Raw genomic sequence first — 55,689 nt, forward strand, 5'->3', positions numbered from 1 at the left:
AATGCAGACATAAAGAGCATCTGCTTTTGTTCACGTTTGGCTCTTTAAATAAGGATAAACTTTGTTTATTTACTTCTCCCATAATAATGGATCAGCCCCAGCAGAAACAATCCCTTGGAAATAAGAGCTACAATGGCCAAACCAAAGCAAATGAGTATGTGCATGAACAAAAGCGCATATAAATGTTTATTTCATTGAATCCACATCTGTTTTATGGCCACATTGAAACGTTTTCTCTATTTTGCAGCGTGCCAGAAATGGAAATAAAGAGGTCTGTAGTTTGAGCCCGCTAATATTCGAGGGCCTGGAATTGTCATCTGCTGGTACACTTAAGCGTTTGTGCAAAATACACTCAAGGCTCTCTTTGTAGCTTACATCACTGCATTTTCAAAACCACACCCCCTCTCTCCCCATCAGCAAGCCTTGTGCAATTTGCTCTGTAAGAAAAAAAAAACAGAAGAACAGTCCTGTCTGACTCATGGAAATCTAAAATTGCCACAGTGTGAAAGACCTATGAATAGCCAGTGTCAACTGGCAGCTTTGTCCCTGGCTGACAGTAACTGAATATACCAAGGACCCTGCCTTCTACATAAGCTCTCTCACATTCACCCTTTATGCTGTTAATGGCAAGATTCAGTTCCTTTTTTTCCAAGCAGTGAATCAGAGCTTCTCTTCAGATAAACAGACAGATTGATGGTCTATTGATAGAGCAGTGACAACATTATACTGTACCATGGTGTGTGCCAGTGGTGACTGTACCCACAGCAAAGGGGGAAAATGGGAGATATTTGCTTCTGTTCGCAATACGTAACTGTCAGTTGACATTTTCAAGGATTGTGTAAAGGCAGGTTAAACTTTACTGCATTCATTATAATGGTTGGTGTCAAGCTCTATGAAACTCATGACACTCATGAAACTCACATGTTGACATGTACATATGCATGTTTAAATTTTCTTATGTTGCATATGTTGTCCATATTATTTTGAACAGACTGGATATTTAGGCATATGATCAAAAACAGTCTTGCATAAAATTTGAGAAAGTGGAGTTCATCACCAATGTACATTTACATCTTGTCATTTAGCAAATATACGTATTCAAAGCGATTTACACAGAATAAGTACATAATTGTGTCTAACATAGTTGCATGAATGATGGTACACACAGGACACCATACTGTACCTAATACATGCAGGTTTCAATAAGTACGCAAGTGTCATACGTACACGTACTACGACATACCCTACAGTGAGTCTACATAAATAAGGAGAGGATGTTTTACGCTGGTAGGAGACACAAGCTGCGCTGTCTTGAGGGCCTAAAAGAACACAGTGGAGCCAAATACAGAGCCATGTGATATGGCATCTCCTTGGGCCACCAGGTAAGAGTGCCCAGACCCAGCTAAGAAAAGAACCTGAGATCTTTTCGTCCTTTTGTCATTGCCGACTTAGTAGACAAAAGGACATGATGGGTCACTTTGTTGAAGGCCATGGAAATGCCTACAAGACTCAGGACAGAGGAGTGGGAGGCCAGCCTCGCAGAGAGAAGTGCTGGAGAGAAGAGCCTGTTTTGTTAGAACAGCCAGTCTTGAAGCTAGGCTGACTTGGGGTTCCATAGGCCATTCTGAGAGAGAAAAAGGGACAACATTTTGTGATTAAACTCACATAAAGTAAAGTTGTAAAAGCTGTTGAGCAGATCAAACCATGCAAGCACTTCAGGTCATGTTTAAAATAAGTGACGCCATCAGCTGCGAGACATATGAGAAGTTTTGGTATCATGAAGTCTGATTTGCAGATTTTTCCTGCGCCTGCCACAGTATGCCTGGAAATAGAAAACAAAATCAGTACCGCATCAATCAACACAAACTGACAGCTGATTCATAATGTGTGTCTATCTTGTGACATTCAATGCCTCATTTTGCTTGCTGAAAAGTTTTCAGGAAATGTACACAATGCCTTTTGTTCTACTGTGCTGATGTTTTTGTGACTAAAATAATATGCTTTTAAAGCTGAGTGTTGTTTTCTATCTGTCACTGGGTATGTAGGAAGGAAGTTTCAACATTTGTTCTTTGGTTTTCAAGCTTGCGCTTGTACTTTGAAGGCCTAAATGGTACAATCGTTGAACCTCTTTCATGAATTAGAGGACACATTAATAGGTCTCTACACCCCTGATGAGAGATTGCCTGCTGCAGCTTGATTTTTTTTCTTCTGACCTCGATCCATGACATGTAAGCCCCACCCACAACAACAATCACTGGCATTTAATACAAATGATTTCACAATCCTATAGCAGAGTAGCTGCACAATAGACTAAAATACAAATGCGTCATCATACACCACATTTATTTTCCCCAGTCTTCTGTAAAAAGTTTGTCTGTAATCAGTGTTGTAACTGTACAACCTCATGTCCCCATTATCAAAGGATTTCCTTTTTAAAGCAGAGGTTTAGTCATTTTAAACCAGCATTGAAATCATTCAGTAGGATAGAACAAAAGCCATTGGCACTGTTTTGATGGATAAAGGAATATTAAATGCAAATATTTGTCTCTTAGTGTTGAATGGACAGGATTGTATGTGACCATAACAAGAAAAACTGCTGTGTAGATGGTCTCGATTATGCCTTGAGTTACTTAAGTGATCAGATGCTTTCCTCCTGTATAGGCCTGAAGCAGAAGTGAAAAAGAAAAAGACTACCATCAATACTGATTGACCCCTCTTGTTATTCTGGCAAGACGAGACTTGGCAGGCATTTAGGGAGTTGCTACCAGGTTTCCTCAGGGTTTTCATGAATATTTAATTCCTTCTTTTAGTAGTAAGAATGAGGAAAACGGCGATGAGGAGTGAGTATCTGAAAGGTTGCGAATGCACAGCAATTTAGCTTTCATGCTAGCAACTGGATAGTTAAATATAATGTAAGCCTTTGGTGGGAGCAGTAATGCAGGTGAGATGCATACCAGCACAGGCTCTATTAACACTGCTGCCACCAGAGGGAAAGCAACATGCAAATGCTTTCCTCTTCAGCCTACTTATAAAGCAGAGCATGCGGCACAGTGCTGCGGAGCACCTGCGGGGGACAGGCCTAGAGAAAAGCAAGTCGGAGTGAGAGTTTAAGGAGACTGGTGAAAGATTCTCTGATTGATGGCCCCTTCTGGCTGTACAGCTGAATGGGTAAAGAACCGCTGAGCTCTTGACTTGGAATGTGTTTTGGAATCGTTTGCTGGCACGTGGTTCGCTGGCACATGCCTAACTGTCCCATAATAGAGATCGACAACGGGCGAGTTTACAATCAACGTGAGGCAGGCTTTCAGTTCATTTTCTTTTTTTGTCCTTTAAGAGAGCGGTACTCCTCAACACTGCTTCTACATTAATCCCCCCAAGCTTCCCAATAAAACACCATTTTCACACTACTATGTGTTTGGTTCTGTCTGTACCTCACACTGCTGCACATACAGCAAACCTTGAACCTTGAGCCACCCGGTAACAGCAGCATTATAAGTCCATGCAGCAAATGTTCCTCGTCATTGTGTTTGCAAAAGTGACATCGCTGCTGGGTTCTAATTCTCATTCTTAAGACAGTGGAGAGGGAGGAAGTAGTTTACAGACTGCATAGACTGATGTAATAGCATTCATGGCAAATAAACACAGATGATCTTACTATTAGTCCTGACTCCAGAATTCAAAGCGGGATATTAGATAGATATCTAAAATAATAGATACCTGTAATGTTATACCATAATTATGAATAATTGCAGGCAGCTTTGTCAGCTGCAACATGCCTGGAGACCTGAAGAGCTTTATGCCAGAGAGGCTACTGCTTTTCTAGTTAAATGCAGCCGAACAGATGTTTACCAAAATTAAAGAGAAATTCTCATTGCCATTGGTCACTGGCTGTTCAGTCTACCATTGTGACAATTCCCTGAAACGGAAAACACAATGTTATTTGCCAGTAAAGTTTTAAGCAAAATTTTTGTTCTGAAATATTGGAAATTAATTTCATTTAATTTAGATGTCTTGGTTCTATTCCAAGGACAATTTTGTTTGTTTACATTCCTATTTTGTGTTTGTTTTCATTCTATTCATTAATCTAGGTATTGCATTTGAGTGGAATGAAAAAAGAATGTGATTCTGGATTGGAGGGGAGGACCTTTGATGTCACCCTTGCCGTGTCCATAGGCCTGCAGTGTTTTTTATTTATTTTTTTTTTTGTATTATTTTCTTCATAAACCAGTGGTCAATTTGGGTCTTTTAGGACTTCCAAGATCCAAGGACAAAGTCCATGCACTTGGTGATTGGGTAGAGCTATGTTATTAGAAAATTGTATATTTTTCCTGATTATACTGATGGCTCTAAGGATCCTGTGTCTGCCAATGGTGACCTTTGTCAGTGTGCCGAATGGATATGAATTGTGATGGCTCTATAATGGGTAGAGGACGTCTGGCTTACCAAGTGGTTGTGTAGTCTGATTCAACATCTGTCCTATCAACAGTAGTTTCTTTTTTCATTTCATGCTATACATATTGTGAAATGGGAACATGTTCATTTGTGTTAAGCAATTGTAAAGATCAAAGAAAGAGCTGGAAGTTGTGACTTCTAGAATTTGTTGTGAATGTAAATAAGACATCACATGACTGAAGCTTACTTGTCTCAGTACTGTATTTATAGTGAAAGAAGGTGGAAGGCTAATCAGATTATGGTCTTTGAGGAGGGTAGTGCCAGAATGACTTAATAAACATACTTCCCGCCTGTGCCACAGATTACAGAAATAGGTGTCCCAATGGCCCAGACGAAAAACCCTACAGACCTTAGGTTACCTGTTAGTGTGGAGCTCAGGATGATCTCACGATAATATGCTATTTGCAGTTTGTTGCATTGGGGCCAGCAGAACAATTAAGGTGGGTAGTGGTGATGATAACAGTGTTAGCTGTATAAGCTGAATAAGTACAGCTAAGCATCAGTCAGAGAAGGAATATGTTTCTTCATATAGGTAAGGATCATAATGAACTAAGATTTATAAAACACAGAAAAAAAAAATCTTCTCTGGAATGAATGAAGTTTCCAGAGCATAAAAAGGGCAACAACTTGCATAATACCAGGGGACCTATAGTACACCAAGCTGCCCAAACAGAATGATAGCTGGTATGAATAAAACATGTGGACCCTCTTCCTAGAAAATGGATCAGGAAAAACATGAATTATGGACAGCTATCCTGTTTTGTCCGGTAACTCTGCAAACACCAAATGGTCACAGACCTTATTATAATGATGGCGAACACATTTAATGACCAGTTTTGCAGCTTGCAATTTCTTGCAGTTGTTTCTATTCTGTGTCTTCTGTCTGAGGTCCAGGATATTTTACATTGCGAAATTTTGCTGTAGTGTGTTTTTGGAACGTTTTTAGTTGGCAGAGCGACCTACCTTTCCTTACCCCACAAGCGTGAAATCAATTACAGGGATTTAGCCGCACCTCGCGACGAGCCCGCCAAAGGAAAAGTCTTGGCTCACATCAAAGGGCTTAAGCGTCAAACTGTCAGACAAACTGATCCTCAAGCGGTGCCGTGTGAGGTTGAGGCAACAGCACCGAGCAGGGGCTGCAAGTCTTTGACGAAATCCCTTTCATGGGATCATTTTTAAGCAGAATTTTTACATTGTGGAAAGTAAGACACCTCAGGACGAAATAAGGTGAGTGTCATTAGATTATGCAGATCGGTCTGGTCAGGCTGTTTTGGTGAAGTGAAGTAAATACCACCACCACCAACAACAACAACAATAACAATACCAACAATATTATTATTATTATTAATAATAATAATAATAATAATAATAATAATAATAATAACTATTATTATTGTTGTTGTCGTTGTTGTTGGTGGTGTTAGTTTTTCTTCCTCTGTCCTCTACTAATACTATTAATAATACTATTAACTACTACGAATAAATATGATATATGTTAAAATAATAATGCATTGAATGTGCATGATGAGCGCTCTATTCGGTCTTATGTTCGTGTGGGTCATGCTTCTCGAATTTATAAAACGTCAAAAGTCTAATAAGTAAAATGGGCCATTGTTTGTAGTTTATCGAGATTTCACTAGATGGCAGTGAGGAGGACACAAACAGGTTAAAATCAAACTGGAATGTGCCACGCTAACTTATAATTTCAATATCGAAGGATACTTAATTATCATACTGTCATTCAGTAAGTTTAATGTTCAGTGGGGAGAAATTCTCGGAAAATATGAACTTTTGGTGCAAGATGTTAAATAAAGCATTGCTGTTAACATATAAAGTTTTGGTCTTGCATGGGAAAGCAGTTGTCGGCGCCTCTGCCTCCAAAGCTTCACATGCTGTGTTGCCCATGCTCGCTGAGAAGATTGCGTTTAACGGTGTGCTACACCTGCAGCCCTCAACGTCTGAAAAGAAATTGACAGTTGAAAATAATCAGCTCACAAATCAAACCAGAATGTTTTGTTTTGTTCCAATCAAAGCACAACTGCACAACAGTTATTCACAATTTGTGTTTTACCCTGCATCGTCGTCGCAGCTGCTGCTGCTTGTTGTTTACACCTCTGCGCTAACTGAAAGATGTAATGTGGCGTTAATGTACAGTGAAAGAAGTGAATTAAATCAGTAACACAGGAAAAAAGCCAATTCCCCTCAAATTATTTACTGCAGCACAATGACCAGTTCTAAGTGTGATGGTTTTGTCTTATAATTCCATCTCGGATTTCCTACCGGTTTGAATGATCAATGCATATGGTTCCATATTGTTCGTGGGCTTGAGCAGTGACTATAGCAAAACATATTCCTATATAGGGCTACTGGAGGCAGAGATTTCCCTGTTAGTAAAATGATCTGACTGAGCTGTCTGATTTTATGTGTTAATGAACTTGACTTGGCTGATTGTTCTCCATCAATTCTGGATGGCTTTTTTTGTGGGAGATTTGAAAACACTGAGAAATTTAGTGTGGTGTGTTACCTGATCATATAGCCTGCAGGGCTTGTAAGATAAATGTGCATTTTAAAATTTTTTTTAAATTTTTTTCAATAACATGCTGCAACGTACTTGTTCAATATGATTAATAATCAAGTATTCCCTCTATTAAGATATTATACATTATTTATGCAAAATAAACACATACTAATGCATGCCTTTGCATTGCAGCTAAAATGAAAACAGGCTTTTGTCTGATGAACTCGCAAGACTACCTACAGTATTACAAATATTAGAGCTAGGTTGAAAGAAATTACATAGCATGCAGTATCTTCTGTGCTTGAAAGACGAGCAAGGGTTTGTTTGGTTAGATACATAGGAATGTTTGAGTAAATGTTATCCATTTAGTAAATATTTTACTTGGGAAGGGGTCCTTTGATCATCATAACTAAGGTGACAACAATAGTGATGTCTCAGTGCTTTAGACAATGAGCTGATTGTTTCTATTGCATCATATTCAGCTGCTGTCTGCTTGAAAATTCAGCTCTCTAAATAGCTCACTATAGCACCTTCGATAAAAAAAAAATCTATTGATGCTAATTTTAAGGTGCCTCTCTGCAATATTTTTAAACAGTGAGAACACAATCAGCTAGAATAGATTGTGCTTCTCTGCAGTCATCCAGCTAATATATCATTCATGTGCTGCCATCTAAATTTTGGAGGAATAATTACAATTAATCATCCTAATTAACCTAATCGTCATCTTAATCATCCAATCCATCGTAATCTCAAAATTTATTTTACAACATGAAAAAAAAATATATACCTCTGGTCCGAAATGCTGAGACTTATGTAATACCACTGCAAAGCTATGGCAGCCTTCTGTTGCATCACTTAACTCACTAACCTCAAGCCTCCTGTAAACATGCCACACTAACAGGATTGTTGTCCGACAACACGTGATGCATACCCGAGGACTTAATGTAAAACAGGCTATGAAGAAAGCTGTGCATTCCAAAGTGTCCACACAGATGGAACAGTCGGAAGGGATAAATGAACTGTGGGATCAGCGTTTGTGAACGTGCTCACGCTCGCATCGGCCTTACGTAACACGGGTTTGCCCGGGCAGCGTTCTGCAGAGGCAGATTAAACATGGCTCGGTTTTGCCATCTGTTTACTTCTTGGAGTCTGATGCATCGCAGTTCAGTGTCAGCGTTTGTGGACTGTCACATGAAAAGAGTTTGGTCGGTGTAAGAGGATCATGTTCGCCCATGAGCCAATCTGCTGGGGGGGGGGGGGGGGGGGGGGGGGGTCACCTGCTTAGAAGCAATCCGTCCGTTCAGCTGGGGCAATGATAATGGAATGATAATACAAATGCTGTGTTTGTTTTTCTGTTATATAATGTTATTCGAGTGATAAAAAATTATTTAAACAAACGAGGGGAGTCTGCCTTGTGGTAAAGCGTCCTCTTAATTTACACGGATTGAGGTAGTTAGCTACCTTTTACATTACATTACATTCGTTTATTAGACGCTGTAATGGAGACTGACTTACTGCACGAGATAACAGAACTGTATCTATCCAAGTTGTATTGAGCAACAGTGCCAGACCCGGTTAACACTACTCCCAGACCATCAAGTGCATGCACAACACCATTCAAGCATCAACAACAAGTTAACTTGTGCTAATCTGGAACTGAATCACCCTAGAACTATGGGAAGTTGTCAGACACATACAATAGCGTAATCACATAAAATTCCACTGAAACGCATGATGTCCAAAACTCATGGCAAGACTAGCAGCAGATAGGCAGCAAGTAATAGAAGCAATACAAGTGTTATAGGAGAAAGAAAGATGGTGTGTTTGTTCCCCTAGCTGCCCTTATTGAGTGCCGACCCCTGGGCAGTAATCATAGGAATCCACTCTCAGTATATGAGAATAAGAGGAGATGAATTCTCACACCTCTTAGAGCAGAAGATGCCATGAAGATAATAATCAAAATAAAAAGTAATACTTTGGCAGTGTTTTAGTTATGTACTGATAAAAGGGAACTCTTCTGTTATTTTAAGGTTACAAGAAGAGGTGCTCAAATGAGAAGAAAGCATTTTTTGCTGTGCTGTTTGGGCTATATTCTTGCTACAGAACGTAAGGGGATCTCAGGGAACATTCCCAGTAAATCACACATAGAACATGTCATCCTGTAAAGTGCGTTAGCCAAAAATCAATGATGACAAACATTAAGCTGGGCCTATTCTGGTAAGGCAGGAGTGATTTATTTAGCTGAGGCTTCCACATACAGTTCTAGAATTTTGAAATGACTGTTCTACCAGACTTTTTGGTGCCTGATGCCAATATGCATTAACTGAATATTAGCTATGTTGGTTGTCGTAACATTATTGTGAGTATCTATCTTCCTTAAGGGAATAGTTATATGTCATATCAAAATTTGAACAAACGACATCCTTTAGGACAGGGGGACATATGGAAGGAAGCTTCCCTGGCATGTTCAACTTTATTATTGTTAGTTTAAAGGAAATTTTATTTAGTTGCACATATGGTTCCAGCATTTAACAAGACCCCATTCTAAGATATTGATGGATACACATTTTAGTTTAGGATTGCAGTAGGTGACATTCACACTGTGCTTTACCAGCCCATTACATGAGTAAATACAATTTCGTGTAAAGGTGATTACATAGTCAATTATGTCCTCTAGTACATGTGTTATGTGTGATTTCACACTTGAGCCAATCCCCTCCTGCCTCATTCATCACATTACACAAGCTCACACACACACACACACACACACACACACACACACACACGCGCACACACACACACACACACACAAACATGCGCACGCACACACGTACACACACACACACACACACACACACACACACACACACACACACACACACACATACAGGCAGATACACACTAATGCACTCACACACTTCAGAACTAAGTGCATCCTCACGTTTTCAAAACTACAGTATCACATCATAAAGCAATGCTTCCTTATCACGCGGTGCATGTCAGCTAATCTTGAGCTAATGGTACAGGCCCGTCTCACTCCAATGCCTGCACATTACCACGCACTCACGCTTCGCATAATATCCCCTCAACAGGCGCCACAATAGCAGTAATGATCTCAATGGATGCCCTTTTCCATTGAGTGAGCTGTCTAGCAGTCATATTACACCACGTTGCACAGGCCCAGAATTACTGCACCCCTGTGCTCAGATCAGTAAGACGGACTGTCTTTCAAGGACAGCGAGAGCTGCTCGTCTGCCGTACTCTTCATGCCTGCTGAGTGTAGGACAGCTGGAATTATGACTGGACCTCCAGCTGAAAAGCCAGACAGTTTGTATGATCCATTCAAGGGCCCTCCAGTGCAGTAAGGCTCCGAGCACCTGCTGAATTATGTATTCAGTGTAGAGGAAGAAAGACATATCTATTGGTATGCCTATCACTTCCCTTGCCAGTTGGAAGAAAACCTCCAAGCCATTCAGCTCTCATTCAGTGGCGTAAACTGAAAAATATGTGTATCATATATGTAGCTGCCTTAAAGTGAAACTGCACATATTGGTATCAAGCTGTCAGAGTGGTCAAGTGTAAGTGGTCGAATGAGTGAAAGAGGTTATCTCAATGAGCACTTTGTGAGGTTTAATCATTGGTTATTTGTGGAAATAGCCAGACTTATGTCACTGCTTCTCGTCCCTCCTATTCTACATTAAAAACCCTTTGATGTCCCAGTGATCCTTTTGATCCTCTTCTAGTGAAAGAAAACCAAAACAAATGGTGCGTTATAAAGTTACTTTAGAGGGAATGGAGATGAATGGTTATTTTAAGTCTGTCCTCCCTTTTCAATGGATGCATCACAGACCTTATTTATTACGACCTACGACCTTCAATTATGCATAAATGGTTGGTTTTAAACCATTAACATTAACAGCATATTAACAAACAATGCATTAGGAGGTTGTTCTCCATAGTAGCACCTAAGTCACTTGTGGTAATGAAGGAGAAATAAATCTGTTCATGTGACAGCAGGATAAAGGATAGTATCGTTGGCATTGCTGTAACACGATAGAACACGCAGGAAATGACTGATTGGCTGTTAGCTGCTGAATCCCCTCACAACCTGATCAGCCTCTGTGATGTGCTTGTACTTCCCCTGCATCAGTTGTTTAACTTACAAGAGAACATGAAACATTAGCATACAATTACAGGTTAATTTACAAGCTGTTAGATACCTGTGCATTTATAATCAGAGGTAATGTGTGAGTTAATTGCAATTACAAGTGGTCTGCATGCTTTACAAACATGGGAATTACTTAATTAGTCCAATCTAGGTTTTGAAAGTCATTTTGAGTATGTCGTAGTAAGCACTATTATGACAGGTGACTTGGCTTTTTTTCTAAAGCTTGATCCTGATGTCAATCAAGATAACTAGGACTCAGATGCAGGAAACCTTTTTAATCTCCTAAAGTGTATAATGGACTGGCGGGTGTTTGGTCTGCCCAGTGGCCTACAGCAGACTAGTGCAGTAATCATTCTCCAGGCGGGAGTTCAGAAGGTTGTCTAGGTTACGAGGTCGAGACAATTATTTAGAGGACTCAAGAGGGGATTTGTCACATTGAATGTCATGTTGGAATATCACCACCTACAAGTTCTGCTTCAAGTTGCCATTCACTGGTCTTTTTTTGTTAGTTTGCCTGAAACGGGAACACCTGTCAAATCTAAGTGAATGTTCCTCATCAGAGAACAAGGACCTAACTTACCATTAATTACTACTATTATTAACAGAGATATAATGTTTATAATGCAGTGCTCTATGGAGCTAGGTGCAAGTATTGCCCATAAGACATTTGCGGCTCATCATAAAATAGTATGCCCATTATTATTCGCTATTTGTGAGAATCCTTCAGTCCATGTGCTGTTGTCTGTTGTGCTAATTAAGTAATTCCCATGTCTACCTTGAACATTATGTATGCATTGTAGATGTACTATCGTTATATATTGTGTTTTTGGGTTGGAGATTTGGTTTGTTTCCAGAATGCTTGATCACATTGCTGCTGCATTGTGCCTGGAATGAGTTAAATGATGACATCACCCTCTGACATTTAAACTTGCCTTCATATATTAAGGACAGACAAAGAAAACCACATTTGTAGGACAGCACTTCTTGTCAGAATCAGGTCAAATGGAAGCCAGTGAAAACTCAGTAAGGAAAGTAAATAAAAGTTTAAAAGAGGTTCACTGCAGTGGGAACTGAAAAGCAGGTGAGCTGCTGGGTTGCAGAAATGTTTGAAAAGCTGCAAACTTTACAACTGGGGCTGCAAAAATAGAAGAGGGTGTAAGTTTGTAAGAAATAAAGAATAAAGCATTGCAGCACAGCGGTGCTTTTCTACCGCTTTTCTCATGCCATCGATGAAAAACAGCATTGAATTCACTTGATCAAATTTTCCACATAACCCTGAGACTCAGGATGCCGGTAGGGGTATTAGCATTCAAACGGTCACTTGTAGGTAATGTTTCCTGGCATCTCTGAAGCACGTCATTCCTGGACACTTTAGAAAAGAGTATTATAATGTTTTTTTTAATTATTATTTTTATTTCAGCAATTTGAATGCCGTGTCGCACAATGGTTTTTTTTTTTTATCAGTCATCAAAAGCATTTTAACATGTGTTACGCAGCTTAATAGCTAAACTGGCCATGAAAGGCTATTGGCTTTCGCCAAGAATGAAGCTGTCATTTGTCAGTAGACAAGTGCAGGCAGGTCAAAGAATGACAGCATGTGTAACATTTCAGTGATGCGCACCTTGGCCCATTCAGTTTTCGTAGTAGAATGTATGATTTTTTTCATGTTTGTAAAATTGCTAGTTATATGAATGATACCCAGACCCTCTGTCGACAATACTGCGCATGTTTACCCACCACAGTCGCAGTTGTCCTGTCGACGATTTTGCCACGAAACGGTCATGCACACCCCGTTTAGGTAACTGGAAGGGGAGGGTGGCGATGTCCCGTGGCGTGGCTGTACCCTTTGATTTCGTTTGCAGCTGATAAATATACATCGTTTCTGTAACATATAAATATATGCGGGACAAAAGCAACTGTTTTGTTGTTGTTTGTGTTGTATAAATGTTAGATACCTGGTGCTGGTGCGCGCAGCATCACACCAGACTGTGGTCTGTGCCACGTTGTTTTCCTGAATGAAATCTTATGCTCCGCTATAAATAGAACAGGGTCGTTGACGTCACGATGAAAGCTGCAACCACGTCCGTGCTGTGTGCTCGCGGATGATTCTCTCAAAGAGCATTTGGATGAGAAAAGGACATTGTTTTGGAAGCAGCACGAACCGTCTAGCTAGACAGTGTTGTTAAATTGGAGAATAAAAAGATTCAACTTTTCGCAAGCTGGGAGATAAAACACCGATTACGAAATGTTCTTGCTGCATTTCCCTAGCTAACGCCGGGCTGTTATATTGTATAGTAGCTAACTACAATAATTGTATGGCACACTTTGAAGTATTTCTTTGAGTTCAGTCTTGGGTTTACAAGAACAAAAACACACAACCCCAAAGGAACGGTAGGTGCTTTGGTCATAACAGAAAATCTACTCTACACCTTAGCTACCTAGAACAAAGACTGGGGTGGCGTCCTCGTCTAATTTAATTTTCTGAGCTGTGTTTCTCTCCGCAATTCGCTTTGTGTGTTTGAAGTTGGATCATTCTTAAACTGAATGCAAATGCATATCCCGTTATGTACGATGCATTATTTTTGTGATCTAACGAATTAATGAATGAATATTGCTTTAATTTTTCAGTTCCACCCAAGTTGGCTATAGTGCAGTCTGGGAAAATTAATGTTTATGTAATATAGTTTGTTTTATTAATCACGTTGGTTGTCAAAGTGTTCAGGTTACTGATATGGAAACAGTCGGACAAAATTTCTCAGTCTTTGCCATGGAATGAACATACAGGGCAGTGTGACTAATGAATGGTGAAAACGTGTTGGGGTGTCATGCCTCCATTCCAATAAAATATACAAAATGAAAAGAGCCTAGTTTAGTGCCGTTTTGTCCACTTTTGGTGCATACGCATTAACAGTTCAACTTGCAGGAACTTATAATTTGAACGGGATTGCTATTTAACATGCTAAAGTGAGTGCGTTTTCCGTCATCTCAGAGCTATACCGTGAACGTTTAAGTGGCGCAAGACTGACCATAACCGTGCAACACCTGTGTAATTAATTGTAAACATTGCGCGCCTGACTTGCCTGCGCCCACTTCAGTCGCGGTTTACTTGCATAGGCCTGCCAGCCGCTTTTTTGAGAGCGATGTATTCATTGTGCTGGGTTGAGTGGCAAGACTAGAGCGCTGATAATTTGATATCCCTAATGTAATCAGATATGCCGTTCACTTTTAAACAGCGATGCTAATGGTCGCTCGTTAATAAGGCCTCGAAGAAGCTATTTGAATTAACTTGACAAAAAAATTGCGTTAAAGTTGGTGGTGGGTGGTACTTACCGTTGTAATTGCTTCAATCTCCAGCTGCCTGCGGGTTCAGACTAATACAAATAACAGTGTAAGTTGAGGTAATATATCCATTGCAAGAATGTGCGGGGACCTGGGAGTGAGTTTCTCTAATACAGAGATACATGGCCACAGAATTGTTATATTTAAATAAAGCTTTACATTTCCAAAGAGTTAGATGAGAAGCAGATAAATCATGTTGAAAATGAGATGTACAGTATGCCGTTTGGATGTGGGCTGATGTTTGATTGATTGATTGAAAAGACACACAAGCATGTAACATGTATTCATTCTTCACTGGAATACTTGTATACTCATGCTCCACAACCTGGTCATACAGTGCTTCTAATAGTGTTGATTCCATATGGTTTTTCACTTGTGTTGTGTTGTACCTCACTTGTAAGTTGCTTTGGATGAAAGTGTCTGCCAAATGAATAAATGTAAATGTAAAGTAGTATGGCAGTGAAGAAAGCTTTTACTGCCCTTCTATCATGAAGCTTGAGCAAGTAAAATATGAATGACGTCTAGGCTGGTGGAATGAGTTCTGATAATGTAAAAAGTTTGAGTATGAAAATAACTATTCTCAGAGCCTGAGTAAATTAAGGTTACTGTTATAACTGTGTGCACTGCTGACCTCAGGGACAGGTATGTAGGTCACAGTATCACTGTTTTTGGTTGTAGTGTGCTGGATGCAACATTGGTTACTGAACTAACTAATGTTAACACTGTAACTAATGTTATGCTGCATTGTCTTCTCTGTGCTGTGTATGTTTTTTTTATTGTGAAGGGAGTGAGAATTCAGTGAGCTGTAAACTTTATTATGGACTACGAAAGGCCCAACGTAGAGACCATCAAGTGTGTAGTTGTGGGAGACAACGCCGTGGGGAAGACTCGACTCATTTGTGCCCGAGCGTGCAACACGACCCTCACCCAGTACCAGCTGCTGGCGACCCATGTACCCACCGTCTGGGCTATTGATCAGTACCGAGTCTGTCAAGAGGTATGGCAGCAGTAACGTCACAGGAGCCTCACTGCAGGAATCTGGTGTTCAGTAGGGTGGTAGAGCTGAATCATGACGAGGTTACAGTTCATGGACAAATTTAGCGCAGTAAAAATGGAAGGCCAGATTTTACCCACATCTTGTGCGTGGTTGGGTTTTTAATTACACGACATTACATTATGAGCATTTAGCAGAGGCTCCTATCCAGTGTGACTTGCATAGGTTACAGTCTTTACATGTTATCCATTTAGCCAGCTGGATGTTTACTGAGGCAACTCTGGGTTTAGTACCTTGCCTAAGGTTATAACAGTAGTGCCCCCGCAGGGAATCGAACCAGCAAGCTGTTGGTTACAGGCCCTGCTCCTTGCCAGTATGCTACACTGCCCCCCCTGCTGCCCTTAATTCAGAGCAGGCTCTGTTGCGACAGTCTGATCCATTAACTGATCATTTGACTATTATTGCTGTTTTTATTTTTTTTTAATGGGATGACTTATCACAGGTCTTAGAGCGTTCTCGTGATGTGGTGGACGAAGTTAGCGTGTCCCTCAGGCTGTGGGACACTTTCGGGGACCACCATAAGGACAGGCGCTTTGCATATGGAAGGTAAGTCCGGGATGTGTACTTGTGCTCAGGTTAATTCAAATTACAAAATGATTACCATCAATATTAATCCTTACAACAAATCATTAATTAGAGTGTTACTGATAAGGGCAAAATGGTGAAAACTCAGTCCTGAAGCTGCACATTTCTCCACAAACTGCAGAGGCAGATCCAGACATTCTACATCGATGTTATTAAAGTTAATTGAGAATTAAGCCAGAGGAAGGGCATGTAGCTTGATTATATTGATGGCCACAGGCTCAACTGTTGATCCTTTCTGATCTTAAACATCATGTATTTGTTCAATGGAAATCTTCTTCACAGCAGAAAAATAAAAAAAACTCTCAAAGTCAAATCAGTTTTGGCTTTTCTCCAAACTCAGATGCTCACCTTGTTTGTAATCTTAAAAGTATGCAGAGAAACAATTTTTGCTTTGTTGGAGTCCTGTCACTGCCATTGTCTGGCACACATTTCTAATTCTTAATTCATACATGTACATGGAATTTAAATTGCATGATTTTTTCCCTAAACAATGACAGTGTAAAATCAGCCAACAGTGTTTGGGGTTTGAATTCACAGTTTACAATAAAAAGATAACAAACTGTAAAAATAAGAGTTTGGGTCCTTCAAATGTCAGTATTATTTTAAATATGGCACATCCTGTGGTTGTGACAGTGCAACGGCAGTAAGAGAACCAATTTCCCATTTCTGTAATGTGAGATACAGGCCAGCTCTCTAGCTTGGAGTGGGCTCGTCAGGGCTTTTGGCCATCCGGTCATGTGATACGAGCTGCTTGCAGAAGCAGGCCATGCTGGGAATTAATCAGCTGACCCCCAACAAGTGACTGCGGTTCCTCCAGTATCAGGTGATAGAGGAGAGGTAGGGTTCAAAGACACCTCCAGAGGGAGGCATGTTTCAGCACCGGCAATAAACAGACGGATCGCTGTAAAAAAAAATGTGGGGATGCTGTGCAAATTATTACATGACAAAAAGACAGAGACCCTGCCTGGTGATCTGGATGCCGTCCACCATCCAGGCCCTCCCAGTGTTACCTTCAGTGTAATTAGGGAACATTTCCTCGCTGATTTAGCGCGGTGGTCAGCGTGTGCGGGATGGGTAGTTTCAGATGACCGCACTTAAATTCCCCACACTGGCCGTAGGCCTTTCCCCTCCCCCGCCCTTGGAACTCTCATACTTTCAGTAGACTTAAATCGTCGTTCATCTATAAATAATTGCATTCTGTGTTTTATTGCTCATTTTAAAATTAAAAAGGCAAGCATTTTACGCTCAGGCACCCCTATTTGAAACCCGCCACTCTTTTTTTTTTCAACACGAGGATTCGGTGTGTGACCCAAGTCTGGAGTGTCGCTGGAGCCTTGCCTGAAAAGCACAGATATTAATATAACCTGAAACTGTGCCCAGACTGCGGAGAGTGAGATGTGTGTCAACCAGTGCGAGGGAATAAAAGAGCCCATCAGAAACATCTCTGTTAAGTGCAGAAATGGCCCCAGCACTCCAGTCAAGCTTTCCAGCAAGTCTGCTGTTTTGAAACACTTTCTGCACTGATACGTGTATTGTAACAGAAGAGGGGAAAAAATCCTTTGTGCTCTGCCTTTCTTTTTTGTTTTGGTTTGTTTAGTGGAAAACTTTAAAAGGGCACTTGCCCCTTGACAAATGTTGTGAAAGTGAGGCAGTTAAAAATAATGGCAAGTAAGGAAAACGCTATGTAAATGCAATGTCATAAATCCATGTTGCAATGTTCTTTTTGTGTCAATGCTGGTAGTGAATCACAGAAGAAGTGCTGAGAGCACAAACCCCTTTCAGTAGTTCAGGAGTGTTTGCACCTGCAGTGCAATGGATTATGGGCTATTACTCTTACTGTGTTTACTGTAGTAGTTAGGAAATTTTAAGGGCAGATTTGGCTGGTTTTGAGAGCTGAACCATTGAAACTATGACGCTCAATGGTAATTTGTTCACATCTTGGGTTTTTTGTGGAAAGAATGTTTGATCAATAAGTTGGACAACCATCTATCAGCAAGCCAATGATTTTTGTCTCACCACTCTGTCATCTCAATGCTTATGTTGGACCCATTATAGAGTAGATTGGTTCTGAAATCATTGGTACTCTAGCTCCATTAATGTCTCAGTTAAAACAGACCATGAAAGGTCTCTGTCAGCAATTTCTATGTTTTGTTGTTTGAAACTGAAAAACTAGAAGCATGCAGATTTCATCAATTTGCACTGTTAAATGAGAAAGGTCAGTAATTTACCCTGAAATGATCATTGTCATGTTTATCTAAATGGTCCTTGAAATGATTTAATTTGATTTTTGGAACAAGTCCATCCTTGTTTGAAAATAACCCCAGGTAAACTGTATCGTTGGACTAACCACATACTTGTGAATTCAGTGGCCCTTGAATTTACATATGATCACTGTGTCCAAACAATCATTTTCCCTGGGTTTTATTTTCACAGCTCCACCCAAGGTGCCCTTCAAGCCCGTGAGTTGCAGTGAAGGTAGCCAAATGCTTATGAATCAAGCCTCAGTGTAAGAATTAAACATGCAGCTTCATGTCTTCTGAAACTTGCAGCCTGCTTTTTAATTTGAAAAAAGGACAGAATTATGTTAGCATTGTGCTGTACCTGTTTTTGTTTGTAGGGTTCCTATGATCTATATACAGGACTTGGCAGTGAGAAAAAACTGTAAGTTTGGTAGTCATGTAGTTTCTCATGACTCATGCTTTATGCATTTTCCGACTGCAAATGAAATCCAGTCTTGTGTGGCCTCGTAGCTGAACTCCCTTTGCTTGCCGTGTCAGCTAGTGGTGCACGACTCCTTTTGTTCCTATGACCAGCCAGTGAGCATACATTCTTTATTTTACCTGTGTGATGAGCGGTGTCATTCTCAGGATAGACGATGCACTAACCTCACTCCGAAAAGGTATGCCAGCGATGTGTCAGTATGTCTGCATGGTTTTTGTTTTCGTTGTTGTTTTTTTTTTTTTTTGTACTGATCCTCACCATGGCAGTCAGAAAACAAGCATTGCCAAAGGAGCTCTTCACTAAAACTGTTAAAAGCTATATTGTAGGTTCAGTGTAAACAAGGCAGTCTTTTCACGTCAGAGGCCGATGTGACAGTCCCTCTTGGCTGACATTGAAAGTGTGGGAAATTCTTCTGCATGAACACCCGATACTATAGGACTGTGGTGCTGCTGCAGATACAGCTTGGCATCTGTGATGTATGACACTCTTTGCTGGATATTGTAGCATGCAGTGTAAAGTGTTGTTTGCTCTTCGTCATCCTGGTCTGGTGGAATGCGCCTATGATGGATGCTGAGACGCTCCTGCTCTACGCTATCTCCTCCAGGTCTGACGTGGTGGTGTTGTGCTTCTCCATTGCCAACCCCAACTCCCTCCATCACGTCAAGACAATGTGGTATCTGGAGATCAAGCACTTCTGTCCGAGGACACCCGTCATTCTTGTGGGATGCCAGCTCGATCTGCGGTACGCCGACCTGGAAGCCGTCAATCGAGCCAGGCGACCATTAGCGAGGTATGGATGTTTTACCGATTTTCTTTTGTCTTTGTTTTACTCACGATATTTCAGAGTTCTTGTCAGTGTTTTGTATAAACAGTGTCATAGGATTAAGTGACAGAACACACCTGAAGACATCTAGAGAAGACAGGATAATGGTCAGAGATTAAAATATATTTCCACAGTGAACCAAAGACCTTGGTTCACTTGTGCAGTCCTCTGCTGTTTCTATCTTGAGGGACCTGTAAATGTTAAATTTAAGTCAGATTTTTTTTCTGTGAAGATTCTGACGTTTATCAATGTTTTTAAAAACTCAGTTTGCACTACTTCTAAGGTGATAGTCGGAGGAAATCTCAATAGCTACAGAAATAGAAATAACTCCTTATAGCAGTTCTGCCACTGATAACAACAGTAATAGAAGAGAGACCAGTCACTTTGTTTCAAATCTCAAACAGGCCCATAAAACCCAGTGACATTTTACCGCCTGAGAGTGGCAGGGAAGTTGCCAAAGAGCTCGGCATTCCATACTATGAGACAAGCGTCTTTGACCAGTTTGGCATCAAGGACATCTTTGACAACGCAATTCGAGCCGCTCTTATCTCCAGGCGACACCTGCAGTTCTGGAAGTCCCACCTGAGGAAGGTGCAGAAGCCCCTGCTGCAGGCCCCGTTCCTGCCTCCCAAGGCACCCCCGCCGCTCATCAAAATCCCAGAATGCCCCCCCAACAACAGAGACGGCCCCAGACAGCTGCTGGAAAGCCCCCTCTGCGCCGACGTGATGTTCATCCTGCAGGACCACATCCACCTCTTCGCCCACAAGATCTACCTGTCTACCTCATCGTCCAAGTTCTACGACCTCTTTCAGATGGACATCTCGGACGAGTCCCAGTGCTTGGTTGTGACCGAGCGGCACAGCCGCGATCACCTGATGAGAACCCTCAGCCTGGACACGGAGGAGGACGCGGCCGACCTGCCCACCCTCTCGCCCTGCTCCCTCCGGGCATCCAAGAGCGACGGCACCCTGAAGATGATGAGCTTCAGCGGGAAGCACAGGAGGACCAAGCTGTCGCTGGCCTCCTGGAGCAAGGCCTTCTACAGCATCCACAAGGAGACGGTCAAAAACCCGGTGACCCACACGCTGGCACCCATGACTGTGGTCAAGATGGACTACTCCATCCAGCTGGGTCCCTTTAGCGCCGTCCTCCGCTTCCTCTACACGGGTGAGCTGGATGAGAAGGAGAAGGACCTGATGAAGATTGCGCAAATCGCGGAAGTCCTGGAGGTCTTCGACTTGAGAATGATGGTGGAAAACATCATGAATAAGGAGGCTTTTATGAATCAGGAAATCACTAAAGCATTCCATGTCAGGAAGGCAAATAGGATTAAAGAATGCCTGGCCAAGGACACCTTTACAGGTATGAAATCCACTCCTATAATAATGGCCTCGATGAAGCAGATTCATACTTACTGATAAATAACCTGAAGGTCTCACAGAGGCCTGATGAATTCAGAATTCATTATCTGATTCTCGAAATCTGACCGTGCTGGAGCAGTTTTTATTTGAATAGATTATGTGACACAGCTGAAGGTCTTAACAGCAGTGAAAGAGTGTCATTCTCTTTGAGCAAATTAAAGCAGTGGAAAAAAAAGCTAAGCATGCCTAAAGGAGAATATATTTTTAAACATTAATTTAAGGTAGTTGGCAGACTGTAGCAGCTACGAGAATTTGTCCAATGCAAAACGCTCTGCTATTTCCGCCGCGTTGATGTTTCGTCTCTGAGAGAAACAAACGGATAATGCCGCTTTCTAATGCTCCTGGCAGATGTCATATTCAGGTTGGACGATGGAACCATCAATGCCCACAAGCCTTTGCTGATATCCAGCTGTGACTGGATGGCTGCCTTGTTTGGCGGCTCTTTCTTGGAGAGTTCCAATAACGAGGTAAGTTTGAGACTGAGTGTGGCCATTAAATGATTACTGTTTGCTGAGGATTTTTTTCTTACCTCCAGAAGCGTTAATATTGAAATGCTGCCAGTCTACAGGCAGATGGTGCTAGGTTGGACAGCTCTCACAAACCCAAAGGTTTACAGCCTGCCAAACCACATTGCCATGTTCAGTAATTCTATATAATATAACCGTGTGGTCATTAAAAGAGTACATAATGCTCTGGTCTGTTGGATGATTTGACAAAGATGAAATATGTCTGCCATCATGATAGTTTCCTAATATCAAAACCCCTGCAGTGCTCACATGCTGTCATTGTCACTGTGGAAGTCAATTTATAATTTCTGAAGACTATGACAAGTGGTGACATTGCCATCTCCTCAGGGCTTTGAGACCCCACTGGTCTTCTAGAAACCCTTACATGGCATGACTTGCTGACATTGATATCATGTTTCACCCGCTCAATGTATATTTGTTCAGAATGATTATTTATACTGACCTTGATTTCCATAACATTAGTATTAAGGTAATCAAACACCACAGCATCTTCAAACTATCAAGGACAGACATCACAAGGAGACCTTTAAATGCCCTTCATGTTATGCACACACAAATCTGCTAAATCAGATACTAATGCCCTGTGTATTCAACACCAGCAAATCTTGACAGAGTTACTTTGCTTTCGGCTAACATTATGTACCAAGACATGAAATAAATTAGGACAGGTTTATTTTAGCATGGTGGTGCCCTACTTTTACGTTAAAATTCGGCGCATCGATGGAAGAGCAGTATTGACAGATATTTGGCCTTTGTGTCAACCCTCACTGTATTTATGCAGTCTGCAGAGGTTTACCCTTGAAGAGCATTATGCAATTAGTTACATAGTCATTTTCCTTTGCTTCTGCTGAAATGTGCTTAGTAATGCTAAACTAAGATGAACCCGATATCGATCCCAAAGAGGTTTAAGTGCCACGAGGAAAACCATTAGAGGCCAGGAGATGAGATGCATTTTGTGCAGCAGGCAAAAGGAGTCATTAGAAGATTGAGATTAGCACTAATGTTATGAATGTGGTACAAATGTAATTAGCTCGTGGTCTGACAACTACAGGGGGACAGCAGTCTGGCAAGGGCTTAAGACAATTTTTACAGAACTCTATAACATTCCATCTGCAGTGCATATCCCCACGCATTGTGCGTTACGTAATAATGAAAGAAGTACACTTGGCACATACATATTGTTAATTGAGATTTATATATTGTGAGATTTATATATACAGAGAGTATGAGTACTAGTATATATTTAGTGTGTGTATATATGCGTATATTAGATTGTGTGTATATCTAACAGCATGTTGTTCATGCAGGTGTGTGTGTTCGGTGGGGTGGGGGGGTTGAATTGTTCAAGGATGTATTACACCCTAGTAGTCCTTAGTATTAGACATTTTGAATACATTAGAACAATCATTGATTTCGTTACAGAGGCCCCACCTCTACTTGTTTTCTTTATCTTTATTGAAAACATATTTTAAGCAAAACGAAGGTTTTTCGTACATCTATAATGTTGGACTACTTCCCTGATCAGACATCGAGATAGCACATTTATATTCATCCTGAAACTGTCAGTGCACTCAGAACCAAAATACCCACAAGCTGTGTTTTTCACTCCTGTTAGCACCCAGAGAAGGCAGCATTAAAGCAGATTTTCATCACAAGTCTGCTCCCCCCATCCCCCAGCAAGTAACAGACCCCCTGGACTCAGACAGTGGGAGGATTTTCAGAGCGGGAGGGGCTTAGAGAGTGGGAGGGATCTGAGATGAGTAATGGGAGGGGTTTCTGATGGTGGGAGGGGCTTAGAAAGTGGGAGGGACATGAGATGAGTAATGGGAGGGGTTTCAGAGAGTGGGGGGTACATAAGTAGTGGAAGGGATCTGAGACATTGGTTATGGGAGGGGTCTCTGGAGGTGGGTGTGGTTTAGGTAGTAGGAGGGATCTGAGATATTGGTAATAGGAGGGGTCTCAGAGTGGGGCAGGACATGGGTAATGGGAGGGATCTGAGAGTGTAAGGAACATGGGTAGTGATTAATAGCTCTCCCCTCCCCATAATATTTTTGTTTGGCAGGTCTCCTTCCCCAATACCAGCAGGGTGTGCATGCAGGCAGTACTGGAGTACCTCTACACCAATCAGCTCTCTCCCATGGCCGACCTGGACCCGCTGGAGTTAATTGCCCTGGCTAACAGACTGTGCCTTCCCCGACTGGTGGCTCTGACAGGTCTGTACTGTGTCAGTGCTCTGTCTTTGGCCTCCTTCTGCCTTGCGGGGCGGTGTTTATAGAAACAGCTTTCAGCACAGCGTGTCCGCAAGCTCAGTATGGCTGGCACCAGTATCTAAAATACAGTACTACATGTTAGTGCTGAAAGGTTCTTATCTAAGCAGCATCTGCAGCTTCACACTGTTTTGAACTTAATTTGCACCGTGTGGAATGAGTCATGCCATATCACTATTATAGTATCACAGTACAGTCATTTTTCGTTCATTTCTGTGTGAAATATTTTGTTTTGTTCAGCTCACCCACATTTGGGTGGCATGCAAAAATAGTGTAAGAGTTTATGATGTGGCGTTTGTGTTCTTTTTTGCATATTTCACTACAATTTCAATGTATTTTTCATACTTATGAAAAGTATTCATGAAGCGTATGACGTAAGTACAAGGAACACAAGTTTTTTATTTGTCCCACAGAGCAATACGCTGTGAGCGAGCTAGCGAAAGCTTCAAAAGATGGACAGGATATCGATGGAGAGGTCCTCACCTACCTGGAACTGGCTCAGGTGGGTTTTAATGTGAAATATGCAGCCCAGAACCCAGGGTTTTACATTACTTGTACAGGTTTCTAAAATATTTGCAGAAAGATTCCATTACTAAAAATGATATTTTTATCTAAAAATGGTGTGAACTTGCCAAAGATATTACTAATTTTCTGTTGATGGTTATGCGGATCATAAAAACATAACATTTATATTGTTCATTTTATTTACAGTTTCATAATGCTAACCAGTTGGCTGCTTGGTGCTTACATCATATCTGCACTCATTACAACAGTGTCTGTGCCAATTACCGAAAAGAAATCAAATCTAAATCACCAGGTAAGTGCATTAAACTTTATCAGTATTTGTGTGTATTCAGTCAAAGCAACAAAGCAATTTGGCCTCACCTTTATTTGTGGAAGTAAAATAATATTTACCTGAAGATAAGAATCTAAAAAATATCACCTTGAATGTACTGTAGACGATCCAGTCAAGGTTAATCGTGCTTACAGCTTGGTGGAGCATTTGCCTGAATCAGTCAGAATGCCCCAAATACATCTGGTGCTTTATTGGGTGTGTAATAGCCTAGACTGCCTTGTACCTGCAGCCCAGAGCAAATGTTTGCAGTCCTGTTTGAGAACAGCATTTTCCAAAACAAAAAGACGCCCATCAAAAGGAATGTGCAGCAGTCCTAAAAAGGGAGAAAAGCATTTTGTCAGTATACCACCTGGATCCTTTGTAGCGGGTTTTAACAGCAGGAGTGTCTGGAGATGGTTCTGATCAGAATCTTGGTTGTTTTGTCACGCACGCAGAGAATCAGGAGTACTTCGAGAAGCACCGCTGGCCCCCAGTGTGGTACTTGAAAGAGGAGGACCACTACCAGCGGGTGAGGAAGGAGAGGGAGAAGGAGGACGTGGTCCACAGCAAGCACCACTCCAGACGCCGGTGGTGTTTCTGGAGCACCTCCGCCGCGGTCGCCTGAGCGACAGCACCCGGGCGGCGCCGATGACACTTCACCAACTCCGCCCTAGTGTTTTTGTCTTAATCTCCAGAGGGACAGACCTGTCAATGCACTTTTTTTTTTTTTTAAAATAAGAAGCGTGGGTTGTTAGTGCACTCGTCAGGTCTGAAGCACAAACCATGTGTCCGAGCAGCACATCATCAGTGGAGCGTCATCATCAATATAGTCGTGTAGGCGGTTTAACTCCCACTTCTTCACACATCAGTGGCTGGAAATTGTATCTGTTGATTGTACCAGTGCTTTTTTGTTGGACGGCCGGTCTCGAGACTTTACGTGTGCCAAAGAGCGCTGGGATCGAACCGCAGTCCACATGTAAAGGCATGTGTCAGCAAATGTATGTAAAGATAGGAGTTTCACAGTTGCATTCAGTGAACTAAGTCATACCAAATTTCTTGTTTTAAGTCATGTAAGTTTCGGTTGAGCTCCTGTAGACACTGTCATAGTTTCTATACATGAAGTGAAGTGATACAAGTGCTAAATATGTATTATGATAACAATAAAGATAAGAAAAAAATATTCTTTGGCCGGCTCGTGCGACTCACACGCACGAAGGCCCTTACTTTCAAAAAGGCGGCTTTTATGTGAATGTGGTTTTGTCACCTGTGAGACGGGGCAAAAGGCTCACCGTGGTGAAGTCTGTGTTTTGCTGTAGGTCTGTAACTACTTGGATGTAAACTCGTTAAACATTTGATTGTCTTAAGTTTACAGCAGTCACTCATGCGCCAGCCCTTGGCATAAAATCAGCGTTAAATGCAATAACTCCTTTGCCTGGTTGAAAACGAGGCCTAATGGTGGCAGTGTAGTGCACCATCAGCCCACCAAGTATTAAACAGACTTCATCTGGAGCTGGAAATGTCACGGCTTTACTCCAGATGTGAAAATTATTTTTGTACAACTTCTCGATATACTTTGTTGTAGCACAGTATTGACCTCTGTGGTTAAAAAAAGACTTCTCTCTTATTGTAATTAGAAGGGCTTAGTACTATGAATTAGTTCAGGGTTTACTTGACATGGACCTAAACTCACTAATACAATCTATATATCTGCCATCGGCACATGTTAATATTACTAATCGCCCTTCTTGTAGTTAATAAGATTGGTAACTTGATTTGATTTACTCTGACGAATTCACATATCGGTCAATATCAAATCCGGAAATAACAGTGTATGTAGATGTTGTGGATGGAAAATTCCAGATGTAAACTTCTAATCAAAGAGGAGAAGTCATTGTGAACGATCATTTCTGGCTGTGTAAATGTGGGCCAGCATATAAAGGTGTTTGTGGTGCCTGTAGCTCCAGTATATGGGCCCCTGGAGAGATGGCCAGGCCCACAGGGAAAGGAAGCAGGACTGAACCTGCCAAACAAAAAAAGGGGAACATTGATACTTGAAACTGTATTTCATTTTCTATCTGTAGCGTAGGTTTACTTATGTTAACCAAAGCAGTAAGTAGATCGTAACACTTACTAGATACCGTGTGATTGTTATCAGTGGTGAATTTGTGAAACTGTCATCATCAGCTGCTAAAGACCAAGTGGCTGGTTCATTTGGTTCTTGCTGTCAAAGGCCTTTGATCTTGCGGGTCATTATCCTTAAAGCTGTTTGTTTATTTATTTATTTATTTATTTTTTAAAGGGAATACTGTTCAATAAATTATTGATTTTACCTAAGAACAGTGTGTGTTCTCGTTTGTTTTACAGTGCCTTACTTCTTGATCTTATCTGTGAGTGTAGATTTTTATTCAGGGAAACTAGTCAGTGGGACAGCAATGTGATCAGAGTGCCAGGATCTTTGCCAGATGATCATGGGTTCGCTCCTACAGTAGACCACTGGGAATCCTTTTTTGTAGCTCAGCATTGACCTCTGTGGTGCCATCCATTGACCCCTATGCTTGACTGAGGTAGTTCAGCTTGGTTGCATAAATGGGATTTCTGAACGTGAAAGATACAAAAAGACTTCAGCAGCCTTTGCAAGTCACCCTGGGCAACATGGTCTACTATGTAGATCACGGGCAGTAACAGTAACAGCAACCGTTCATATTCAGTAACTGAAATCAGGCAGTCAAAACATTGACTGTGTAGATGGAATTCTGTAATCGGACATGTACATCTTTCAAAAGCCTCAGTGTCAAACCCTTAGTGCTTTGTGGATGAGCAGGTTCACATTTTTAACAATATGTTCACTAGATACTGTACCATAGGGTAAAAAAAAACAAATGAGTGTTTTGTGCATTCATGTGCACACCAGTTATAAGTTTTCATATGGGCATCAAAAAGATTTTCTGCAGATTAAGTGCCACTGTCATTGCTCTCGTCCCTATAGCCTTACCAAATCCCCAGTGAAGGACTCTTATTAAATGCACTGCAGAGGACCTCAAGTACACACTTTCATCTCATCCTGTCTGTTTACCTTTGTAAAAATACAGACAATTCTGCACAGTCTATTTTTAGACACTCTTAAAAGCTAGCATGTCTACTGCAACACAGCTAAGCCAGGCAATGCTGTGATATAATCCATCTCTTTAGTAGACAGTAAGTAGGTTGCTAGAACTCTGCTGGGATTCCAGTGCTTTCTGTCTTGGAAAAGAAAAGTGTGCATTTTTTAAACGGTTGTCCTGTGCCATTAGTTATTCTTTCCAGGGTCTGATTCATGAGAAAAGCATAGTTTCCCCTTCAAAAAATGAAAACTAAAGTAATGAGACTTGGACAAATTATTTTGGCGTGTACGGCATGCATTACTTGAAAGGTCTGGAGCGGTGTGTGTACAGCAGAGTATGGTGAAATATGCTCTGGAAAGGGGTGTCTGAATGTCCTTGGGGTTGAAAGAAAAATGGGACCAGAGCAGTTCATTATGAAGTCTTTAATGCTGAAGACAATGGAACACACAGTACAAAAAAACCCTGGTAAATATGCTTCCAATGTCAGCAGGGACAAGTTTGTAATCAAGCTGTCACGTTGAGTTCTGATCTTGGTTCACACAAGGTCAACACTGCCGTAGCGTTTCAGCAGTGGGGTAGCGTTACAAAAACATCAAGGAAATGTGATATTATTATATTGCATAATGTGAGAACATTATGTGGAAACTGTTATTAAATTCACAGCGTGAGGTCAGAAGGTGGAACTATAAACCCTCCTGCCTTCATAAAGGTCATTCAAGAGGAAAGCTTTCTGGCTCCAACAGACATTGATACATTTAATTTTGTGTTCATAAAGGCCTTGAATCATTTCTGTTTCAGACATGAAGTGGGTTACAACAGATAACACATGCAGTCTGGCATTCTTTTTGCGAAGAGTTTGTCTTCTTATTATAATTGATGCTAATTGAACTCCAAAAATAATAGCTGCACCATCCTCCCCAGTGATTCTTGGGATGGTTTGCAGCTTGTGAGAACAGCACTGCATTATCCAAGGGGTCGTCTGTAGGTGTCTGTGATCTTTGAAGGACACATTTTTGCCCATTCGGTTAAAATTTGTCAGATTCTCTCTGCTTTGTCTATGTGCTGCACATCACAACGTGGCCTTGCTCATCCAGAAGAAGCTCGTTATGTAAGTTGACTCGGCGCGGAGCAAGGGCGCGCTGTTTGTGTGACGCGTTTTGTGTGTGTTGTGTGAGGATTTCCGCTAATACCGCGGCTTGGCAGGTTGAGCAGAGTCACGGCGGGTGAAGGACTAAACGGCGGAAGAGAGGTAATCACATTGCGGGCGAAGGGTGGGGGTGGGGGGTTAAGGGAGGGGGTCACCGATGTTCATGGTAATTACACAGGTGCAACAGTTATGGACTGCCAAGATCGCTGAGATGTACACTCCTGTTGCCTGTCAAAGCAGGGGCCCGTTTAATTCATGCACCAATATGAGAGGGGTGTAAAACTCTAAGCAAGAGTCGAAGTAAAATGATGACAGTGCTTTACGTTCTAAGCTGTTTTTTTAAGTAACTTATACTCATGCATCAAATATGACTGCAGGGAAGATAGAGAACTTTGAAAAATGTGACTGGGCACCGCAAAATCAATCAAAGATCTAAACTAGACATTTCAAAGGCAGGAAGAAATAGGCACTGGATTTATGGACAAATCTTTCACACAAAAAAGACTGTTCCTCCATCTATCCTGCTTATCAGTGGAAATAATTACAAAGAGTTGATTTTTTTTTTTTTTTTTTACTAGAGGTACCTGTGTGTCTGAGTGTCACAGCTCAGCAAACTTGTCAGTCACACTTGCAAAATGATTCAGTGTTGGCCTTGAGGGGGCACTGTGCATTACCAAGCCAGGCTGGGATAATGGTTCCATAAATACCCTTCAGTAATGGGGCCCAAAAAAAAAACACCCTCCAAACTTTTTCCATAGCACAAGATACAGGTTACTCCTTCAGGTAAGTGATCAAATTCTGTTCTTTTAAAAATAATAATAACTTAAATAATAAAAGAATACAAAACATTTTATTTAGAACTAGAGGCATGTCTGTGGTATATACGTTTTCCTTAACCTTCCCCGCCTTATTCTAATAGGTATTCTAATGATATGGCACACCAATTGCCCATTTTTAATCAACACTATGCAATCTCTATATTATGTCCAAGCAGCAGTACATGGGAGCACGAGATCATGCCGAATATACATGAAATGTTATGTACAACAGATATCACTCTCTGACAGGCTCCTGGTTTGAAGGCAGTTGTCATAAATTACTGGTATTGAACATTCTGTAATAGAATGTTCAGTTTTCTACATGCCAGACAATCCCACAGCGCATTTCTCTAAGGGTTTGAGAACTTGACAGTCTGGCACTTCCATGACCTGTTTGACCCAGTAACCTAGAGGATTAGGCCTGTTAGTTAGCTCATAGCCCTCTAAAAATGAAACATACATATCCACCTCCAAAGGCCAAGACAGTATTATCTGGCCAAGTCAGGAAGGGTCAAGAATTGCTGTAGGTTAAAATGGATCCTGATGGTGGAACCAAAACAAACCATCCTGACCAGACTGGGAACTAAATCCCAGTGGTAACCCAGTGGCTAAGTCCTAAACCAGACCGATCCGGTTTACATTTTGGGGTCAAAATGCTCATGGACACACCTACGATATGTTTATATAATAATAATTTTCTTGTAAAAAGAAGTCTCTTCCCCAGCAGCGTCAATGAGGTATTCATAAATCTCAAAACGCTTTTCACGGCAACAGATATGATTTCACACAATTGTTTGAACAAACCATTGTTCAAAAATATTAGTTAATTGTAAATTCTTTTATATAGCTGTAACTTGCATTCACTGCCGTACTCTTCAGGAAAAAAAAAATAAATAGAAAATAAAAAAGAGCTATTGTACATTCCCTCAGATTTTCTCATGCAAATAGAACACGCTGCAATAATAAAGTGATTTTCATAACTGATGTGTTGAAAAAATTGTTTAATTTTATGCAGATATTGCAGTTTAGCACGTATATAGAATTTTGTTTGGTGTTGGTATCATGGACATTCTTATGCTGCACTTTCCAGTCTTAAGGCAGTTCATCATCAGTATTAGATACTCGTAAGAATTACAGGTCTAAACAACTGTGGATTTTTTAATACTGTAGCTAAAAAAGCCCATGTCTTAGTGCAGTGCTATAGACACCAAATGGACTGTGAATATGGTGACTTCATCAGTCTTTCAGCAGAGTAAAATGTGTTAACGTGGGGACATCTAGTGGCCTAGCTCAAGTACAGTCTGGGAATAGATATGTAAAATCCTCCTTTTACATAACAAACAGGCTGTAATCCCTGCAGTGCGTGCTGTTCAGAGGACACTGTTCAAAGACTATTTAAAATTCATAGAAGAAAAGAAAAACATGCAAAGTGTTTTTGGAGAAAAAAAATGAAAAGCAATACAGTATAAGTTCCTCCACAGGCAAAATCATGTTTCAGGAAATACCCGTTTTGTAAAAAAAAAAAAAAAAACATTTCAATATTAAAAACAAATAACGGGACAGATATTTCCAACCATTTCAACCTAAACTATATATAACCTATTTTGTGAATAGTAACCATTCTGAGACCTTCAGCTCCTGATTAAAGATCCTAAAAAATGTGAGGCCTTAGGACAAAGGACATCATGTACTTCATTTCTAAACCGTGCCATGTTTCAGAGGATAAATCAGTATGCTGAACACTACACTCCCTGACACACTACACCCCCTGGGCCAGTATTGATGAGGAATGGTGCGAGTACAACAACTCCTACCTCAAGGCTGTATTTTCAGAATGTCAGGTCACTTTGTCTATTTTTAGGTCCTTGTCTTGTGACTTGCGCAATAAAACTAGGTTTGATCCAATTACCACAATGGGAAAGTAAAGGAATACATCCACTGTTGAGACCTAGAAATTAGACATAGGTTTTAAATCAGGTTAGGATTGATGTAGTTAGGACTGTACAAAATACCACACAGCCCAGCCTAAAATTCTTGCATCCTGTTTAAATATCAGCTCCATAACAAAAATGAAGCACTCCTGCATATGCTCAATTCTTGGTAAATGACAACTCCAATGACATTCTAAGGATAACCAGTTTTTCAGGATTATTATTGCAATATTGTTGCAATTTGTATTATTGCAATGGATACCAGTCAACAATTTAACACTGGAAGGTGACTGTTTTGGTAAGGCAGTTTAAGGTAGCCTGAAGTACAAGACAGCGAGATAATAAAGCATGCCATACCACCAGCACAGTGACAATGGGATATTTGCCCCTTTTCAGGATAAAATACTTTCAAGAATAATAGGAAGCCTGATTTCTTATGTTTACAGTTTCATAGTTTCTAGCTGGCAGAGATGCAAATCCATTTCCAATAAAAAACAGTCGGCAGTCATAGCACAAAATGAAACCGGCCTAATATATCTTGGCCAGAGAAGAAAAAAAACAAAAAACAAACCATGGATATACTTACAGTAGATCCATAACAGCATGAGCGTTTCTAGGACACAGCATGACTCAATATGCATTTGGCTAAACCCTCTTCACAGTCTATGTCATGGAATAAAAAGTACCAATACACAGCACTACTTCTGAGTCATTTCCCTGACATTAAGTACACCATTAGTGATAGCATAAATGTTCCCATCTCTACCATATGCAATAACAAGGAGGATGCATAATTGGGATGTCAAAAAGTGCACTTTATTAACATTTTTGTTTGCTGTGGATATACAATAAGATTATGTATACTTGCGATCTCAATAAGTGCACTTTCCTATTGATATTATTATAAATATACAAACATTACTTGTCTTGCTGCATCTGACTTGTACAATACACAGTTCTGAGGCAAAACCAAGACGCTATTTACAGAACACAATAGGGTCCATAGAAAAGGAACTCAGTGAGAAATTAGTGAAATACATGAATATGTAACAAACAGACTGGAAAACACATAAATCAGTATAAATCCATAATTGCATGCCGAAAGTAGTTTTTTTTTCTTCTGTCAGTTTTCAGAACTTGTTGATTGTGCTGGCAGGAAGGGTAGATTTATCAAGGTCATCAAAGTAGGGGTGGCTCATCGCTTGCCTTGCTGAGATTCTCTTTGGCGGGTCGTAGATTAGCATTCTCTGAAAGAGCATAGGGATGGAAAGGGTTAAATGAGCTCAAATAAAAACAGTGCAGAGACTTAAAATTTCACCTCGTTCACTGTGCCATAAGGGATAGTCATGTCCAATATTTAGGCAGTTTAGATGCTTCCGGGCGGGGAGCGAGCAAACAAAATCAAAATCGTACCGACAGCAAATCGATGCCATCTTTATCCAGGTTGTTCACCATTGTAGAAAGATTGCCTGGTTTCCACTTGGGAAACGTGTTCTTGTAATCCGGCAGCGACTCCACTTCTGGCCAAACATCATTGTTTGGAGTGCCCAAAGTTCTGCAGGGGGACAGACAACACAAAGCAGTGCAGCACGCCCTCAAATTTACGGCAGAACGCAGAAGCCTGCACATCTGCGCAACCTGCACGTGTCACCACAGCAGCATCTGCACTGCTGCCAAGGCTGCTCACAACAGCCATCTCAAAAGGGTATCTAGTTAGCAATGCTTTGCTCATGTGCGGCACTGCAACAGCGCTAAATCAGCACGGCTTACTTATCTGAACATCATCTGGTAAACTATTACCTAGCTAATGTTACTGTCATTTTGTGCTGGCGAAACTTGGGTAGCCAGATGCCAAGCTTATGACAAAGGTAATTAAATGAACAGCTTCTCAGGGAGCTGGTTAAAGCAAACTTGCCCTTGATCACAAGCTCACCAATGTTCAATAGCCATTTTAACTACTGGTGCTTTCACACGGCCTGTCTGCACAAGCCTGAGTCTGCACATCTGTGGGGACAGTGGCCTCAAAATATTACTTAGCCATGTGTGCCATTTATAAATTGAATACGTGGTCATGTGGTAGCCAGTGGTAAATCAGAATTTTCGTCCAGCACTGACACCATGTATGGCTCTGTGACATCAGCAGAGAACCGAAATTACACAAACATAGTAATGATTATCAGGACGTGATAATATGAGAAATGTCTGAAATGATTTAAGACGGTACTGGACTCCCTGTAAGGAGCAAATAAATTCTCTGCAATCAAAGTATGAGTAACGGGAGTAAAATAAATAAATAAAAACCTGTGGCAGACGATGGAACCCTAATTGTTAGGGGAAAAGGCTGGCAGCTGGCACCTGTTATGCTACCGTTTAATGTTTAACTAAGTTGATTCAGAAGCTATTAAGACACATGACTGTTTGAATAAATGACAGCAATTCTCTGTGCCTTACCTGAAAATCCTAAAAAGCTGATCTATTTCGGAGTCACCATGAAACAATGGTTTCTTTGTGGCCAGCTCAGCGAAAATTGTGCCAATGCTCCACATGTCAACCGGGGTAGAGTAGCGGGAAGCTCCTAGAAGTACCTCAGGTGCCCTGTACCACAGCGTCACAACCTGCCCAGACACACAAATTTCAAAATAGAAACCAACCATGACAACAGTCTAGAGATACAGCTTGAGGCACAAAGTCATCCGTTTAACAATTAACAAACATTGTACTTGGAACAATCACACCTCTTGAGTGTCAAATCTGCCCATGTAACAGGACAGCTGAAAGACATGCTCTAAGACCCTTCATTTAATTCACCCTTATGCCTGCCATTCCAAGATTTCCCCGAACTATCCCCTCCCTCACCTCATGAGTGTAAACCCGCACTGGGACGCCAAAGGCTCTAGCCAGCCCGAAGTCAGCCAGCTTTATAACCCCCTTGTTGTCGATCAGCAGGTTCTGTGGCTTCAAGTCTCTGTGGAGAACTCTTCTGCAGTGGCAGAACAGTATTCCTTCCAAAATCTGGTACAAGTAGCTCTGAGAGAAAGCAATAACAAAGGTCAACACTATCAGACAACCACTGACAAAATAATATATGAATACCCAAACATTACAGCACAGATCCACTTCATTTAAGACAAGTGTTTGATGTTGACATCAAGGCTGTAAATGATAAATACAATAAAATCATGAAATAAATATATATGTATGTACATTTAAAGCAAACATATGCTATGACCAGCTACACATACTAAGGATCTAAAGGCTAACTGGTAGAGACTATTCATTTTACTCTTGTATGATTACAATTGGTCATGGATTTTCTGGTTTTGATTCCATCTGAATATGAACATGCACTGGGCCCTATATTCAGTGCTTTGTGACAAAATGCGATATAACATAAAATGTAATTCACTGACTAAGAGTGTAATTCTGGCTGTTCTGCACCTTTTCCTATTGCCCCTGTGACATTTAATGTTTAAAGCCATATTATCTAATGTTAAAGTTGCTCTCAATATGTGACCCTACCAAGTACTGTAAATATATGTATATAAAAACTACAGTGAAATGCTCCATACCTTCACAAGCATAGGATCCATATACTGGCCAGAGGGAATTGAATCCAAGTACTTCTTTAGGTCCATTGACAGGAACTCAAAGATGAGGTAGAGTCTGGATTCTTGCATCAGGACATCCAAAAGACTACAGGCAGATTTACAGAAGGTAATCTACTTTAGAGCAGCTAAGATGACAGTAGTTTTACACAACATTCCAGCTGTTGTACACTGCATTCTTGGAGTGCCCATAAGTCTTACCATACAACGTTGGGATGCTGCAGTTCCTTGAGCAAGGAGATCTCTCTCACAGCAGTGCTGGGAACTCCTTCCTCTTCACTTTCCAACCTGATCTTCTTCATAGCCACCACCCTGCCAGTAGTCTTGTGTTTCCCCTTATACACTACCCCATAGGTACCTACCCAAAGAAGAAGGTTGGCATTTTGTTCAGATTCCAATGGCATATAAAGCCTAGACAGGAATGCTGTATAAATGTTCATCTTCAAAAAGTTTAACATAGCTAGGTTGACACTAGCACAACGGCAGTTGTTAACAGTGAGACCTGGACTGAACAACAAAATTAACAATGTAAGGGTGCTGATGAAGGAGAAGCATATTAAATTGGTAAAACCGGCAGATAACTTAAGCTAACGTTTACTATTAGACAGAACGAGAAAAAAAGAGCCTGCTACTTAGCCACACAGCTAACATTAGGTAGTGTTACACCTTACCTTCTCCAATTTTCTCTATCTTTATGTATTCGTCCATAGCTGCAGTTTCCTGGTCGACAGAACACAAACAAAAACACTGGTAAAATAGTTAGGTAGCACAAGATTCGGACATTTTTAGTCAATTGGTAACTTGGCAAAAGCCCCTGCATTATCCTAGAGTTAGGTAGATGAATCAGTTGCTTAGAGTTAAGCAAGATAACTACCTTGTAATCGTAAACCAACGTTGTGACGATGGCTTGCTAGCAAAAATAGCTAACAAATAATACGTATTTATAAGATAACCATCTAGCGAATTAGCAGAGGTAAGTGTAACTATAATTGCAAACAGCTTGTTAATGACTAAATTAAACAGATAGGTTATACTTCCTGAAGTCTCTGAACGTCCGCTCGCCAGCTATCACCTCATTAGGGGTTACTCAGATCTAACCTTAGCAAACTGACCATGATTAATCTATATCTGAAGTGCCCACAAAACTAAAAAGACACCTAGCAAACGTTAACTGCATGTATGCATCAAAAATCCTCATCTGTAAGTGTCGCGCAGATTTGTAGGTTAGCTAACTAGCAAAGTCAAATAACGAACAATAACCAATAAACGTTACTCATAAGAACTAAACTAACTGATGGTCTTAGTGACAACATTAACCGGTGAAGAAAAACAGATCAGATAGCAAGGGAACCACATTTGGAGAACATGCTTCGTCAAATTAGCTCGCTGGCTAACTAGCTAACCACCTTGTACTGAACTTGCTAAAGCATCCACAAATTCTTCTCCTCTACGCATTAAAATAAGCAAAACTGCCCAACGGTCGACAAATAACATATTGCATTAAATGAGCACTCTTTTGTCAACACAGAAATAAAATAATTAACAAGAATTTAAAATGATAACAACCTTACTTCTGACTGTTCCTTGCTGTAGCACACGAGTCCTTGTGAATGCTGGATGTACAATATGGTTTCAAACTGGCCGCGGTCGATGCCTTTCAAATTCAAGCAATCATGTTTCCCGATTACTTTCAAAACAGCCAATGGCGAGGCAGATGTGCTGAAGCGGGAGAAGGGTTTTAAAACGCGGTGGCGAAAAAAAAAATTAAGAGTGGGCGGTGCTGGAACCCACGAAATAACTTCCTTGTTTGTAAGACAAGGTTTACAGAAGGTATTGCTAAGTGGTAGGCTATGGTTTTTTTTAGTTACCTATAGAAAAGTGTAGAGGAAATGCAAAACGTTCGTGTTGTTTAGCTCTCTGCTTACATTTATTGTTATTTTTTTATTAAATACTTATTTGATACTTACACATATTGGTTGGCTGATACCTGTTTGCTAGCAAGCTTGGTCGCGGGGCTGTCAGACAACCGCTATCAACCCCTATGAATAGACTATATTTTCTGTATGTTTAAGGTCTATAATCTTAATGTTTTAAAAGATATCTGAACTACACTTTTGCCTTAGTGTCTAAGTGATATAAAATTATACTTGAGAAGGTTGCCCTTTCATAATATGACTTACAATGTTATAATTGTGAAATACTAATAAACACACTTATTTATCATGAGAAGATATGTATTATTACATAACTTATAAATCGAACACCTTGCTTTAATGCATTTGCAAGTTGTAATTATAAGGAAACATTATTACTGACACACAAGTTTTTACATTTTATACATTTAAATTAATCAACGAATCAATCAATTACTTTTTACTGAAATAGACTTCCATTATTATAACCCGTGAAAGGAGGTCAATGAGATCCAACAGAGGTTTTCTTAGAGGTCTGATGAAACAACTAGTGATGATCCAGAAGACAAAAAAAAAAAAAAATGGACACAGTATCTAACTGACAAATCATTTATGACAGAGACCAATTCTGAACAATGTCTAAATTAAGCTATTGAGTAAATTGTAACTAGAGGTGTATTTTAAGAGTTATGGCCTCATACCTTGGAAAAGGGGGTCTGTATTTGAAATATTTAGATACTTAAAAACAAAGCAAAACAACAATACATTTTAAATACTTTCAAAACACATTTCAGATATTTAAAAAGTAAATATTACAACTACATTTTCAAAAAGTTCAAACCACTTTCAGAGTTAGGCTAAGAACATATGCATGGTTTGTCACATGCAGGTTTCACACAGTATTACTTGCTAGCGCTGTTCACTCTCAGGCAGTCTGAAACCCTGCTGCTTCCGTAGAGCAACATGGCCATTATAGCCAATGCAGTGAGTCTGTATGACTAAATCTGGGAAAAAAGTTTGTCATAAATGTGGATGTCTAAATGCCAAATTGTATTTTTTGTTGTTCCGCATAAGGCTGTAACATATATAAATGTATTTTCAAATACCCCTCACAAGTCAAGTACTGTGTGCTTGAAAATACATTCCTAACGGTATTTAAAATATAATGCCAGCCATACATTTTCACGAGGCTTGTGAAAATGTTAAATTGTGTTTGTAGAAAAGTTTTACCAGAGTGAAAAATGTACTGAATAGGGAGCAGAATCTCAGCATGTTCCTGGAACATGATGGGATACATTTCAATTAAAATTGTTTGTTGGGATTTCATTAGTTGGGTGTAAACAGCTTGATGTGAACTGCCCCAAGTTTGAAGCAGTGTTGCTCAGGCATATAGGAGTGCCATGATAGGCCATTATGGATAATGGCAATTCATTATGGGTAATGAATGGGTATTATTTAGTCAAAATTCTGCTTAATATTATGTTTACTGTAATTATCACATGCATTGTAAGTCAGTCTGGATAAGTGAATCTGCTAAATGGCATAATAGTACCTATCAGCGTTATTTGTCTTATCGCAACAAAACAAATGCTATTATAGAGTGGCTCTGCATATAGAGGAATGAAACTGTAGCTGACTACGGTTCTAGCTGAGTTTATTTTATATCCCTTTTTCAGACACTTTGGCGCCCCCTGTTGACGTCTCTGTTTACTCCAGTAAAGGAATATGTTATCATGTGCCAAGGGCGCCCCCCTGTGTCCTTGCGCCTCACACACCATGGTCTTGTCAAAGTTGCCAAGAAATTGATCATATTCACGTGCAGGCTTTGCAGCATGGATTAGATCCCTGTAAATCAGACAAAAAATGGACACAATGGACAACTAAGTCAATTAAGCCTACAGCGTACATCTAAATAACCATGCATTTGAATAAAAACACCTGCTAGGTAATGAGCTAAAACTTGTGGACATAAAGCTATGTAGATAACTCAACATTTTTTGAAAGTGGTAAAATATGTTTTGACATCGCTAAAATAAAGATGAATAAATTACAATCCATCAACACAACATGGTCACATGTAAATAAAGGAGCAGTTGGGGCTGACCCATCTGTCAGTAAACGTCAATTCAGCGAGAAACGAAAGTGCTTTTTTATGTGCATTACCTAAGTGCCGCACCCTGTCCTCACCAGAGTGCTGTGCGCTATGGATACGGAACCTGGAGTTGTTGCTTGCTCCGTTCAGCCCCGTACACTCGCAGACTTCACCTGTGTAACCGTGTCCCGCAGGAAACTCTAGCGCCGTACACTACAGCGCGTGCCTTGGCAGGAGGGACTTGCGGAGTTAGCTGCAGTTGTGGTATTGTAATGAATTAGCTAGTAGAGCGGCCTAATTAAAAAAAAAGATAGATTGGGAGTTTATGGATTTTGCAGGAAGTTCCACGACTTAAACGCAAGAAAGCAAGATACTTTGAATCTGTCCGGCAGTCCTGGTTTATACTGCAACATGGCCTCCTCCCCCGTCACAGGTGAAAGCGACTTTGTACAGGTGAGAGAGAACTGGTTGCAAATTCAGATGGTCCACTTTGTTTTCACTACGAAATTAAGTGTCTGTACTCAGCCCTTTTCCCAACTGTTACGGAAACATTGCTGGCACGTATACTTACCTACTGTCCGAGCTCAGGTGTTACTGCTGTATATATTTTTTAATGTAATATGGAAGGTCGTATTCACGATGTTACCTCTCTTTAAGGGTATCTTATTTATCGTGTACTAAATGAAATAGATTTATGTTAGAGTATAAATATTTCACCATCAGTTAAATATCTTGCCGATTGCATTTGCTCCTCTCACGGGAATTTGTGGAAGCATACTACCAATCTGTATTTGGTAAAATTAGTGCAATGTGCGCACTGTACTTTTCGAACCTCTGCATGACTTGCAGTGTCCCACTTCTTAAGCTACCTTTCCGTTTTGGCCGGATAAAAACCTGTGTAATGGTTATTAATGAGCAAAGCACACAACATTTGGTGGGACTTCCAATGACGTGTAGAGGTCCTGCTTTATCTGGCCATGGAGTTTGTTAAACTACTCTTCGAACTCTTAAAATTTGCTGTTACATTACGTCGATGGGCGGTTATCAGGTGCTTAAACGAATCAGTTTAATTGTTGCGAATACAGACTATCCCAAATAGTTCAAGCGGCGTGTGCACTACCATCTTTTATAGCTGCCGTAGGCTACCTGTGTGTTGGGACGTTTTGTTCAATTTTTCGTCAATGATTACTCGAGTTGAGAGTGCAGAGACATTGTAACCTATACGACATATCTTAAACTGGTGCAGTCATAGCTCAAGAACATAACCTAGGCCTATTTGTAATACAAATTTTAATTGATTAATATACATTTTACACAGCCAAATGTCCTGAAAGTCCACACCGTTAAGGCAAAAATCTTTGAGAAACTGAACAGTCAGGAGGTTGCTGCTTTGGGCTGTTTTAAAAAGCATACATGCTGTATTTTAAAATAACCTTAAAAGTTATAATGAAAAAATGCACTTGCCGCATGCCCCCAGTTTTGTGTGCAGTCATTATCTTTCTCACTTTTATTTTGTATGGTTAGCCTATTTAATTTTAGAAAATATACGACGTCCGCACGTTTCCATTCGTACAGTGCTGAAGAGGTTTGCGACCTGCACTCGCTGGAATGTTGTACTGCATACCGAAATAACCAGACTTAGGTGAATGGCATTTTTTTAGGATAGAGATGGAGATAGTAAAAACAATAAGTTTGTTCCAATACGATGGTCTCACTATAGTCACTCCCTAAGTCATTTCCCTTTTTGTTTAAATTAAAACGTCCATCACCGAAATCATTCATTCAATGTAGGTCGTCGATCAGAACTCCTCAGCTAATTCACTAACACCGCTGATGTGGTCAGTTGTTTTCTATAGGCTTATGTGCTGTTGTTCTGTGGTATTATTTTATGTACTTTTGTACCACTGCTTCCTGAGTTTCTGTGTGTAAGAGCTTCTGCCAAGTGTGACTACTAGCTCGCATTAGCTAAGAAACATCATAGCTGTGTGTCCACACAGACTTATACATGCCAAAATTACTATGTCAGATGGAGCCAAACATTTTCAAACAACAAATGTAAAACACCGGGCAGTGGAACGAAGGGGCCCACGATATCGTATGACGTCTCTGCATGTTCATCACAGCCAGTCACTTGGCTCCTCAGCTGCAGCAGAGCTGTTGCGTGTTCCCAGGCCAGCTGTCTGACAGCTTTTGAAAACACTGGAATTTTGGAGCTATCGCTGGTGCTGTAGCTAGTGGATGGCAGGTTAAAACCATTAGGTGAAGTCTCACAGCTGTTATCCTAATTACTATTACTAATTTTGTAGTAATTAAAAATAGCCTGAATGGACAGAATAAGAATTAGTGGACTATTTGGTAAAGTGCAAACGTCATTTGATTGTTTATACAATATTTGAACGATAACAGACTTTTTGTCCGCCTCCCCTTTTCACATACAGGGGTAATGTTGACCGGATCTAAAAAGCTCCTAACTGAATTATTACTTGTGGAGACTAGACAGTACAGCTTTAAGTAATATTTTATGATTGTGCTGGGCATGCAGAAACTGAAACATTTACACTGAGCTCTTAAGCTTGTGTCTGAATAAGTTATATTTTTTCTGCAAATATGCTTTCGAATGAAGCCCTTTTTTTTCTATTTACTTAGTGGTTCCTGCCGTATTGTGTACATGGCTGATGTATTACTTAAAGCCTAGAACCTGACAGGATTCAAATAGCCTATATCAAAACTGGCTTTTAGGAACTCAGCTTTAGGGCATTTTCAGACCTATAGCTTTGGTCCACAGCAGGGAATAAATTGTTACAATGTTGCATAATGACGTAGGTTCAGTTCGGTTTCACATGGCATTATTTCTAAACGGACCAAAGTTTGTTAAAAAAAAGAGCACATTGCTCCCTCATTGGTCTCTTCGGCGTTTATGTTCCGGAAATAGATTTACGCGCCACTTTCCAATTTCACAGTGGAGGGAAAAGTACGCGGGTTGATCTTGGCCCTGGTCATCGTTTATTACATCGTTTGGGTATATCACTTTAGGCAAATGATACAGTTTGAAAATGAGGCGCGGCTGCGGCTATAAAATAATGTGTTGATGCACGGGAGTTGCCGAAAGCACATATCAAGACAGTTCAGGAGGAGGCGCGCATTAATCCTCGTGAACTGTGACATGCTCTTTATCCGAAAATATTTCCGAAGATCCATCAGGTATGCCCGTGGTCTTCAACACAGCCTACACCTGTTTAGCACTGATGTGACTAGAGAGGGTACACGTAGGCCCTTTTTTAAGTGTAGCCAAAGTAATGTTGTCTGGTGAAAATCTGAGATTGAGTTCTGCTTTTAAAGGCTGAGTTTACTCAACACATTAGCATGGAATTACAAATTTGTAATATTGCAAAACGGCAATTAATTGTTAGCTATGAATCTATTTTTGTGGGTAACAAGAGGAGGAGAGACCTGTGCTTCTGCTTACTAGTCATTAAACAGTTTTATATCTGTCCAAATTATATTTATGTTTGTGTTAGGGTATTTACTACTTTTATCCAAAGTCACAAATCTTATAAAAAAAAAACTCATTAAAATTATAATTATTAAAATTGTTATCAATTCCCATGATTCATAGCTATTGGATAGTTTTAGTCCTGGTTGGCTCGGGTTGCTTTCTCACCAGTGGGACCGCACCAGAGTCTGCAAGATGATGCGGATCCAGACCACCTCTCTTTGGGGGTCTCGGGGCCAATTATTTTGGTGCGGACCTGAGTGAAAATACTGCGTTATGACCTACGCAAACAAACCGAACCAAGGGGTCAAACACACTACGGTTCGATTCAAACGGACTAAAGGCTGCAGGTGTGAAAGCACCCTTAGTCAAGGGCCATCAGTCTGTAGTAAATGAGGCAGCAATTTCGCAGCAAAGACGACAGTTCATTCTATCTTTAAAAAAAAAACAACATTCTGAGTGAATCACTCTGACACATCATGTGTGAGATAAGCAGTACCGCTGTATCTATAGCTGCATGCAGGGACATCCTCTTGCATTACATATATATTACATTACATTATTTTCATTTAACAGATGCTCTTATCCATAGCAACTTAGATAGGTTACAATTTTTGCATGTTGTCCATTTATACAGCTGGATATTTACTGAGGCAATTCTGGGTTAAGTACCTTGTCCATGGGTACGGCATTAGTGCCTCAGTGGGGAATCGAACCAGCAACCTTTCAGTTACAGGCTGCTCCTTTACCAACTTGCAAAAGTGCTAATCAGCAAGTACCCCACACCATCTTCAACTGCAGCATGTTTAAGATCTATTCTGAGAGCACAAAGTACATACACTAGCTCCAGAACATTCTTTCCTTCACTTGAACACTGACATATCATGGTTTTCCTCATAATTCAAGCCCTTTAATTTGCCTCATTAGTTCTGAGTCAAATAACTAGCCAGGCATCTGACACTCACTTGAGTTTATGGGCCTTTTCACCCTCTACACAATGAGAATGCAGCAGCTTTGCATGGGATCCTGGCCTTAATTGTTCATCCAGGGAAGGACTGAATGAAGCCTTGTAGTAACACAAGCCACCAAAGTAGTGTCTCCACTGCAGAAAAGAGTCTTCAGCAGACAAACAGATGAACTACTGATACATTTATCATGTGAGTGAAACATGTACTGGCCTGTGACTGGCTAAGCCTGTGTCCGTTTGACAGCCACAGCTGGGGACAGTTGGAAAATGAATGAATGAATCCTGTTAATTGTGACCCAGGAATGGCACTGTGAAAAAAGGGAAGCCTTCGCGTACTCTGTGGGATGGAGCTACACTTAAACGGATCTGGTAACAATGCAGCGGACCAGTGCTTGCGTGATACCATTTATCGTGAGGCCTCTGTCACATCGACCCTGCGACAGCTCTCGGATCATAACAGCAGTGCTCTTTATGTTTTGTGACCAGCTGACGGTGATGTCATAATTGAGTGAATGGAGGGCAGCTGTAATGCCTTCCCACAGCGGCTCTCCCGGCTGACACAATGCTATCTACTTTGCCGTCGCCTTGGTGTTTGCTTTGCAGAAATCAAAATGGAGCTATACGTGCTTGTTAAAAAAAAGCAGAGGTCAATAAGGGATGCAATACTAATACAGTAGTTATGAATTTCCTTATGGTGGGGTATTGGTTGCTTTTGAAGAGGGTGTAGACGTACTGATCTTTGTCTTGTCATCTGATGAAGGGAATTACACCTGCCCATGAGCCGAGATAGCTGAACCCCATTTTAACACTGCAAAGAGGGGAAAAAAGTGGAGGTGGGTTGGAAAAGGAATGCTGTGAATATCTTAACAAAAGTGGTATGTGGGATTTTTATACATGTGGAAGGAAACTGTTTGCTAATTGCGTAGGGATTATGAATAGTCCCCCCCCCCCCCCCCCCCCACCGACTCTTAATTTGGAACTTCAACATGCATTTGTATTGTAAGATGTTGCACAATTTGATTGTCTCAAGTACAAGACTAAATCAATTATTTTGACCAAGTTGTTTGTTGCACTTGTTTTCAATGTGAGGCCTACATGGAGACAGGTGAAGCTCTGTGAAATTCCCACTGAATATGTGACTGAAAATAAATATACCTGTGAGCTTTCCTGTCAGATTGGTTTAAAAATGTGATCACAGCTGGAAATGTATATGTACATATTATGTTGCTCGTTGCAAAGCTTGGAGTCCTTTTCTCTTTTTCAGAAGATAAATAGAATCTCACTTTTTCTTACTCTCCGTCAAGTTCACATCAGTTATGTGCCATCTCCTGTCTGTCCTGGCTTTCCCAGGAAGCAGAGTTCATGGGTTAGAGCCTAAACTGGAAAATATTGCCATATATGAAGAGGAAGTTGGGGATGGTTGAGGCTGTTTTTCTCAGGGCTCCGCCCCCTTAGTCGCGGTGTTTTCGTTTTTTTTTCCCCTTACCTATGTTTCCCCTGTGTTTCAGCCCCGTCCCGCTGCCTGTCGGCTCACCTGCATCCCATCGCCTCGTTACCTCTGCCCTATATCTCCCCTGCGTGTCCCTGTCTGATTGCTAGTTCGTTTCAGTGAGTTTCTTCCTGTCTCGTCCCCGCTTTAGTTTCCCTGAGTTCTGATTGCTGTTTGCCGAATCCTGCCTGTCTCCCGACTTCGTCCTTCGCCTGCCGACTTGAACCCGTCCGACACTTCTCGCCCGCCTGGTTACCGACTCTGCCCGCCCCGACTTCCGATCCTGGATCTGCCCCCGGACTGCTTCCCCGTGTTTTTGAACCCTGCCTGTCCCTGTACGACGAACTGCCCGCTGATTATTATTAAACGCTTGGTTCCGTTTACCCGGTGGTCCGCGTTTGTGTCCCGATCCCCGTTCCTGACAGTTTTTCTCAGAACTATGAATGGGTGCCTGTTCACATGTCCTTCAGGAACGTTAAGAGGAGTGCCTTACACCCGACGCAAAGTTCAGCCAGGATCTGAATAGCACATACTTGTATCTTTTGGTTTCCTACTTCCGCATGGCTTCTTTGGCCGAGTGACACTTATCGATTTTTCAGTAAATAACACATTGAGCACAGGATGTCTCTGTAGACATTCACTGGATGAATCATTTCATTCTTGTCTGAGCCTGATAGAGATGCTTGAAAGTGTTTGTCACAACAGTAGTACAGACTGGTGTGTTTTCCCTTCATACTGGCTTCCTAGTAGACAGTGGTCACACCATTTTAATCCACCAAGTCAGTTTTGACCTCAGTATGATGTTTTTCGGTAATGACAAAACAAGGAAGCTTTTAGACAGAATCTGTATTTGTGAATGGATTATACTATAGGCATGCATGATATACATCTTCCAATACACTGCCCTAGTGCTCACATTGTACCACTGGAAATACCCTAATTTCACAGCATCAAAATGAAAGCCAGAGTCTTTGCTGATATGAAATGTATTTACAAGACCTGAAATGATGCAGCTGCAAATTTTATCTGTCTGAGGCTATTTTTTTGAGACAAACAAGGACCGTACTGTATAATTAATTCTTTATGTGTTTCATGATGCTTTCATACCTTTGTAGACATAAACATGAGGAAAAAACTTTTCGCATCTCATTAGAAAGGTATGAATAAATATGTGCTCATTACAGATTACAGCACTACCTGAGATGAGGCTGCAGCTAAGATGTAATTAGAAGCATGAGAAACAAAGTTAATGTGCACTCATTTCAGCATTAAAATTAAGAGTTCTATTTGTTATGCATTGTAAAGCCTTATTAAATAGAATGCCGTACATATAATACCAGGAATTGCACTCTAAAATGTGTATTTTTAAAAAAGACTTAGTCTGTATACTGATTTAAGGAAATGCTGTCAATATACATACCATGAGATTGATATGCCTCATTGATGTATTGGGACTACTGTTAGAGGGAGTAATCGTATTTGCCCAGGTAATGCCTTCTCCCTGATGGCTATCATTTGTCAATAGGTGATTAATTCAGCTGCTTTGTCAGTTTAATTTCTTCTCATGTTGCTAGTTTAGATATTCAGCCATTTTTACCTGAAACTGCTGACAGCATTGGACTTAATCCCAGCTCTGTCTAATTGGAAACGCTTTCAGTGTTTCTTCTGATTTCTGTGCAGAAGCATTTCAGCAGAGTGATATAGGGGCAGGCATGTCTTATCTAGCTAAAAGCTGGGTTGCAGGTAAGTGAAATGTATTTAAAGAATAATCTATAATAAAAATACTTTATATATTATGTGTAATGTATAATATGATCAATGTAATAGTATCATACACTATATGGACAAAAGTATTCGGATGCCTGACCATTACATTGTAATGACATTGTATTCAAATACATATACTTTAATATGGAGTTGGTCCCCCTTTTGCAGCTATAATAGCTTCCACTCTTCTTGGAAGGCTTTCCACAAGATTTTGGAGTGTTTCTGTAGGAATTTGTGCCCATTCATTCTGTAGAGGCCTGGCTCGCAATCTCCGTTCCAGTTCATTCCAAAGGTGCTCGATGGGGTTGAGGTCAGGGCTCTGTGCGGGCCAGTCAAGTTCTTCCACACCCAACTCATCAAACCATGTCTTTATAGTCCTTGCTTTGTGCACTGGGGCACAGTCATGTTGGAATAGAAAAGGGCCTTCCCCAAACTGTTTTGCCAAAAAATTTGGAAGCATAGCATTGTCCAAAATGTCTTGGTATGCTGAAGCATTAAGATTGCCCTTCACTGGAGATAAGGGGCCTAGCCCAAACCCTGAAAAACAGGTGTGGCCAAATTCTTTTGTCCATATAGTGTATATAAATACCATGCACATAACATTATTAGGGTGTCTTAATAGTGGACACAGGGGCTCATTGCATTGCCTCTTCCATGCAATGTGAGCAATTGCTTCGGTCTTTATGTAACAGTATGAAAGTCAGAAAGCAAGGGCCACCCGGAGGGAGCTTCAGTGCCCAGTCACTCATAAAAACTCCTTCAATGAGATTCACCATCAGCTGATGTGAGGGTAATGCAGACTGCCATTGCTGTGCCATGTAGGAGGAAGCTCTGGGTTTTTACTCCTTTCCAATGACCAGCCCGGCATGCAATCAAACCTTGCATTTCGCCCCGCAGCGAAACTCACTCAGCTGAGGTTCACTGGCACTGGTGGTAATGAAGCTAAAGTCTAACGTACCATGAAGAGAACTGGAAAGCGTGACCTTGGTTCATCTCATAGGCGGGAGGTGAATTTGAGCAGTGGTTTTTACATGAGTTTTAAGTAACTGGTACCGCTGTCTGGGTTATCGAACAGGGAAGCAGTATTTTTCGGCCTTGTGCTCCACCAGAAGTCATGCCGCAGAACTGCCTGTGACATAAACAAACTCAGGAAATCCCCACCCCATGTTTAATGTTGCTCTGATGTCACTTGGGAGCATGGCACCTCTCTAGTTTGGAAAATATAACATTAACTGTACTGATGTACGCATATGCAAGCAATTGTATCACCAAAGAACCTTTTAAATCTTAAGCTGAGGAGGCAGGCCTGCTGCTCACATATGCCACTATTCCGTATGGAGTCACCAAAGGTGAGCATGCATGTATGTGTATTTGTGTGTGTGTGTGTGTGTGTGTGTGTGTGTCTGTATATGTGTTTGTTGCACAGCTAACGGGTCACAGTGACTTGTTCCTCAGTAGTTAATGATCTTTTTGTCCTGTGACTTTGAACTGCTGCTGAATGGCATTGCCATGTTGGATTTATTATCCTCTTTGGAAGTAGGAAGTAGGGGCATGAGTGCTGATTTTTATCCAGAAGACACTAATCTGAGGTCAGACTTTCTTTGGAAATGCTTTAAGAGATATCAACAAGGGCAGGTGTGCCCAATACATGTTCTCATTGTCTGTTCCTTGTCAAAGCAGATCTTGTTTGGTTATTGGTGTCACATTCCGGGTGTTTACATAGCAATATACTGCGCTGATATGTCTGTGAACGGTTGCTCCGGTCAGAGTCTCCTCTTTCAAACATGACCCCTACTGTACATGAGTGTCAGTGAGAAGGAAGTGTGTGTTGGACTCACTGCAATAACACTCCCCTTTTTGTGGTGGTTGGAATGCTTTATGTATCTCTGGAATTTCAAGTATACAGAATACAGAGTGTATATGGCGGTCTGGCACTGTTGTACTTCCCAGTATTTGATATGTTTGCTTGGTGTTCTCTTTCAACCTTTTACTGACAGTGACAAGGCATGGTAGATTTTGTTTGTGTGTCAGTCTGATAGACACATATAATAAAGTTTTTTATTGAGTTTCTCATGAAAAGTTCACAAGCTGCACTCAAGCCATGTAACTTTATAACTGCACATTTACTTCAGTGACCACAAAACAGCGTAAACTGTATTTGAATTGTAGCCCGTGGTGCTTTGTTGACGTATTCCTAACAAGTTTAGACAATACATGTCATTGCATGTTATCCAGGTGGAAAACATTGTTCTGGGTGTACACAGGTGTTCATGCTCTGTAATTAGCGGTATGTGGAATTTAGATGGCGCGATTAACACGCGGTATGCATGGAACTAGCCCATGATGTAACAGTGAGCAGATCTGCAGTGTACAGTTTCACTAAGGTGGTGGTGTTTTAAGTGACAAGTGAAAGGTATACCCAAGTCAATTACCTTAAACAAGTTCTACAGTAATCAGCTATTCAGAATCATTGTCAGTCATATCAAATATTGACATAGGTAAATGGGAGACTTGAAACAGAAACTGGCCCTTTGTGTTATCTGAGGAGCCAACTGTCGAACAAAAGAGGCACTAAACTCATTCGGAATCTTTTATTTCATTACTTTTGTTGTGTGTGGTAATTCATTTCCTCCAGGTTCATTTGGAACAAATGTGCCATAATGGGTGGATAGGGATTAATGCACAGTTCATGAAATAATCATTCTGCTGGTGTGTAAGTGTAAGAATGTTTACTTAACCAAGATGATGCAGTTATTTCACGATATGTTTTCTTTATTTCTCATTTCAAAGAGAAATAAGCATGCTGCCATGTTTTGAAACACCCTTTGAAATGTTACCTTTTGGCTCGTTGAATGCGCTGCTACTGCAAATGAAAGAAGCCTTTAAGAATGTATGCATACTAATGTTGTATGTATGTCTGCCCAGTTTGACCTTGGGCACTGAGGACATAGAATTCAACAGGAGTGTTTATTTGTGTGCACTCAACCAAGTGAATATACATCTGATCATTTTGATAGCTAACAAAGCTAGGTCTTAGTCAGGACTGTCAAATGTTCATGGACACATGATTTTTTTTTGGATGTATTTAAGTGTGTATTTTGGTTTATCAGCTGGGAAATTTACAAACTAAAATATGCTGCTATGGCATCATAGCAACTGATTGAGAGTAAATTATGGTTTAACTCAGATAATGTTACACTTTTATGCACTATAATGTAATGTTGTTCATTCATTTTAAAAGATCTGTAAACAATTTTGTGCAAGATGCTTCACCAGACTGAGGGAGTATAAATGTGACATGCATAATGGGTAAGAAAAAAGATTGATGCTTTTCACTTTGCATATCCGTCAAAGTTGTGGTGTTGTGGAGACAGAAAGCCATCCTGAATGTAACAATAGAAGTGGGAGTTTGGAGATCTGTGTGGATATCCTGGTTGTAGTTCCCTCCAAATCACAGGCATTTTTGTATTGCGGAACATTTTAATAAATAAAAAAAGAATGAGCACAGCTACCTCTTGCAGATGTCATATTTACATTTAAAAAAAAACAGGTATGAATAGAACCCATTGGTACAGGGGTGAAAAAAAGAATGAACAGTCACCGCTGACAGACTTTCCAAAGCGATTTGTGCACCTCATTTGCGTTCGCTATACGACCATTTTAGGAGCCGAACCATGCCTTTTACTGGCTTTTGTGCTGACTGCTATCCCCAAGCAGAGGCCAGAGTATAAATCTCACAGTAATGTGTAAGGGGGGGGAAAAGCACGCTGTCTGATTTGTGTTTGTATCTGCACTTTCTCAGATGGACTGTACAGTTGGGAGAAGCCTGTCTTTTGTAAAGCCCTCGGTGTTCTACATGGGAACCTCTTTTGTAAATGCCTCTTGCGTTGTCAGAGGTGCCACAGAATAAACTTTGCACTCTTCCCACTCCCTGCAGAGGCTGCCGAGGTCTCTTTATTCAAAGGGAGGGGGGGGAGGTGGTGGTGGTGAAAACGAAAGAGAACGGTATGCGGCTTTGTCGGTGGTGTGACTTTTACTACAGAACTCCCTGTTACGACTTGAAAGGACACCCCCAGGCCTGCCAGTGAACGCTTTGATAACCAGCACCGTAGAGCCGTTGAACAACCATCAGTGTTTTCCTATGCCAAAATACACTGGTGTTGCAGGGGAGGAAAAATAGCGCAGTGCTCCCTCAATACAACATGATCCTCTTTTACTGGGGGGCTGCTGTAACCTTGGCGGCCTCCTCCATTCTCAACCCTCAATTCGCTATCCAGAACTTTCTCCTTCCTTGTCCCTCAATGGTGGAATGAACTTCCACACTACATCTGATCTGCCGAGTCCTTCACTATCTTCAAGAAACATCTGAAGACACAGCTCTTCTGCACTCACCTGAATACCTGAAATACTACCACCTAAAGCACTTTCTTTATCTTTTGTTTTCCTTAAAAAATTCTAATCCCTGATTTCCGGCACTTGTATCTCTACCAGCTAGTTTGTACCTTCTCTTGCCAACTGTTGAAGCTTGGTCATGCAGCGCTTCTAATATTGTTTACTCCTTATATGGCTATTTGCTTGTGTTGTTCTCTGCCTCACTTCTGAGTTGCTTTGGATAAAAGCGTCTGCCAAATGAATAAATGTAAATGTCATACAATGACTGTGCTGCAGCAGAGTGTCTTGATCTTGGACGTCCAGAATACCCTAATCTCAACAATATGATGCAGAGCTGGGATCTCTGTTCCTGTTGATGGGGTGGGAACGCTTATTGGGGCAAGACAAGAGAAGAGAAGAGACAAGGTGTTGAAATATTAATCAACAAACAGTCAATCTCTTTATTTATCCTTTGCCAAAGATTCAGCTTTGCTACGGGTTTACTTTCACTTGCTCGACATTCCCATGACATATTTACAACCTGCCAACACCTAGAACAGCCCAAGGGCCAGGCATTTCATTCTTTTCTTTTTTTGGATGAGGGATGAGCTGGCAGTTATTTATTTAATATCTGTCAACAATGTCTACAACCACAGATAAATGGTATTTTTTAATATCTGCCAAAAAATGTCTACAATCACAAATAAATGGTATTACTTAAATAATCCTCTCATCTGTGAAAGACTTTTGTCATGGATTTGATCTCCCTTGTGTTAAAACAGGTGATGTCAACAAGTAAATTAGGTCAATACAGCTTTTTAAAAGCATTTAGAAATGGTTAATTTACAAGGGATGGCTGTTTTGCTGAAGAGAACGCCATTAGGACAAGATCAATAGGCCACTGTTTGTTTCCATTATGGTTAGCGTGAGTGTGGCCACTATGCAGAGTTAGGCCTAGATTCAATCTAACCACATTAAGATTTATATTTAACACTAAATAACAATTAATAATACAAATAATATTTTTATTACTTTTTTTACAATGTTTTATATTAGTGTTAGGAACCACTGGATTAATTGTAATAATTAGTGTAAGTAAAAGTATAATTTTGAAAAATATTTCCTCCATAATTATGGACAATGACACTGCTGTTTGCAGCCGTATAGAAGTGACGCTGTCTCTGCTTGTGAAGCTGCACGCCTCAGCTGGCTTGCTGTTTGTAAGCATCTGTCAGAGGGCCCTTCCCCTGGATCTGCTTGAGATGTAACTGCAAGTTGTTAAATTTCATGAGAAGTGAAGCATCCGTATTGCTGCACTCGAGTCGAACATTAGGCGCGGTCTCAGGATGATGTCTTAAATGGAATTCCTGGTGGTACTTTTCCCGTGAAATACCTCACCCAAGTGGAACGTGTCTCTTTTGCTTCCTGCCGAAGACTTCGCTTGTGCAGTAGACTATAACCTACATTTAGTCCTAGGAGTGAACTGTTGCTTTGTTGGGCAGAACAGACCTTCATGAAGGCTGTCAAACACTGCAGCACTGCCATGTTAATTCACATCCAGGTGAATGGTCTTTGAGATGCCTATTTATGGTTAGCTTATTCACATCCAGGAAAAAACAGCAACATTGTAATTACTGAACAGATGAACCCTCACTGGGGTTGAACTGTGAGCTTTAATTGGATGGATTACCTCTTTCCATTAGAACGTCTACAGGCATGTAGACCAAATGGAGGTCCTTGTATATGGGTTTTTCCTCCTATTTTGATTAAATCAGTGTGTTCATTGAGGAAAGTTGGGCAGTTCTCTTTTGCATTGTTCAATGTACTGAGCCATGCCTTTTTTAATACCCACAGATGCCATTTTTAAAGTTTGCCCTTTAGCCCGTGTATTTATTATCTGATGTTGTTTGCTCAGCCTTTTAGCACCTATAATGATTTGCATTGGCCAGGTCACTGGGTGAAGCAGAAGCCAGGGGGTTTCCAGCAATGCTCATAAATCTACTCTTTAATACCACAGTACTGTTGTGAAAAGTCGGGGTGTGGGTGGAGGTTGGGGGGAAATGAAAATTTCCTGGTGGTTTAATTTATTTTTGTGGTTAGAGGAGAGGCCTGTTGCCAATATACAGACTGTGTCAAAATAAACAAACTTGGTCAAATTCATTTAGAGAGAGGGTTGTCTAATGTATAGCTGTCTCTCATTGGGAGAGCTCTTTTCTTTACCAAGCAAAGCGTCAAAGCATGCCCAGACTTATTTCTTTCTTAGGGTCACAAGATGGCTCAAGGGTAAGTCATACTCTGTATCAGACCACTAAGAGGTATTTACTTGCTCTCTGACCTATCAGGTATGAATCTTGGACAGTGTTTTGAGGCTCTTGACCAGAAGTTGCAGCCAGTCCTTCACAAAACTGAGGTACAGCATTGGTCCAGCAGAGTCCGTTTAAAGGGCCATCCTGATATCTAAAAGGAAAGAGCTGTACGACTCTTCAGTTATGCAAATACATAGTCTGTCTATGCACATATGCATGTAATTGTAGGCGTCTTATCATTTCCAGCAGGAGGTGTGGGTGGAGCTGCAGTATAATGCCATCTATAGGGTGAGAATATATGAGGCTAATTTGTGACATCATACTGAAAACACTTTAATATAAACAGCAGCAAACTAGATAAAAAATGTGTTGTGATGTAAAATTAGACAAAACTAATTTGCATTCCTTCTAATGAGCTGATGACATCAGAAATGCATTTAAGATTTAATATTTTTTAAGTTAGCAACTAATTTGTCATTTTAGTCCTTCTGCGTGCTCAATAATAACCTTAAACTGAGCAGGACAAAATGGATTCAATACAATCTCCACGTAAGTGGCACAGTGGAATTCTGTCTAATTAAACTGGCAATAACAAAAAAAAATCAGCGCTTTCTTTTTGGTAATGAGTTTTTTAATAGAATGGTTAGCTGGTAAAGATGGGATTTTAATCTTTATTGTCAACGGTATAAAGAGAGGCTGTGCAGCAGTGGTCTGTAGGAGGGGATGGGGTGGGGAAGCTTGCCGGTGGGGGGGTTGCTTGGAGACCCGTGATGCTGAACCGAGGATGAGTGACAGGTGGTGGGCTTCCTCAGAATTGATTATGCACAGTGAAATTAGAATCCGTTTACAGATGATTTGCACAACGCCGTTTGGCCTTATGGTGGAAGCCGATGGCTATGCAGAAAGCATTGTGTTCATGTTTGTTTAAAGACCTCGACGTGGGGTTTAACCTCAATCTCATCTCTCAGTCTTGTAAATGTGCTTCACAGGGGTCTTGTCTGGGCCGAACCCAATGCACATCAGTGACCTCTAAAAATCTGTCTCTCCCCCCACCTGCTGTTTATGATATAATTCTGTGTCCAGTCCCCTCTCTGTCCTGTCCAGTCTTCAAACAAATGTGACATCCTCTATCCACGTGCTTACCTCAGACTATTGCTAAATCCAAGCAAAACTAAGTTTATGATTTTTGCAATAAAAAAATGTCAGTGCTTATTGGCAACAGACATTCACACAACATTTAAGAACCCTCCCACTGAGCAAGTTGCTGCAAATGATTTGGTATCTGAATGGACAACGCCCAATACCCATATGAACATACTGGAAGGTGAAATTAAGTCTGGGCTTTTTTAATGAAGTCTCATGTCATCTGTAGGTCCAGAATTCCCCTACCTTACCCAGACATGGTGTTCCCCGTACTAGGTTTGTGAATATGTTTGGTAATTTTTAGCTTATTAGACATTTTGCATGTCATAACTTGTGCTAGTTTTCCAGAGAGTGCTTCATGTGTGTGTATGTGTGAGTACACGTGTGTGTTTCTAGAGCTGAATGCTGGCTCTGGCTCAGGTGGCCTTGAAACAGGTCCTTGCGGTGGTTGTTCCATCCCCGTAGAGCTACAGAATTGTACATTGTATCAATAGAAGACTGGGGATTCCTAAAAGATGAATGTGTTGCATTGTTTAGTGTAACATTTTTGGGAGGATGAGGGAGTGGGGGCTGAATGCAAACAGGCTCTTATGTTGAAGGGATATTTATTTTAACATTAAACCGTAAATGTTGAAAATAACTGTCTGTATAAGTCATACGTTAAATTGTTATACCTATTTACCGATGTAGATGTAGTTTAGACAGCTAACTTGTTTCCAAAACAAATGACATAATTTTGGCAGCAAGCAACAGCTTTCACTTTTTAATCTGTTTATTCTGATTATGAATATGCTCATTTCCTATACAAGACGTATTCAGTGCAATCAAGGGCTAC

The 55,689-nt window shown here is 40.7% G+C and overlaps 2 protein-coding genes across 2 annotated transcripts; one reads left to right on the top strand and one right to left on the bottom strand.

The window, feature by feature from the left end:
* Window positions 1-15,288: 15,288 nt before the first annotated feature.
* rhobtb1 (Rho related BTB domain containing 1) lies at window positions 15,289-25,577 on the top strand. The gene is made up of 9 exons (XM_036551754.1): window positions 15,289-15,474; window positions 15,974-16,077; window positions 19,442-19,627; window positions 20,065-21,023; window positions 21,431-21,549; window positions 23,672-23,822; window positions 24,290-24,378; window positions 24,588-24,693; window positions 25,167-25,577. Exons 1-9 carry the CDS (start codon window positions 15,295-15,297, stop codon window positions 25,334-25,336), a joined length of 2,064 nt encoding a protein of 687 aa, XP_036407647.1. The 5' UTR covers window positions 15,289-15,294; the 3' UTR covers window positions 25,337-25,577.
* Window positions 25,578-32,807: 7,230 nt separating this feature from the next.
* On the bottom strand, window positions 32,808-36,921 carry cdk1 (cyclin-dependent kinase 1). The gene is made up of 8 exons (XM_036529329.1): window positions 36,880-36,921; window positions 35,985-36,033; window positions 35,515-35,671; window positions 35,278-35,401; window positions 34,565-34,735; window positions 34,160-34,323; window positions 33,122-33,263; window positions 32,808-32,955 (listed from the first exon to the last, which is right to left on the bottom strand). The coding sequence occupies exons 2-8, from the start codon at window positions 36,019-36,021 to the stop codon at window positions 32,839-32,841; spliced, it is 912 nt and encodes a 303-aa protein (XP_036385222.1). The 5' UTR covers window positions 36,022-36,033; window positions 36,880-36,921; the 3' UTR covers window positions 32,808-32,838.
* Window positions 36,922-55,689: the final 18,768 nt, after the last annotated feature.

The sequence above is a fragment of the Megalops cyprinoides genome, chromosome 1 (genome assembly GCF_013368585.1).
Source record: "Megalops cyprinoides isolate fMegCyp1 chromosome 1, fMegCyp1.pri, whole genome shotgun sequence".
NCBI lineage: Eukaryota > Metazoa > Chordata > Actinopteri > Elopiformes > Megalopidae > Megalops > Megalops cyprinoides.

Coding starts and splice junctions, on each gene's coding strand:
- rhobtb1 (XM_036551754.1), top strand. CDS start 15,295: ATGGACTACGAAAGGCCCAACGTAGAGACCATCAAGTGTGTAGTTGTG. Junction 23,823..24,289: donor CCGACTGGTGGCTCTGACAG/GTCTGTACTGTG, acceptor TTTGTCCCACAG/AGCAATACGCTGTGAGCGAG. Junction 24,694..25,166: donor AATCAAATCTAAATCACCAG/GTAAGTGCATTA, acceptor TCACGCACGCAG/AGAATCAGGAGTACTTCGAG.
- cdk1 (XM_036529329.1), bottom strand. CDS start 36,021: ATGGACGAATACATAAAGATAGAGAAAATTGGAGAAG. Junction 33,264..34,159: donor CAGCTTTTTAGGATTTTCAG/GTAAGGCACAGA, acceptor GTCCCCCTGCAG/AACTTTGGGCACTCCAAACA. Junction 32,956..33,121: donor ATGGCATCGATTTGCTGTCG/GTACGATTTTGA, acceptor ATGCTCTTTCAG/AGAATGCTAATCTACGACCC.